At 44.7% G+C, this 71,023-nt stretch overlaps 2 protein-coding genes across 3 annotated transcripts in view; both read left to right on the top strand.

Annotated features, from left to right (window-relative positions):
• The window catches only part of CHST10 (carbohydrate sulfotransferase 10), a 21,563-nt gene extending 17,448 nt beyond the window's left edge, over positions 1-4,115 (top strand). Inside the window, exons 6-7 of one of the 2 annotated variants that reach the window (XR_011047685.1) lie at positions 1-386; positions 927-4,115. The exon at positions 1-386 is cut by the window's left edge and continues 602 nt beyond it. The gene's annotated coding sequence lies outside the window, so the exon portion shown is untranslated. The other variant, XM_068395249.1, reaches the window with a different exon arrangement.
• Positions 4,116-28,565: 24,450 nt separating this feature from the next.
• LONRF2 (LON peptidase N-terminal domain and ring finger 2) lies at positions 28,566-65,391 on the top strand. The gene is made up of 12 exons (XM_068421911.1): positions 28,566-29,325; positions 45,070-45,188; positions 48,521-48,643; positions 49,651-49,812; positions 50,277-50,502; positions 52,490-52,586; positions 52,955-53,069; positions 53,758-53,879; positions 55,444-55,602; positions 58,547-58,709; positions 60,674-60,823; positions 61,486-65,391. The coding sequence occupies exons 1-12, from the start codon at positions 28,566-28,568 to the stop codon at positions 61,642-61,644; spliced, it is 2,355 nt and encodes a 784-aa protein (XP_068278012.1). The 3' UTR covers positions 61,645-65,391.
• Positions 65,392-71,023: the final 5,632 nt, after the last annotated feature.

Below are 71,023 nucleotides of genomic sequence, written 5' to 3'. Positions count from 1 at the left end.
GCGCTGAGAATGACCATTTGTTTTCTATTTTTTTGCTGTTGCTCCATTTTTCAGTGAAATATTAGTCATGTGAACAAGTAGGGGCTTATAGTTGTTGTTTACTGACCACGTTTTCAATATGTGACATTGCAGTCCATTAGGAATGAAGTCTCTTGTTATCTGAAATACAGAATTACACTTCTCCCCTCTTCCCTCCAGGAAAAAAGAGGGAGAACAAATGAGGTATGATCTTCCCCTCCCTCTCCCAGACAGAATGCCATTTTTAAAATGTGAAGTACTTATAAAGATGACAATTTCACTGTAGGTTAACTCGGACATGTGGGTGAACTTCATGATTCATGCTCATGAGAAAGGCATGTAGTCTCCATGAGCTTTGAAAATGGGAGGTGAGTATAGGACTAAAAATTGATTAAATGCTTGACAAGTAAAATCATCTAGGCTGCTGTAATAACAGTAATGCTGATCTAATCCCATTTTTCTTTGTCACAAAATCAACCTAATTAGATGGAAGCTTTAGAGGTGTTAAAAAGGGAACGGTTCCAGAGTCCAGTTGTCTTTGGATTTTTGTGAAGTGTTTACTGTACTTACTACTGGTCTATTGAGCCTCATAATTCTACTTTTGATTTTCAAAATATTATTTAACTCTTGACTATGTAAGTTACCTGAGAACACCAGATGCAAATGGAGCATAGAAGAAATACGAAACTGCTAGGGAAACTTTAAGGAAAATTAATTTAAAATAAAGTATTAATTGTACTTGTGGGAGCGCATGCAGAAGTCACGAGATGCTCTCTAAATATCACACGATTTAACTTGTTGTGTCTTCTAACAGTTAAAATTAGTAAAGAAGCCACAAAAGTGGGATGTCATATAAAAGAGCTGCTAGAGTTACTTGGATTAACAATCTACCTTTTTCTTATATCCAGCCTTGCTCAATGTTCAGTACTTAATAGAAAAGAAAATTTAGCCCTCTCTGAAAATTCATCTCCCTACTGCGGAAGGAGACAGGATGAATCCCTGATTTTTCCAGTGATTCACTGCCATGGTGTCCCAACTCAAAAATGCCCAACATTTCTGTTACCAATGGGGTGAGTTGGCAACTTGCCAGGAGTATGAATGTCACTTAATTTGTGTACTCATTTCATGCATTTAAAAAAGAGAACTGAATGGATGCAGCCATTGTATTTGCCTGTGCTTGCATTGTGTCTCATAAAGAACCATCTCTTGTTTGAGTTCATGAGCAATAAAAATCAGTGTGCTGCCACCTCATCCTGCAGGCCACAAGAGAGAGAGACCATGTATCTGTAATATAGGAATTGCTCTGTCACAGTGAGCATGTGAACTGTATTTTTTAAAACTCGGTCCCAAAAGATTAATTTTCAAATCAGCATAATGTTGTTGGCTAGAAATGCTAATGATGGCCAGTGCTATGGAATCTGCTCTTAAGTCCAGCCACAGGATGTTTTTGATAGCTTTCTGTATCAACACAGGGAAGCATCTTGCACTTGTGAAAAAGGAAGGCTGTTCTAGGCTCACATGGGCTGCTATCCACAAGAAGGAAGCCCTTTTGTAGCTGGAAGTGATTTCAAAGAGATCTCAACAGACTAATTGAAATAAGGGAGAATCATTAAGCAGAGAATAGTCCAAGGTGGCAAAGCTGCAAGGTGGGATTTTCTTAAAAAAATTTTTTAAAGCAACAATTACAGTGCCCTAACTTGTTAGTTCTTAACCAATGATAAAAATATGTTAACAGCTCCAAGTTTTTCTGTGGTTTCTTAATATGGGAACTTAGCAAAATGTACTGTTAAACACATTTTGGAGCTAATGAGCTGATTTATTACCTCTCTGCCGATTTAAAATGTAACAGTGTGAATAATGTATAGTGAATTCAGGCCTTAAAGTTTAATTCTAATAAAGATAAAGTAGAATTGTTTTCCTCTGAAAGCATAAGGTACCAATCACACAGGATGCCAATGTATGTTTTTATTTTTCTTGGTAAATTACTTAATGTATTGATTGCTTAAAAATTGCCAGGTGGGAAGTGCTACATAAATATTAAGTAACAATATTTTTTTCCAGTAGCTTTCTCTGCATTGAGTTCTCTCCGGTATCTGACAGCAAATGTGGACAGAGCTATGGACTGATATAGGCCAAGGTGTGCACGGCTTTCCCAGCACCGTGCTCCCGTGCTCCTCAGGCTGGGAGTGGAACGCTCGTTACCATTTCTTCAATTCAAACACAAAGTTTCTCCTTTCAATGATACCTTCCTGAGCTGTATTTTCTTTCTAGAAGTGTGGGTTTTTTCCTCGCATGGCTGCATAATGGTGGTGCAGTCTTGGCATGACTCTTGCAGAAACTCGGATAACATGAAAGCCTTTGGTGAGGTATGGTAGGGTTCTCCTTATGTCAGTCTGGTGCAGGTAGGGTGGCCAGAGCATACTGTGTCAGGGAGGAGGCTCTTGTCCTGCTAGTTAAGATGAATTAAATACTTGTATTTTGTTTTAGCTTAATTGTACTCTACACAAGGCTTTTCCAAATTTAGTCCCAGTGGCATGCATGAACGTCATTTGGCTGTTAGGATGTTATTTGCGTACTGCTTTCAAGCTGTGGGTGATCTTTCTGTCATATTTTGGGAACTGCTGGCCCAGATTGTTACTTCTCTTTTCTTATTGTTGTTACAGCTTCAGAAAACAAACTCACATCCTTACTTTGTGCAGATCTCTTTCTTTTCGTTGTCTCTCCTCAGTAGCTTTTGAATCCTGTGGCCTGTTGTAACCACATTTTACAGAGGCAAGTTGAGTTCTTAGGGATAGTGAGTTGCAATAATTGTCTTGAAAATAGGAGAGGAAATGTTCTTTGTACATCAGAGAGTCCGTGCTGTATGTTAGCTTTAGGGAAAGTACAGACAGGGAACAGTTTTACTGCTTCCACTCATCGTGGAGCTCCTTGTTTCTCATGGACTTCCTTCCCTAGTGCTCAGTCTGGCATCTGATCTCAGCTAACAAAGACAAAAAACATGAATTAAAATGTATTCCATGGATCTGTTACCTTCACGTTCTTCATAAAATTAAGGGCACTTCTAGAGATCAGCTTACTGGGGTTTTTTTGAGGTCTTGGGGTTTTGTTTTTTTTTTCTTCTTTGTGGTGAAAATGGATCCAGAATTCACTCGCTTGTGAACCAACTTTAAGGGCAATGCCTGTCCCCTTTTCTTTTAACTTCAGCACACAGTGCGTTATCACCGGTGTGCTTTCTGATCACATTACCATGAAGATGTTTTGCTGTAGCTAAAATATACGTGCCATTTTTTATTTTGGGAACTGTTCCTTAAAAGAAGTAGCAATTCTAAGTGGCCTGAAAATACATATTTTTCACAGATAAGCATGTTGTTTTCCTATTTGTGCTTAGATGCTGCCCTGTTTGTACTGAGGCTAACAGCCCCCTGCTGCTACTCTCTGTCCTCAGATCAAGGAAGCCATCAGACAGCTCTGGCTTTTGTGGAACATTACTTTTTCCTTGAGGTGTTAATAACTTTGTTGGCCAGGAAAGTCACCTTTGATGTTATCTGTGCTCCAGAAAGTTTGTTGAGAAAAGAGTGATTATATAGGGGTTGCTTAAGCTTATGTTCTTAGATGAAAAAAGATGTCTTGTCAGTGTACCTGCCTGTGTCTGATATCTCTGAATTGACAGAGAGAGGGTGAATGATCTTTCTGCTTAATGTCCTTACTGTGATTTACACTAAGCCCCCGTCCTATTATTACAGCAATGTGAAGGGACCTTGAAGGAGGTGTAAATTCAATGTGTGCTTATTTTAAATGTGTTGGGCCCTGAAGATTTATCGTGGCTAATTGCTTGTTTCGTGTCATCTGCAGAGGCTGGCGCGGTTTCTTTGTGGCCTGCGCTTGAGAAGATTTATGCAAGGTAGAAAGAGGCTTGTGGGTGGTGGAAAATTCCCTTTCAGCCTAAGTTAGCTGTGCGTGTTCCTGGGCCGCTGCCATGGGGAAGATTTTAGAAGGAAATGATCCTATTAGCAGCAAAGCCTGCAGTGCTGGGGCTGGCAAGCACAGAGTGCCTCCCTCCTGGAGGAGGGGTGAGTTCTGCTCGCGCTGACGTGTGCAGCTGACTTTGGTGCTGCCTTGCATAAATCTCTATTTTTGTGCTTTTAATGCAATTGTGTGCAGCTGAGCTGTCATCTTGCTTTCCTGCGTGTAGCAGTAGCCTGAGGTGCTTCATCTGGTCACCACCAGAGCAGCTTTGAAAGGCCTGCAGCCTGGTTTGCTATGCAGTTGGGAGACATTTCCCTTACGAAGTGAGCAGCATTAGGCCTGCAGCCATGCAGCTGGGGGCAACGGGCTGGTGTAAGCACAGAAATGGTGCTGTTCAGGGCTAGCTACTAATGACATAGTGATTAGACACATGATTTAAGAAGAAAATGTGGAACGACAATTCTGATGGGGAAAGGAAGATGGAGAAGTGTGTTCAGGTAAAACGAGAGTGTAAAACAGATTGTAGAAGAAAGATGGATAAGAAAAAAGGAAAAGCAGGAAATCCTGCTATTACTTTTTCAAAAAAAAGAAGCAAAACTTTGGGTGAAAAAGTTTGGAACTTCTAAATATTTCCCATATTGTAAGGAGTCCCTGCAACCTTCACATAAATTGCATGAATTGCATTTGAGATTAGGAGGGGAAAAGTTACTAAGATGATTTTTTTTTTCCTGTTACAATGTGTTTCACAATTCACAATTTAAGAATGCATGGTCTAAGCAGAATATGTGCACGTTAAGCCAAATTTTCTTCTGTTTTGCTTTTTCTGTGAGATACAAGATGTCTGCAGTGAGAATGCCCAGTATTTCTCCTGATCTGGCGTCTAAGGTCTAAGTTCTTCCAGAAACTAACCATTCATAATGAGTGGGCTGATAACAAATCCACAAGGAACCCACCTTTCACCCTTGCTATATGCAACCACACACAGTTAGTTTTTAAGAAATATATTCAGATCATTGTTAAACCAGTATTCTGCAATGGAAAATTATTAAAATTTAGGGCAACATCAAAGGGGTCATAATGTGTTTCATTGAAACATTTTTGAATTGAAAAATCATCATTTTTCCCTTTTAATCCAGGCAGGAGTGAAAGGGAAAAAAGGTGTGTGTTTGCTTTGCGTCACAAAGGAACTGCGCTGATAGAAATTCCAGACTGGTACACCCAGGCAAGGCAAAGTCTGGGAGAGCAACGGTGAAAAAAAGCCGTGAAAAAAAGCCGTGGGCGGTTGCTTTAAAGCCCTTCGGCGATGGTGACTCCGAGTTGAAGGAAAGTTGCCGAAGCTTTATGGGAGGTGTTAGAGGAGCAAGCGTGCTCCCCCGTATGGTGTATGTGCATGCCAGAGGAGCAGCTGCTGGTGGAACAGCATGCACATGGCAAGCTGAAAGCATGAAGCATCTGCTGCGGGTGTCTGTTTGAAATCACAGAAAGGGGAAAAAAAAAAAAGTAGAAAGGAAGTAATGAAAAAATAATCCTGAAGGTTGCACACCTGGAAATGCAGTACCCACCCTAACTGACAGAAATACGTTGACTGCCCTGGATATGTACAAGTCATTTCTGAGCAGTTTGTGCGACAAAAGCAAATCTGCAAATAGGAGGGTAAACATGGACCATAAGGCATCTGTACACGCTCTGGGAAGTGATTTAACACTGAGAAGCTAGCCAAGGCTCTCAATTGTGCCTAAGTAAATGTATCTCATCTAGGAAAAATGTATAGCTATGCTGGGAGTACACAAGGAGAAGAAAAAGGTCTTGTGGAATAACTAGCTCTTTCAACAACTATGTGCTACACACCTACTGTGATTTAATGTGAGAAGTGAAAAATGACAGAATAAAGAGGAAAAAGTAGAGACTTCTTGGCAATGTATAAGTAAGTGACCACAAAATACTAAGCCACTGTGATGAGGAGAAACTAACACTTAAGGGTTAATAACAGGACCATCAGGACCATTGTTTAGCTTAAGCTATATATCTATAGTCTCAGACCCTAGATAAGAACTAACTACTAGCCACAGGAAAAACATAAGATAAGACAGAGTAGAATGTATAGGAGGAAGGGACTCGTCAAGGAAATCACATAACTGCTGTCAAAAGAAAGCTGGTCTCAGCAGGTTTTGCAGCTGGGGTAAAAAGTGCACAGCGAGGAAGACATATGGCCTTCATCCCTGAGACCCCAGCCCACGACCACCAGGAGAAACTGCGCGTGCGCAACCAGGAGGAATTAAAGGTGGAGACTATGGAAATGATTTCCCGGGGCTCATTATAATAAAGACCACCTTTTCGGGACAGTCATGAATATGTATAGGCGTCCTTAAAATTATGATGAATATGTAACACTTTACCACATAAATACAAAATGAATTACTGTGAAAGGCGCGCACGATTTTGGTGGGATTACCCCCCGTGCTGCCCAGTGCTGTTTTGCCTTTGCTTTGCAATAAACCAAAATTATAATTGGCATTTCAGACTGAGGCTCGTTTCTCACATTTAAGAAGTAGGAACATTTTGTCTTGTAGGTCTTCTTTTCCTTCTGTCTACAGCTTTTCTGCTTTCTTAAGTTTTCTTTCCCATGTCCTGAGAGGTCTTTGGATGATACACCACAGTGTGACCTGTCATTCTTCTCTTGTCAGAAGGGCAGAAGAGGCTGTAGGAAATACAAAATGTTCTCCATAATTTTGAGGAACACAAAGAAAATGCAGGGGGTTGTTACCAACCACAGATGTCTTGTGACTATGCAACATCAAGATTGCATGAGCTACTACTTAGATGTTTCATGTGTTGGTCAGGAATTCAGTTATGGGAAAATTGTTGCTGTTCTGTATTTGGCATCTTTGTTCTTATGTTTTGAATGGCTTCCAGGAAGGTTTTACAGCAAGTAGAATTTGAAATCTGCCATACCACAAAGCTTCACTTTAGATCCACCTGTTTTACTGTCATTCTACTTTAAGTGTTTTGTAGAGTGAGAGTTGACTCTTTGCACTTACTCAGTTTCCTCAGTTTCTGACTGTTCTTTGCAATGCTGTGCTGTTTGTACTGGTGAAAAGGCAGCGAGCAAGAAGACTCAGCAAACACTCTGGAGAGAACAGGACTCTAAAGTAGACCTTTATTTGTACACCTCTGTCTGCTTCACAAGCTTCTTTCATCTGCCAGCACCTGTTTTCCTTTTATTATCTTTTCAGTCGAGCTCTTTGCTGTAAAACCCATCGGGGTATGTATTTATGATTAAAATTATGGATTTAGGAATGTGTGAGAGGAAATGGATTAGGGACAGAGTTGCAGCAAGAAAGAAAGAAGCAGCACGAGGAAGGGGCTTCCACACCCCCTTTCACAGTTCCACACCATTTGCTCCATTCTGTGTACTCTTGTTCGGCTGCTTTTATGACCTCGGTTCTCGGCCTTTTGGCTAAGGTCAAGTGTAGCGTAGGTGAGTTTCCTGTTGGTGCCTGGGTTGCATGCATGCACTTGCTGTTCTCTGGTGTCCTCAGGATAGGTTCTTGAAGGCTAGACCTTTGTCCCATCGAGCATTACAGGACTGCATAGCACAGACGGAGCAAATTGTTATTTCCTTGCTTTCTTAGCAGTGGCAGTGTGTTGCTTTACTCCTTTTGACTATTAGACAGTATAAACATAATTTCACTTTTCTGGAAGCCAACCAGTGATAACAACAGTGTTTTAAGCAGGTTTTAATCTCAGCACACCATTTAAATATATCTGTGTGTGAGAGCAAGGTACTGCAGCAAATTGAAATTGGTTTTTGTGGGTTTAGGATTGACTTAATAGGTTATTGGAAATGCCATGCTGATGGAAAACAATTTAGGTGCATTACTGCTATCTCCATGTAAGGGTCTATCATATGATTGCTTGCCAGTCAGAGAAAAATCACTCCATTAGATAGCGATACTTTTTTATTGTAATCCGCTTACCGATGGATTTGGGGCTTAAAATACAGCATGGTAGATTTGCTTTGTGCAGTCCTCTCCTTTTCTGAAGTAGTATTGGCAGAGTTTTCCTACTTCCGTTATTTTGAGGCCTCTTTTCTGCAGCTTCTAGTTGGAACTGTTTCAGGTTTAAACACTTTGCACTGGAAAGTAATTGGACGGTAGGTAGACCAGAAGGACAATGTGAAGGCTCTAATGAAGAACTATAAGCCAGCAGCGTAACATGGCTGTAAGAAAGCTACCACCTGATTCTGCACACATCCAGCTAAATATTTCCAATAATGGCCAATAAATATGAATATGGTGACTAAGGCTGTGGAGACGTCTCGCCTTGACCCCGCTTCCAGTTCTCATCAGCTGTGACTGGGGGGATCTGCAGAGGTGCAAAGAGGGGCTGCTGGCAACTGGAACGAAGAGCCCACCTCCCAGGCGGCAAGCAGGACTTGTTTAGCCTGAGAAAGGAGAAGGGGTATAACTGCTGTCTAACCCTGTATTGGGGGAAATGAAGGAGTGGGAGAGGCTCACATCCAGAGAAGGAGGAGAGCTAGAAGATGGTGCAGTCACAAGCACAAACCAGTCTGAGCTGGCCAGGAGCCAGCTGAGGCTGGAGACTAAGAGGAGGTTTCCTGCCTTGAGGATCTGTCATCATTTTGGTGTATATAAAGGAAGCAAAATAATTCTAGGATGCTATACCACTGTCTGTTAAAGCAGCAGAAGCCTTGACTTCATGTCCCAGGTGATCCTTCAGGTCTCATCTCTCCTCTCAGACCAGTGAGCTGTGGCTGCGAGGACAGCAGAACAGGTCTGGTGTGTGGGTGCTGGGTGATGTGACTGGGAGGAGAGGGATCAGCAGAGGCAGGGGGAGCCAATCTCACATGGCCACGTACATCTAGCCCAGTCGTGTATGCCAAGAGATGGGCTATAGCTGGGGAGCTGTTGCCATCTCCTGCCTCCTTATCTTCTTTAGCGCACATTAATCATATTTGGAGATGATGGAAGAAATGTCAAATTTTGTTAGGTGACAGGAGCATGGAGTTAATTCCCTGACTTTGTTTCTTTAGCGGAAATCTTACGGTGCATCCCCCTGTCCATGTTTGAGTCTGATGTCTGACACAAACAGAAGTGACTTGGTAGGAAACAAGATGGAAGGTAGAGTGTATCATGGAGTAACTTATTTAACTGAACTTCATTTAAAGTTTTTGGGATCCCTGGCCCCTCTCCCTTCCTAATCCAAGGGAGAGGTTGGGCAGCACGCTGAAACTAGACTTCTGCTCCAAGTCCAGCTGTCCCATGCCTAACTGGCCAGACTGACTCAACTGTCAGCGTGGCACAGTGCACACAGACGTCTGTGCAGTGTCATTGCTCGGGAGGACCTCTACAAGGCATTGCCACTGCAGGCTCTGCCGATCCCGCTCCAACAGGTATCACCTCCTGAAAATGAATCACGAAGCTTCAATCCACCTCTTCTTCCCTGTCCCTGAAGGGGAGAATAACGAACACTTTCTGCATAGGGGAACTGCCATCATCAGACATGAAGCTGTCGCTGGGGGGACAACATAGCAAATAAGCTTTATTGATGACTGCACCCTGTAAACAAAACTTTTCCTATGAGGCTGGGAGTACTGAAGATATTTGTAACATGTTTAGGGAAGGTGAAAATTTCCTGTAGGAGATAGAGCAGGAGTAAAATATTAACAGCTCTATTATCAGCAGATACCTTTAAAAGACAATTGTAACCTCTGGGTTTAATCATGCAGAGTGAACTTAGCATGCAGGCTGCCAGTGTTTATGGCTAATGCAGGTTGTGCTGAATACTGTCAGGAGATTGATTTGATGCATTGTTTTAATTTTGCCCTGACACACAAATGATCAGAGGTCTATGTGTTTGCAATCAGTGCAGCAACCCAACGCTCCAGACTGTGAGCAATACTTCCATTAGCCACCTGAAGCTTTAACATGTAGTTGAGGGCTTTCTTTGTAATGTATTATTCTGAAACATATTGAGTCTGTTAGGCACTTTACTTGAGCTAAAGGCAGAGAAAGATTTAGTGTATTCTCTGCTCTACCTGAGAGGGCAGGCATGGGTGAAAGTCAGGGAACCTCGGGTTTTATGGGGTTACTTGAGTTTTGCTTTGAGTAACACCTGTGTTATTTGAGGTGAGTTCTGCAAGTGTGACTGGATTCTGGAGCATCCTGTCTTCAACTTGGAGGAGCTTACAAGCGGTTTAGGGCATTTGGCTGAGGCAGTTTATTTTACAGGATGTAGAGCTGATAGTGCCAGCCGCAACTGGGTTTCCTAAATGCTTTCTTTATAAACCTCTGGCTTTGATTACTTCTAATTTTGCTGACTGTTTCTAAGAGCTAAAACAGTTATGCCATTTCTGGGAATACCCTTTAGGAAAATTACTTAGGTTGTGTTGTGCCCTTGATGGGAAAAAAATCTTGGTGTGCTACACTGATCTCTTGCAAGGGATGAAGGACTTGAAACTCAGTGAGAGGTGAAGTCACTGTTGTTTGAAATGTGCCTTTTGCTGTTTGTATGATAAAACCACTGGGGAAATGAGAAGTCTTTGAAGAATTCAGGCCACACAAACTGGGAAAAGCCCTGGAGCTTGGTGGTTAAATTCTTCATAGAGGGTATGACCTGTCCCAGCCTGCAAGTGGTGAAGAGGGCACTTTCATCAATCGCTGCTCCTCACTGCAACAGCCTGCTGCAGCCTCAGGTGCTGGTCCCAAGCAGTGAGCCACAGGGGACTAGAGGGGCAAGGATAGTCTGGGGGGAATGTGAGATACAGGTACAGATAAAGAGACTGAACATTTCAGGGATGCTTGGGAGGGATTTTTTTCACAGTATTCATGTCTCATTCATTGTACTGGAGAGATGGGTGCTCGTGTCTTGAGCAGGGTCTTGAAGAAGAATAAGATGCCTGTGGTTCTGCTTTGTCATGTCTTGCAGAAGATAGAAGGTGGGTACTGAGAGAGGGGAAAGCTGCATGAAGAAAAAAGATAATCTTACACCTGCGAGGTGTTGCTACAAGTTTTGCATGATGCTAATAATGTCATCTAACCCTGACTTCTCACAAGTGGTCACTAGTGACAGGTTCCTCATTTTCTGACCGCAGGCCTTGGGATATGACTTGCACAAGCCCTGTTTGTACACAGCTGCAAATGAAGTCAGTCAAGGCTGTCGTCTGAATATAACATTAAATCAGGTTTTAGGTGCCTCAGCTGACATTCCAAAATGGGTGGGTAGTTTTTGTTTAGGCTTTCTGTATACTAGATCTCCACTAAGAAAGCAGGGTTAATACATGTTCCTTCACCTCACAGGCATTTTGGGAAAATAATTACAGTCTGGAAAACTCCTAACGGAATAGAAAAGATGGGGGTTTTCTGTCATGCTCTGGGCAGTGTCATATAAACATGACCTGAAGGACAAAAGGAAGCATGGAAAAGCTGCTCAGCCATGGATGAGGAGAGCCAGGCATAACGCATAGATGTGAGGGGACAAGTTAGGGAGCCAGGACTAGCAGGCATATTCCCCCAGAGGCCAGGGTGGTTGGTATTTATGCTGGCTGTGAGGCTATGAAATCATGGACTGTCCAGTGCATGTCTTGATACAGATACAAGTTATGGTGTGGGTCAGGAGCATGCCTGTGAAACGAAGCTCAGGACTGGCTGGTCCTTTGATTCTCTGGTTCAAATCCCTTGCTCCTGGGGCGTGAGAACTGAGCTCCTCAGCTGAACATGAGCACCTGATGTGTCCTCCTGAAGGGAAGCCTCTTGAGTGGGAATGTAACTTGCTCAGTGCCCTTGGCTCTCCAGACCGGCTCCTGTTGGGCCCCATCACTTGCCAGTATGAATAAAGCCCTAGGATCTCTCTGTAAATTCACACCTGTTTAGACCACTCTAACTTCAGTGTTACTGAACTTTTGACCATGACTTTGCAGCCTTAACACTCAAGGTTGGCTTTGGGGAGAAGGTTGATATGGATAAGGTTGTACACAAATGGGCTCAGTGTTTCATAAGGGACAGTCACACTAGTTCACTCTGGTGGTGAATATAAGAAGAGCATGTGCCAAAGCCACAGTATAGAAATCCATTCTTCTCAACCTTAATTCCAGGAAGAGTTTGTCTGTGTGATTCTGTTCTGTTATGGTACATGTACTAAGGCACTGCACAAGTCTTCATATTCTGCACACGTTTTCCTCACAAATGCTTGGGACTGGAGGGTGATGCAAGTGCAAGACTGCTGCCGATCATCATCAGAAAATCATGGAGGCCTCCCTGATGATGGGGAAAAAGGCTAACGCTAAGGAATGAGTATCTAGGGAGCAGCAGGGCAGGCAGCCTCCTCTCCGTCCCTTGGGCAGCAAGGATTGCACAGCACATGCCCTGGGAATCCATGTTCAGTCTCATGAAGTACCAGGTGGCCATCAGGGTCAGTCAGCATGGCTTTACCACAGGCATATCACGCCTGGTCAGCCTGGCTGCCTTCTGTGTGGGAACAGCTGGCTCTGGAGATCAGGGGACAGCAGCAGATATTGTTTATCTTGTTTCTAAAACGTCTTTTGATGTGCTCTCCCACAGGACTCATTTGAAGGTTGAGGAAATGCAGGCTGGGTGAAGGAACAGGAAGATGGATTAGAAGTTCTCTGAACTGCTGGACTCAAAGGTAGTAATCAATGGCTCCAAGTTCAGGTGGCACAGCATAGCAGAGCATCCCAAGGTCAATACAAGGGGTCAGTATTGTTCAGTATATTCATCACTGATCTTGGATGATGAGCCAGAGTGCACCTTCAGCCATCTTGTGGATGGCATTAAAATTTTGTGTTGGGCAGGAGAAGGCTATGCTGGATGTTAGAAGAGCATTGAAAAACCTGAGGGTTGGGCCAGCAGAAACCTCATGAAGCTCAACAAGATGTTCAGGGTTCAGCAAGTGAGGCAGAACAATCCTAGGCATCAGCACAGGCTAGGGACCACCTTGCTCGAGAGCATACAGTATATATATAAACTTATCTTCTCCTATCCCTTTTATATACTATGTGTTCCTCAGCTGTGTAGACTATGTTCTTCACCTAATGGGTGGCTGACTATAGAAAAAATGGAATATACTTGGATCTGCAAGGATGACAGATAGTGGTCACAAGTTTTGGCAAACTCACTCTGGATGTAAGAGAAGAGGCTCTTCACAGCAAGGGTGGGTCAGTGCTGGAGCAGGTGCCCAGGGCGGCTGAGGAATCACTGTCCTTGGAGGTGTGTGAAACTCAGTTGTACATAGTAACCTCGAGTGAGTGCCTTCATCTAACTTCGAGTTTGGCCCTATGTTGAGCAGGGTTTGGAATATATGATCTCCAGAGATCCTTTCTGACCTGTATCTTTCCTGTTATTGTGGTCTGGGTAGGCAGTAAGCATAGTTCTCCTCAACTTACTTCTAACCTTTGTCTTTCTCTCCTTTTTCTCTTGAAAACAGAAGTTTTATGGAGTAGGATGAGCCCATGGAACACGTCTGTTGTGGTTCCATGAAGGGATCTATGCAGAACGTGAAATGCTGGCCAAATGCCATTCACTGCAAGTGGGCTAGAAAGGGACACTTATGTGATCCTACCTGCTGCTAGCCTTTTTTCTCCACCTGATTAACATCACTCTCTCCAATACCCTTGGCATACAAGCAAAGCCCTTTGCAGAATTCCTCGCACTCAAAATCCCCTCTTTGAGACACAAATGAAGCAACGCTTCCTTGGCTGTACTCCTGACCTCCTTACCTTGTTTTCCACCAGCACCTTTGTACCCGGGCAATGTGATCGCCTGCTCACACGCTGTGTTCCAAGTAACATATACTGGGCGTGACATGCTGAGCAAAACACAAACAGCAATTTCACTTGTCAGGAAGTTCCTCTGGCTTGACAGCTCACGCTGTTGACTCACTGGCAAGTTTTTAACCTGGAGCACCACTGCTGCGGACCCAGTTTTACTGGAGGACAGTACCTCTGGCACACCTGAACGGCACTGTGCGTGTGCTGTGCCTTTCAGAGATATACAGTAAGTGTTCAATGGCTGCTGTGCATTGGCTTGATTGAAGCTTGACACCCACATAGCAACTGGGGTATTCAGTGTGTGATACAAATGCAAACCACTCTGTTAATAATCCTTTTACAGCTGCAGAAGCCATAAGGTATTTGTGTGAAGGTAATGAAATGTGCATGGAGAAAATCCTTGTAAACAGGTAATGGTTATCTTCCATCGTTACTGCTTATTTGGCCTATCATGGGGGCTTTTTTCATCGTGTTATGGGTTAGGAGGGGGGCCAGGCTCAGACTCTGGAAACAGAGTATTTTTTGTTAATTAAGAAAAATTATGTTTGAGTTCTAAATCAAATCAGAATACCCTTAAGCTGCCCTGCTGTGAATGCTTTTACACAGATCTTTTGGCAGAGAGTCAAGGGTTGTCACCACTCCTGTGCCTAGTATTTGTTATTTAGGCATGTACTCAGGGATTTCTGGTGAAGACAGGGCAATATTAATGTTGCTGTGCAAGCCCCGAGTGAAACTTCACCCAAACATGGGCACACAACTCCAAGAGAGACTTTCCAACCAGAACAAGCACAGAGAGGCTAGAACAAAGTTGTGTTAGGGATCTGCGTCCTTGGCTGGTTCATAAGTTGTACATAGACTCTGTTATCATCCCTTCTGACTTTCTGCATCATACAGACGTTAAACAATACTCCTGAATTGACTCTGTTTTGACCACGGGTGCATGTTTAGGAAAGGGGAGGAGGAAGGAATCTGACCTGAATTTACAAAGGTCCATTAATGGAGAAGTCATCACAGCCCTTAGTAAAATGTCTTAGTTTTAATTACCTTCCATTATCATCACAGTTAAATGTTTATTATTTATTTCTAGTCTAAACTTTCTTCAAGCTTCTTCTATTGAAACTTGGGCTGCTTCAGTTTGCTACAGCCAGGAGACAGATGTGATGTCTGTTCTGGCATAGATGCTGGTGGAGGATCCTGTATCTTAACCATAACAATCATTAGAGTTGGGAAGAACTGGGACTGACTCGTAGCAGTGGAGTTTCTGCCTTTCCTAATATTCTCACATATGTCACCACTCCTGTAACCCTCCATGGAATAAGGCTCTGATCCTGGCATGTGCTGCAAAAGGACTGTCAGCTTTTCAACTTCTTTGACCTTGTATGTCAGTCCAATGGTATGTGGGCTCAAGAGAAATGGAAAGGGAGAAATGTAAAAAAAATGGCATTGCTTTGTTTCTCCATCTGTGTTCCCAGAAATTTGCTTTAAGAATCAAATCAGGCTGACCAAGCCTGACATAAAAGAGAAGGCATTAGGAGATCTTTTATTCCCTTGTGGTATGAATCTAAACCACTGGCACAGTATCCAGAAGACATTAATTTTGCAGCTGTGTAGCAGCAGTCTGTATCTTTTTGTAAATCACCTGCATCTATTCATACTTAATGGCACTGTTGTTTGTTCTCTTTGACCTTACAAACCAGAGAGGCAAGGATTAGGTTTCCAGACACTGTGAGTCTTTTTCTTAGTGACCAGTTTGAATTTCAGTCTAAAGTGAGCGAGTTGACTGCCTTGTGAGATATAGCACACCTTGGAACTAATTAGTCTTGAATGTAGTTGTAAGTCATCAATGACACCTGCCTGTGCTACTCTACCTGGTTAGCTGGCATTGACTTCACGGTACGTGAAATCTGCTGACTTTATTGAAGGATTGGGCTTGCTGCCCCACCTAGAAAAATAAGGAAGTTGAAAGACACCGTCTAAATAATGTTTATAGAGGATCTGAGCCAAGCAGTCTGGAGAGAAGTCACTGCTAGAAGAGATGAGAGTAGTGTGGAGTCTGCTGATTACTAGTTTAATAAAACCAGAAAATATATGTATGTATGCAGGGAGAATAAAGGTAGACTATGTAGACTATGTATCATGCACAGGTTGCTTGAGAGTAGGCTGGAAAAAGGCTTATTCATGTGATAACATGTAAATTATTGGTCAGCTTTAGTGGTCAGCTATGGCTATTCCATATCAGGACTTTATAGGGATGACCATTTAAAATACATCTCCCTATAGCTCTTAAAAGTAAATACCATGTGTTTCTGTGACTGAGAAGCTACGAAATTTTTACTCATATGGTTACATGAGCAGAAGAATGAGCTTTATGTATGAGCTTTATACACATTTGAAAGCCGTATCTAGTTCTGCATGATCCAGCTAGCTGTTCAGAATAAATTTTGCTGGAAACCTTAATGGCTTTAAAGATGTTCTAAATATCTTGACAGAAGACATTCTTAATGTGTTTTTACTCATTCTAATCACTGCTGCATTCATTAAAAAATATTTTGAATCAAAATGGTTACAAACTCTCTATGCCTATTTTTGTACTCTTTCCATTTCCGAAAGGTTTGCTTGTATGCTAGCTGACACACTGCAATCGCAATTAATCACAGAAGTGTTTTTCCATTCTCATCTTACTTCTTTCCAAATAATTAGTTTTAACTGGGGAGATGGTGATTATTACACAGGCAGTCACTTTCCAGCACTCTTCTTTCACTCACAGAGTGATTCACAAAATATCCATCCATTTGTTTATGACAGAGCCAATACCTACATTTTGCTTGCACAGTCCTTTTGATAGACAGAGTTGCTTTCAGATATTTCATTAAAGGGGCTGATCTAATCCTTTGAAGTTTTACTATTGGCTTCCTTAAAATCTGGATCAGTCTTAAAACTGATCAGTTCTCAGCTGGATAACACCCAATGAATCTGAAAGAAGATGCTGAATAAAGCAGCATAAAGGATTATCTTTGTTACATCTGAGCCAACCTACACACACGTAACCTTCTTTGGCTGCCAACTCCCTAAAGTGATTTGGTTTTCTTCAGTAATTAATGCATGAATCCAGTGGACGTGGGTTTTAAAAAAAAATCAAACAAAACAAGCATTTTATCTTTTCCTCCTCTTCTTCTATTCTTCCATCTTTCTGGTCCTGCGGCTGAATTCAGTATTTTTTGCTCAAAATCCTCTCCACTCAGAAGCTGTCTCATTTCTTCAAAGCTAAAAGACATTCGAGAAGGCATCCCAGCCATTTGAAAGAGCCTGCTGTGTTTCATCCCCCCATGGCACTGCTGCCATGGAAGCTTAAAACTGCTTGCTGTCTTCAGCCTCTCCTTCCCCAGAGACTGCAGCCTCTCACCTCCTGCCTTCTCTTACCCTTTACCTCATTTTTCTCCTCTTCTCACCAGCCTACATGGAAAATATCACTTCTTGCAGTTGTCACACAACAGAGCGCTGCCCTTCCCGCCTGCCTGCCCCTTCACCTCCAAACGCTGTCAACGTGCAACCCAGAGCCACTAACTTTTATTTTCCTCTAATTCTACTTAAGGTCCCACTCAGTCTATTTTTGTCCCCTACCCAATATGTTTTGCAGTTACATCCTGTCATCCATGGAAGCTTTGTGACCATTGCCTCCTGATTACCCTTTCTTTCAGGTTCTAATCCCTTCTGTCCTGGGGCAGAAGGATGCTGTCCCTCAGAGCTTTCCTCTCTGGTGCACCTCTGAGCGATGTCAGCCCCAAACATAGCTTCAGCTATTATCTTCTGTCTCCCCGTGGCTAAAATAAGTCATGACGCATCCTCCTAACAGCCCTTGGTGGGTACCTCGCCATGGCCAAAAGGCTAGATCTTTTCACACTTAATCACAACCATCCATATCACTCTACTTCTTGTTACTCAGACCTCTAATCTTGTTTTCCTACAGTTTGGCCCTAATGTCCTGGCTTTGTCTAAATATTTCTATTCCTGCCTGCACTGTGTTTTCCAGATGAGATCTCATGTCTCTTCACACTCCTGTATTATTTTCCTGGTCTCAACCATACTGACTGAAACAGCTGCTTTCCATCTCTGGTCTCTTTTCTGATGGTGCGCATTCACTCATCAGTTTTTCAAGCCTCCTTCCCCTCCTGTTTGTTACTCTCTTGTTCCTCCTTCAGGCCCTGTTACTGCTTCACCTCTTCTGTGTAAGTAGAAACCTCCCTCAGACTCCTCCATAGTTTTGTTCAGAGCTGCTTGCCTGGCTTTTTGGCTTCTGAGGTAATGGATGCTCTCTTGATGAAGGCCATTTCTCTGGTGGGGAAGGTGGCTGCGGTGCTGCCACCCTCCCCGATCCCCGGTGATGGAGGCAGGTGGTCCTGCCTGTGTTCTGGTGGCTAAGCATGGGGAGAAGTGTGCAACCACACCTCCTGGCTGGGTGACACCATCCCAACACTGTCATTCCTGGTGACCCCCGCCATGTAACCTCACTCTTCATCTTGGCTTGGCGTCCTCCTCCCACTGCAGGAGAGTCCCAGCACATGGATTTTCATTCCTGAGGCAGCAAACATCCAGTTTGCCTTCTTGGCTGAGATGCTTCGAGCCAGCTCCTTCTCCAAGTCCCCCAGTGACCATCCAGTGATCTTCCCTGAGCACATGTTTCCACAGCACGGCCCGCTGAACAGAAAAGGTGAAGGCTCTGACTCAGAAATAGTGATGCCCTGATTTGGACAGGCTGATGAAATTCATTCCCTCAGCCGCACCCTACAGAACAGGATGGCTTTCTGCTGAAGTGGGTGACCCAAAATCAGTGTTTAATCAAAATATGAAAAACCAGTACACTCTTCTTCCAATACTTGCCTCTGCCAAAAAAAAAAAAAAAAAAAAGGACGGTCATTGTTTAGGAGGTGGAAACTTGCCTTGTCCTGTCTGCTCTTGACTGGCAAAGAACAACAGACATATTATTGTTTTGCTACATTATCTATTTTATCTTCCAACCTGCCAATGCATTTTGTAGGCTGCTAGACTTTTAGGGCCAGTGATGTCATCAGGAGGTTTCTAGTGCTTGGGCTGATGATAGCAACAAGGTTCAAGGTGATGGGTGCTCTCTGAGGGGCCCACGCTGAACACCTGACCAGGAATCACTTTATAATTGAAATTGGATTGCTGCAGCGTGGACTCCTGGAGTATTCCTTTAGTGGGGTCATGAAGACAGCGATCAGTAGTTTCCAGGGGGAGCAAGATATTGCACTGCTCTCCACCTGTAGGAACATGATCTCTTTTCTGCCTTAACACTGTCAGCTCTTCACAGTGTTTTTCACAATCTGACCTACATTTAATTTTGTAAGCATAATGTCTGGGAGTTTCATGAAAATGTGTCATAGGCTGACTCACAGTAAAGAAGCCATCAAAACAGGACAAGAAAGTTTCTTGCAGGCAAAACAGTATCTGCATCAAAAGCAGCGTGGTCAGCAGGTCGAGGGAGGTGATTCTGCCCCTCTACTCTGCTCTCGTGAGACCCCACCTGGAGTACTGCGTCCAGCTCTGAGGCACCCAACATAAGAAGGACATGGACCTGTTGGAGTGAGACCAGAGGAGCGCCACGAAGATGATCAGAGGGCTGGAGCACCTCTCCTATGGAAAGAGGCTGAGAGAGTTGGGGCTGTTCAGCCTGGAGAAGAGAAGGCTCCGGGGAGACCTTCTAGCAGCCTTCCAGTACTTGAAGGGGGCCTACAGGAAAGCAGGAGAGGGACTTTTCAGAAGGGCGTGTAGTAATAGGACTAGGGGGAACAGTTTTAAACTGAAAGAGGGTGGATTTAGATTAGATATTAGGAAGAAATTCTTTCCTGTGAGGGTGGTGAGACACTGGAACCTTCTCTGCCCAGAGAAGCTGTGGATGCCCCCTCCCTGGCAGTGTTCAAGGACAGGTTGGATGAGGCTTTGAGCAACCTGGTCTAGTGGAAAGGTGTCCCTGCTCGTGGCAGGGGGGTTGGAACTAGATGATCTTTAAGGTCCCTTCCAATCCAAACCATTCTATTATTCTATGATAATGATGTCCTAGCAGGACCAGGAGAGAGCGTACCTGGAGAAATGCGGATCCCCATGCATATTTCCAAGGCAGTCCATCTCCCTGAAAAATGTTTGTGCAGCACTGCAGATATGGGAGAGGCCCCCAGATGCCAACAGATGTCTCCTGTACCCACAGAGGTGCCACCTGCTGTGCCCACCATCCAGCTGGACGACCACTCACATGGGTGGCTGGCTGTCATGTCCCGCCTGGGGAAGAGCGATAAATTTAGTAAGAGATGAGCCCCTGCTGCTTTCTAGCCAACCCTCAGAGATTAGAGGGGCTAGGGGCAGCTGGGCTAATCTCTTAATAGGGGAGTCAAATGGTGGGGGAGTGACTCAGATTTGCAGATCCCCAGGTGTGGATTAAGGTGAAACGACACTCAAGGTCCGTCTACAAATCACAACTTTAATAAACAGTTACTACAAAGCGAAGCACGTTATATGTATTGGCAGGTATCCACTCAAGCTATATGATTTAACACCAACTCAGGGTAGGCTTTGCGTTACTTAGCAGGATAGAGAAACTAAAAAGAGAGGGGAGAAGTAGAGAGGGAAAGGGGAGGGGGGAAGAGAGAAAGATAAAGAGATCACCAGTCCGGGTTCCAGCATTGGTCCAGCCAATGGGGGGTCTCAGGTCTGTATAGATGCTCGTCCAGAAGTTTTCCCCACATGTGGCACTTGTCTTCTCCTTTTTATTGTTATCCTTCAATGTGGACCACCTCTTATTCAAATTAGAATAATTTTGACACTGTCTCCCACAACATCCTCATAGGAAAGCTCAGGAAGTGTGGGTTAGGTGAGTGGACAGTGAGGTGGATCGAGAACTGGGTGAATGGCAGAGCTCAGAGGGTTGTGATCAGTGGTGTGGAGTCTAGTTGGAGGCCTGTAGCTAGTGGTGTTCCCCAGGGGTCAGTACTGGGTCCAGTCCTGTTTAACTTATTCATCAATGGTCTGGATGAAGGGACAGAGTTTACCCTCAGAAAGTTTGCTGTTGACACAAAACTGGGAGGAGTGGAGGATATACCCAAAGGCTGTGCTGCCGTTCAGCGAGACCTGGACAGGCTGGAGAGCTGGGTGGAGAGAAACCTAATGAAATTCGACAAAGGCAAGTGTAGGGTCCTTCACCTAGGGAGGAATAACCCCATGCACCGGTGCAGGCTGGGGGTTGACCTGCTGGAAAACAGCTCTACAGAGAAGGACCTGGGAGTTCTGGTGGACAACAAGTTCACCATAAGCCAACAATGTGCCCCTGTGGCCAGGAAGGCCAATGGTATCCTGGGGTGCATTAGGAAGAGTGTGGCCAGCAGGTCGAGGGAGGTTATCCTCCCCCTCTACACTGCCCTAGTGAGGCCACACCTGGAGTACTGTGTGCAGTTCTGGGTCCCTCAGTTCAAGAAAGACAAGGAGCTACTGGAGAGAGTCCAGCGGAGGGCTACAAAAATGATCAGAGGACTGGAGCATCTCTCTTATGGGGAAAGGCTGAGGGAGCTGCATCTGTTTAGTCTGGAGAAGAGGAGACTGAGAGGGGATCTTATCAATACTTACAAATACCTTAGGGGTGGATGTCAAGAGGATGGGGCCAGACTCTTCTCAGTGGTGCCCAGTGACAGAACAAGGGGCAACGGGCACAAACTGAAACATGGGAAGTTCCGTCTAAATATGAGGAAAAACTTCTTTACTTTGAGGGTGACAGAGCACTAGAACAGGCTGCCCAGGGAGGTTGTGAAGTCTTCTCTGGAGATATTCAAAACCCGCCTGGACATGACCCTGTGCAATGTGCTCTAGGGGAACCTGCTTTGGCAGGGGGTTGACTAGATGATCTCCAGAGGTCCCTTCCAACCTTAACCGTTCTGTGATTCTGTGATTCATTCTCCCTTTCTACAATGAGCCATCTCGCAAAGTCTCGCTTGCTATGCAAATTAGCACACATGCTCAGTCTATCCTTCTTTTGGGTCAGTGGGCGTATTCGTTGGTGGTCAATGGGTTGGTGGTCGTGACCTCCCCCTGCTGGTCACGACCTTTCCCCCAGTAACTGCAGAGTTTTGCTGAGTCATCCAGCTGCTTGCAGGTTGCTCCTCTTATCTCATGTCACTTGCGAGTGTTTGAGACACTCCTCGGACAGGCTCAGGGGACTGGCAGCCCCTGTTCCCTTATCAAGTTTTGCTTCCTGGTGTTGTTCATACCCTTCTGAGAAACCAGGTCTTTGTTTTCAGGGGGGTTACGAATTAGCCTTAGTGTTTAGACTGTAAGTCCAGTTGGTCTTCTACACTGGCACCAGAAGGGATTGGGCATGCCACTAACTGCAGTGTGCTGTCCTGCTTTTTAAAATGAGCTCAATGCCAGATGCCAGAAGGGCCCCTTGCCGTGGTGTCTGTCATCTCACTGAACTTCAGGACACCCTGGCGCGACATGAGCCTTGGTGACAGCACTTTCCACCCATGCAGGGCAAATGCTTCGGCTGTTAGCTTTCAGCCTGGTCCAGGTGCTGCTACACTTAAGCATGTGCAGAAGTCTGGAGGAGTGTGAGTGGGGCTTTGCTAAGCCATAGTTCAAACAGGGATTGCAACACAAGTGCACAACCCATTTTCACCATGGATTTCCTTGCAGAACCTCCATCCACTTGGTGGGCAAATTAACCCTGGGTATCCAGAGGTGGATGGAGATCAGCGCTCAGGAGGACAGCTTGCTCCAACCCTGTGCTTGCCAAAAGACCTGATGGCGCCAGCAACAGAGAGAAACACAGGTCTTACTATTTCTTCAGGCATGTGAACCAGCACAATGGAAAATATTTGTCATATTCTGAAAATCCAGGCTGATGCTTACCGAACAAGACTGGAAAATTCCCCAACTCTATGCTAGGAAATAGCAAAGCAACTGATGTGGAAAGAGACCTCCATCAGATGAGCTAACCATGTCCACAGCTGCGTATGCCAGGACGGCAGCTGCTCCCCAGCCCACTGGGCACTACTGCTGGCGTGAGCCTCCCTGTAACCCTCTGATTAGGAAATAGGTGCTGTCAGGAAAATTCACAACAGGCCCGTGCCGACCGAGGACAGAGGCTCGGACACAACGTAGAGAATTACAAGAGTAAGTATTTCTTCATGTGCATGAGGTGTCCCAGCCAAATTGGGGCACCCTGAATGTGGTTTCACACAGGGTTCTTATACCTTTCAAATGTTCAGGTACAACACGATGTGACTAATCACTGGCACCCGTGCTGACAATTACTAATCATAGTAAAACTTTGCAAAGCAACAGTATTTTTGCAGCATTCTTGCTGCTTGTCTGTTGATCCAGACATGCTTGGAGTCAGTCTTGCTGGAGTTACTTATCTAGCAGGCCAGACAATGCTGGGTTTCAAAGATGTGCTAAAGGGGGTAGGATGTTGGCAGTATCTTGGTTGTCCCAGGGTATCCTGGACAACTTTTATTCACGGACAGCTCTAAGCTTCCAAGAAGTGAAGTCCTTATTTCCAGGGCTGGGCTGTCCTTTAGTTTCTTTTACTTAAGGGTGAACAATACCAGTCTCCAGTAAAATTTTGCTACCTCATTACATTACAGTGTCTAATGTGAGCTAATAACACATATTAGTAAAGTTAATGCGCTATAAAGACTGATTGATATAATAGTTAGGGAAGGGGATTTTCTTAAACAGTGCTTATCTCGGAGTGAGGAGCCACTTGCTCTGCATGGCAGCTATTGGAAGGGAATCCAGTAGTACACTTTAATTATCTCCTTTTGCATCATTGGATGTGTTAATGATTTGTTGGACAATTATTAAGCTCTTTAATCTTCCAATCAGCCTGTGCGGGACGTAAAGAATAATATCTTTTGTACACGATACACGCGTGTCACGCTGAAAAGACAAGATCCTTCTCCCTGTCTGGGATGTTGCAAGGAAGCATGAGAACCTCCAGAAACAGTCCTAGCTCCTGCGATGCACAGCAGCTGGATTAATGTATTACACATCTTCTGGGGGGAAAAATAATCTCTGTTATGTTTAACATCAACAGATTTTAGCTAGCACATTTTTCATCACTGGTACAACCCTGCAACTTTCTTATAAAAATGATACTTCTGAAAAAAGACTTTCTTTAAAAAAAAAAAAAATGTATTTCTGCTATTTCAGCTGAGGCAAATCTGACAAAGACTTTAGTAGTAATAGTCACACAGTGACCTTTTCTTTTGAAAGCTGGAAAGCTTGTAATAAATGAGGCAGTGATTAGGGAAGGAGAAAAGCAGCTGAGTGCTGGCTGGGAAGACTGCTTTCTGCATTCCGCCGTGGGTTTTCTTTGTGACAAAGTGTAAGGCGTTTACATCACGCCCTGGGAGGGGGATGGCTAATTGTATAGCTCTCGTTTGCGGAGTGCTCAAGCTGAGGCCCAAACTCAGACTGAAGTCTCAGCACCTCCATCCAGTTGCAGCTCAACTAAAGGAAGCTGTACTTCTGAAATAATCTGCGTATCTGAAAAATCATACCCTGAGATTTCATCCACTACATCGAGTGCCCCAAGTTAGTGGCCGCTCTGGACTTAACTTGCCTGTATCTCAACTTCCCAGCTGTTAAAGGGTGTGCTATTATTCCTTTTGACTCATGCTCTTGTTGAAAATTTAAATGTGTGCATATTTGTGAAATACTCTGATGCTGTACCTTGAATTTTATAGAAAAGCACATGGGGAAATTTATAATTCTGCTACTGCAGCAAGGTATGACTAATACAAATTAAAAGGTGCAGGGGACTGCATGGTGACCAGGGAGAACATTACTATTTGGATACCCTTTAACTGAGTATCTTCTTTCCTGTGGCATGCATCCTGTAGAGAAAATGGTATGTGATTAACTAAAATAGTATCAGGTTAATGCATGAAGGAGACATTAAATAAGCATACACAGCCTTAATTATGCTCTATCGTAATTTTTGTGTCTTTGACTTTACAAGTGTTAGTAACATTTTAGCATGGTACGTATGTGTGTGCCTGTGCACTGATTATATCCTAATTAACTTACTCCGAAAAAATAACACACAGATTTCCTCCACAAGATCATCAAAACAAACTGGAGTTTAACATTTCAAACTACCTTGAAATAGGAAAGTGTTAGAGGAATTAAAAATGCCCTTCAAATATGTAAATGCTGTTGTTTCGAAGTTGCTTCATCTCCTCCTTTCCCCTTCAAACTTCAAGTAAAATCCTACCCTGGGGAAAACCCTGGGGAAGCTGGGCCTTGGGAAGCAGTTGAAAATTAGGCTACAAACTTAAAGGAAACCTCACGTCAACTTTGAAGTGTGTAACAGTGACTCAGTGGAGCAAGCACCTGTAATTCTCCCCTTGGAAAGCAGATGGACTTCTGGATGTTGCTTTGAGAGAGCATGATGAGGCCACTCCTAAGTGGAAGCATACTATTAACAGGAAAATAATACTGCTAACGGGGATCACCTCTAACAATCTGGGTTTTTTTTTTGAGACGATGAAGCCAGCAGATGTTTTGCCATGGTTTCGGTGAGTACAAGAGGAGGTCCTTCATCTCTTGCGGTAGGCAACATTTCAATCCTACGCAGTAGGTACAACTTTTCTTCTAATAAAAATTAGAAATCAACTTTGGTGTTTCAGTCCGCTTTCAGATCCTTTATGAAAAATCCATTATGCTTTGTGGCTGTCACAATCAGCCACTCATAGTTTGTCCAACAAGAAGTAATAAGCCACACGACCATGTCATGGGGCACCTGTTTCACCAGAACTTCTTGGCACAAGTCTCCTATGTCACGCTCGCTGAGGTAGGCATACTACCAATAATTCCAGTGAGAAGCATGAGCCTCTTAAGTATAGATGATTAATAATTTTACTTAAGTTTCTTTCCCTCTGTTTCTTAGGCTATCATTCTTTCCTGCGAAGTATCAATACTTTGGGCTGGCGGAAGTGGTGAGTCCGCATTTTCATTGTCCATCCAAGGTCTGTGGCTCAGTGAGTTCTTATCGATGTTGCAAAAGGGAGCTGTATCCAAGTGGCTTTCTTGCTTAGACAGGGAAACAGCAGATAAAAGTGCAGGGCAATGCAATGGCCAGACGTACAAATGAAGTGTGTTCTGGAGCAAGAAGACTTGCAAAAGAACGTGCCTCCCAAAAATAGGCATTGAGGAGAAGAATGACGCAGGTGTGCTCAGATGCCAGTGGCAATTCTGTACATGGGAAGAAGGGAAAAGATGCCACGCTGAGTCAGTTTGAACAGCAGCGAGGTAATTTTGTTCCCTCGCAAACAGATGACTTGAAAAAAATAGAGGCTGCATGCCAATAAGCTATTGATCATGTTGCTAAATAAAGTAGTAGCCTCACTTTGTGGTAGGTTCTTCTAGAAGCACCTACTGAGCATCGATGAGGAAAGGACCGCAGCCATCCCAGCACGCCGGCACGGCACGACACAAGCGCAGCAGCAAATGCGGGGGCTGACTGGCCGTGTTCAATACCAGCGCCTGGGCTGGTGCCCACTGAGCTGCTCATCAGAAGGGATGACTGGAGGCGAAGGGCTGTCACGCAGCAATCCCAAGACGTGGGGAAAAGCAGCATGGCAGGACGGACTCGCCTGCTCCCTCCTTCTGCAGGAAAGCAAGGAGGGCTGCTGGGGACTTCCCAGCCAAAGAGCCTAATGGCCAGGGAAGTGGGACAGGAGCAATCAGCAAAAATGCTGCTGCTCCTTGTCAGGGCCCCAGAAACCAGAGAATAACGCTGGGGCTGGCTCAAGTGGCAGGTCCACATTTTCATCGTCCGTCCAAGATCCCATGGCTTGTCCTTGATAAAGCAGAGCAGAACTAGCCACACTGCTTCTGTCCTCTATGTGATGAATCACGTCCCCAGCTGACTTTGATAAAACGGCAATGGGATTCAATCCCATCGTAATTCCAAGTGAAAATTTCAAGAATGATGAAATAGTGATGGGATGCTGAGGTCAGCTTCTGGATAGAAATGTTGGGCCGAGGGGGTGGTGCAAATGTCGGACCGGTGAGCATTGCTCAAAGAACCATTATTAGAAACATTAATAGTGCAAAATGGGTAAGTCACGGACCAACTTAACACACACACACACTGTTTTGCAAAGCAACAATACTTCTACAGCCATCATCCACCTGCTTCTTTGTTGATCGAGATGTCCATGGAGTCGGTCTTGCAACAGTTTCTTATCTATGATGCCAGGGTTTCACAGAGATATCGGAGGGGCTAGGATGCTGGTGTTACGTCAGTGGTCCAGGGGTATCCTTTATCCTTCGGGGATGGCTTTGAGATTCTGAGAAACACAGGTCCTTACCTTCCAGGTAGGGGCTGTCCTGCTCCGCCTTGCCATGAGCTCGGTCCTTTGGTCATGCTTACTTCACCATGAATATTGATGCTTACTGAAGCATGACTATGCAGTAGATAATGTAAATGATATATATCTTAAGAACATTAATACAGTTTTGTGCTACTGAGAAAGCTGATACAATTTCATACTCTAAAGACTAATTGGTACAATAATTAAGGAATGAGATTTTCCTAATGCGGGCTAAGAGGCCGTCATTTGGGGGCTTAAGGCCTAGCAGGAGAGAAGCAAAACCCAGAACACCCTCCGCTGTCCAGCTGCAATCCAAGAAGCAGCTGGACACGGGCACCTCCTCGTTCGACTGACAGGCTCTCCACTCCTCCAAACGGTTTGTTTACAGCTGTGTCTAAAATAAAATATATATTTTTTTTCACTCCTGTTATTCCTGCGGAGCAAGTTGGATTCCTTTCTGACTCACGCATGATTAACTAACTTCCAGCTGCATTATCTTTATTGTTGCTGCCGATGCACAAGCCAGTGCTCAGCACGACTCGCGGATCCCAAGCTGCGCTGGCAAGGCTGCCGCTTACAGAAAAGGATTTTTTCTGAGAGTTGGGCGGTTTGGGAAATCTTATTTATTATTTTTATTTTATTTTATTTTAAGAGAGAACGCATGCTCGCTTTCTCGGGGACCGAGGAAATACAACCAAACAATAAGGGATAACATAGCCCGACCCACCCTGTGCGCGGCTGCTCACCCCATGCCGAGGGGCTGCGCCCGGCAGCCGGGCGGTGCCCAGGGGGTCCCGGCGCCCATGGGGTGCCGGTGGGGGCGGCCAGGGGCAGGGGGGCCGGGCAGCCCCAGCGAGGAAGCGGTTAAGGCCGGGCACCAGGAAACGGGAAGGAAACGGCTGAGCCCAGCAGGAGCTGCACAGCGGAACCGCTCCCGCTCCCGCAGGGAGCCGCCGCCGCCACCGGGCCGGGCGCACGTGCGGGCGGGGCAGCGCGGCGGCGGGCGGGCACGTGCGGCACCGGCACCTGGCAGCGGCGGCCGCCGGGCGGGCCCGGAGGGAGGAAGGAAGGGAAGGAGCGCTCCCTCCGAGCCACCGCCCCCAGGCAGGGCGGTCAGAGACGGTTTACGCCGCCAGCCGCCCCTTACATAAGCCGGGAGCCGTGCCCGCGGGAGCGGTGCGAGCCGCCCCCCATCTCCCCCCGCCCCTCCGCCAACCACCACCCCCCCCCTCCGCTCCCGCACGGGAGCCACCCCCCTGCTGCAGCGATGTGACCCGCCCCCTCTCTCCCTCCCTTCCGTCGCCGTCCCCTCCCAGGAAGGAGCCGGAGTCGGTAGCGCCGCGGGCCCGGCATGGAGTAGGGCAGCCCAGGGCCGGCGGCGCCGTGCGGGCATGGAGCTGGGCCCGGGGCCCTGCGCGCTGCCCCCCGCCGCCGGGGCCGGGTCTGCTGCCGGCGCGGCGGCGGGGGGACCCTGCGCCGAGATGCTGCAGGTGGCGGAGGAGGCCTTCCGCGGCGGCAACTTCGAGCTGGCGGCCGAGATCTACGGCTCGGAGCTGGCGGGGTTGCCGCAGCCCGAGCGGGGCCTGTGCCTCCGCCGCGCCGACGCGCTGGCGCGGGCTGGCCGCATGGCCGAGGCGCTGGACGCCTACGGCGCGGCGGCGCGGCTGGCGCGGCTGCGGCCCGAGGAGCTGCGGGAGCTGGCCGAGAGCTTCGCCCTCAGCATCCGCGACAAGGAGCTGCGCCTCCCGCCCTGGGGGAGCGGCGGACCCGGCGGCGGACCCGGCGGCGGGGCGGAGGGCGAGGGGCTGGGCGACCCGGCGTGCTGCCGCCCGCCCGAGCTCTTCGCCTGCCCGCTGTGCCGGCGGCTGCTGTGCGAGCCGGTCACCCTGCACTGCGGGCACACCCACTGCCGCCGCTGCGCCGAGCCCGGCGACTGCGGCCGCTGCCGCCGCCCCGCCGAGACGACCCCCGCCGCCTCGCCGCCGTCCCCCGCCGCCCGCCCGCGGGTCAACGTGGTGCTGGGCAACCTGCTGCAGAAGTGGTTCGGCGCCGAGAGCCGGGCGCGGCGGCTCCGCGCCGAGGGCGACGCGCTGCGGGAGCGCCAGGAGCTGCCGGCTGCCCTGGAGAAATACAACCAGGCCCTGGAGATGGGTGAGGAGCGGCGGCGGCAGGGGGGTCGGGAGCGGGAGGTGGGGGCGGCGGAGGAGGAGGGGGGTGCGAGGCGGGAGCAGCGCTGCCCCCCCGCAGCAGCCGGGCGGGGAGGGGACTGGTGGTGAATGATGGGAGAGGGCACCGGGGGGAAGTTTTGAGAATGAATCCTTCCACTGGGTCTCCTCACCACCACATCTACCCCTTCCCAAAGTGAAGGGCTATTTTTGTTCCGCTGTTATTTTCGTCCTTGCTCAGAAGGTGCCCGGCGTTAAACTGCCTGCAGTCGATGACTCATTATGCAGTATTTCTAGAAAACCCGCTTTCCTATTTGTGCGGAAACCATCTTTTAGTAAAGGAGACACAGTAGTGGTCGTGTTCAGCCCTACCGCCGCTTCGTGGAAAGAAATCGGTGTGTGGATCGGATGCATTCAGCAACGTGCGGTTGCCTCCAGCAAAACACAGCCTTTGAAAACAATTAATGAAATATCAATAGGCATAAGGCTGAGAAAATTTCCTTTAACTGTGCAAAATATTGAAGAGAAATGCGCATTTTTGACTTGTGGAGATCTTCCGCCCGTGTTTTGAGCGTAACCTCTTTGTAGGCATGCGGTATTTTTATGTGCAAAGTATTCTCTGAAGAGCCTGGGTTTAAATAAAAATGGCACGGTCTGCCTTCCTTCTCTGCCAAACCGATGGCAGCCTTAGTTTCTTAAAACTAGGTTGTTTTTAGTCTCTGTGCCGAGTAGTAGGTGGATCCTGCTCGCTCGGTTGTAGCCTTATAGTAAAGCTTGTGTGTGTGTGCGTGCTCCCGTCTTGTTTGCTCTGCAAACGGTGGGGGTGGTACAGCACCGTGAGTATCTACAACGCTTGGATAGAGGCGCGGAGCTGGGAAGAGCCGGGATCTCAGCAGATCCCCCGGGATCTGCTGCTCCTCCCGTCTGAGCGTGATAGGTGTTCCGGTTTAATTGGGGAGGAAGGGGGGAGGAAGCCTCAGTCGTGCTAAGGGAGACAAGTCCTGAGGGTAAATCTCTTCAGAGGACGAATGAAATGTAGGGAAAACTGTGGCTGTCCTCGATGGAAGAGCTCCTTCCCTACTTCGCCTTCCTCATTCCTGGTTTTTACATCTAGGGACAATTGACTGTGATTTTGTAAATCTTTTATTGTTTTGCTGCCTGCCGTGAAGAGGAACACACCATTATGCCAGTCCCTCTCTCGCTTTCTTTTTTTGCTGCGGTTGCATGATAGGCATCCGAGATACAAGAGTTTGGGATAGCATAGCCTAGTCTCGCCTCTCCACTGATGCTGGCCGTGGAAAACATTATTCCTGCTGTTTATTCCACTTTTCCAGCTAGATGTGACAAGTTTTCAGTCCTGACTGAGTCCTCTCTGTAAAACCATTATGTGGTTTAGCTGAAATAATCTCTAGTAAAGTAGGGCAGGACAGAGAGCCCAAGAAGGAAGGTGAAGCAGAGGGAGGGGAGAGGCTTGATGTAGGTCACAGCGAGTTTTCAGTAGTGGAGCCTCTTTAATATTTTGGGATCGGGATCCCACTGCTGGGGAAAATAGCATCTTGTCAATGAAATAAGTGCTTGAATTGAATTTGAGAGAACTGTTTCTCACTGTCGTGTGTGTTTCTTCCTGTGTCTGCGCAGGGGTGAAAGGGGAGGAAAGACTGTAGTGTGCTGCTGGGGCTCTCGCATAGCCTGTCCTTCCCCCTCCGTTCCCTGCAGCACGTATCTCCAGCCGTGGCTGCTGTGCGTCAGGGTCTCTAGATCTAAACTCCCTTGCAGTGTCCTAATTTCTGTTTTCTGTGATTTCCCAAGCACGCTGGGAATCTCTTCAGAAACTCCTTGCTCTGTCAGTGACGCTAAAATTGCTTAATAAGATTTTTTTTTTTTTAAATTCTAATTAAAAATAATAGCAGGTATCTTGCTAGCTTTTGAAACCCTAAAACCGTAGGCTGGCATGCTGTAACTTTCCCATAGCGGATCCAAATTCCTGTTGCTGAAAGGCAGCCCACCCCCCAGCCCTTCAGCTTTTTTCCTGTTTCGTGTGTGCCGCTGCCGTTTCTCACAGGTTGAACTGCTGCCTGAGCCTCATGTTGTGAAATTCTTACCGTGTGCCCATCAGGTGCTGCCTTTTGGCTTGCCGGAGTTGCCCTCTTGCTTTCCAGCCATGTATCCCAGTTAACAGGAGAAAGAAAACAGCCATGTTTGTTTTTTTTTTTTTTAACTGTTCACAGTACTTCTTAAGTGTTAGCATATGGGCAACTTGAAATGCTTATGAGCCACTGTCAGGTATTTAAGACTTTTAATGTGTGAGAAAATAACTGCTTTTTTTAACCTCCAAATGCTTATGTGTTACTATTGAGAGTGAAGGGCGTGGGTATCCTTGTAATTTCTTTTTAGAGACTGAAGGCACATGAGCACATTGATTATACAATTGCTCTATAAAGTTAGGTAAAACTCCAGGCTTCTTGGCAGGACACACGGTTCAGTGGGGTTTTTTTTACTGGTGTTTCTTGTGGAGTACTTTCCTGCCCAATCTGCAACAACTGGCTTTGTGTGGTGTAATATTAAAGCAAGTTTTCCAGTTGCTGATCACTTCTCTCATTCTGGTTGCGACCTTCCGTCTTCTGATTTGCATTTTAGTTCTCAAGGTGCTTCAAGTCTGAACTATAAAAGGCTCCTGTCATGTAGCCAGCACACTTATTTCCAGTACAGTCTGGAATATCTGCTCCTAATTTCAGGTCTCGGAAGAGGTCTGCATGCCTTCAAGTTGTCAGCTTTTTCCAGTTGAACTAGTTTGTCTTGTAAAAGCTTACTCTTAGCAAGTGTGTTCATCTTTTTTTCCTTAACTGTCGGACCTACAATGCCACTGCTGCTCCCGTGTTTGCTCTGATAGAGCCTGCAAGGGATTTTACTGTGGTTGTGTGGGGTTTTCTGTTGTTCTTTTTAAGAAAATCAGCTTTACTATTTGATCCTTCTAGTCCTCTTGAGATGCCCACAGCTCTGCTGTTTTTAACAAAGTCACTGGCTTTTTTGCTGCCATAGACATTGGAATAGATCCCTCATTATTGCAAGGTATCTAATTACCACAGCTTCAAAGCAAGCGCATGTCAGGCTGCTTGAAAGGAAGCATTTGTTTCCAGCTGGATCGCTCTTTGTGCCAAGCTTTATGCTGTTCAGCCGTCATAATGTCAAGTATTGTCCAAATCTTGCTCTCAGGGCTGTACCCCAGACAGATGAAATTCAGAGCTGGAGTGTCAGAGGTGGGCTGCTGCTTTGCCATCCCTTCTCTTCTAACTGGTCTTCTGATTATGTTAACTCTTAGGTCAATTTAACTGAAATATAATATCACATACATGTGCAGGGCTGATTTGTTTTGGTTTTGTTTGGATTTGGGGCTGCTTTGTGCACAGGGTGCTTTCTGCACTCTTTTTTCCTCTCACCTTCTGCTCTCTGATGGAAATGCTCTCTGTAGGGGACGGTGCCTGGGAGGATTACAGTTGTTTCAGTATATCCAGGCTTACAGACCCTTTAAGCTGTGTGACTGAAACTAAAGGAACAAAGATTTCGGTGACAAATTAATGTGGGTATTTTGAGGCTCTGCTTTTGGGAGTGTGTTTTGTTTTTTTTTTTTCTTTCTAGAAAGCAATGCTCAGTTACAGAGGTAGCACGTGGCTGTTGCTTCATAGGGAAGATAATGAGTAGGGCTTTTCCCAAGTACCAGGCATTTGAACAGCCAAAGATGGTATCGTGGCAGAGGTGGGAGCACGATAACAAAGTTCACTCTTGGGGAACAGTGTTTATCACACAGACACAGAATCACACAGAATCAATCAGGTTGGAAGAGACCTCTGGGATCATCAAGTCCAACCATTGCCCTGACACCACCAAATTATTATCAAAAAATACTGTCTTGTGCAGGCCAAGTAGGAGCATATTGTACTCTTTGTGCTAGTCTGCTGGATTTAAAATTAGATGCTCTGTAGCTCTGAAGGAGACAGAGCTCTCCTCGGTGTGAAGGTGCGCTTGGAAGCAAACACACAGGCAGAGTGTACGAGGGTTTGGGTGGCAGTGGCTCACGCCTTCAGCCGGCATTTCTCTGTACACTTCTTCATACTGAGACAGCCTGTTAGCATCCTGCACCTTTCCTGTAAGTAAGTCCGAAGATGCTTGCTTGGAGATAAAAAGCCCAACGGTGCAGTCCTCTGGCTCTGTTCCTGCTGCCATTTTTGTAATGACGCTGGTTCCTGAGCTGTGTCAGCAGTTATAGGTCTTGGGTGGTCTCTCAAGCCTGCACGTAGAGCTGCAGCTCTGCTGGGAAGGGCCGTGCTCCCACTGCGCCTGCCTGACCCTAATCCCAAACGAGCTTCTTTGGGTGGGGAGGGATGGCCATGCTCTGGCTCCTGTGGCACGATGGAGCGGGTGCTCGCTTGCCTGCTGTGTGCTGTGTCGTTGTGTCTGGTTCCCAGCAGAGTGGCACACGTATCTGGACACCAGCAAGCCAGGACACCATGTTTCTGCATGAGGCATGTTGACTCCGGCGTGTAATTACCCACTGCTGCAAAGCCTGCCAAGCCTGAGAAGCGTCGCTGTCTCTGGAGAGCAGTAAAAGCTGCAGCAATCCCTTGGAGTGGTTGTGTTTAGTTCTGGTGTGATGGGCTCTTTCTGAGCAGAAACAGGTTCCTCCTGGGAGGCGGGGATAGCTGATGCATGTAGCTGCTCAAATTGCACTGCTTTTTAATTTTTTTAGACCCCAAGGGGTTCAGAATAAGCATGTAGGAGATAAAGCTCAGCTGTATCGGAAAGTTTTTAAAACACAGTGGAGTTAAGGGTAGATGTATGTGCAAAGGCTGCCTTTTCTTCCTAAGTCCTCTACGTGGATCTCTGTTTTCAGTGGATAAAGGATGGTGCAGGAAAGGCCAAGGAGAGGAGGCGAGTTTCCATCAAGCCCAACATAGTGTCAGAGGTAGCATGGTGCAGGGCAAGCAAAGGAGGTGCTGCTGGAGATGCTCAGTGTCTCATCTCCTGGGGTGGAGAGCTGCATGCTGACCCCCAGCCCTCAGGGTGGTGTTTGGGGTGTTGCTAGAAATAAAGCATAGCAGCTCCCTGAGCTTTGGTGGAAAGAGGAGGATCTGCCTCTCTTGGCCAGACCTCAGGGGAGAGAGATTTCTTCCCCCTCATCCCAGCACAGGTTCACCATAAATTGGCTTGATCCAAAAGAAAGCTTAATGTGGCCACTCAGCACTAATTTAGCTTGTGGTCAGGCAATTCATGGAAACTTATCTGGCACCTTCCAAATTCTCCCTTCATAAGCATTGAATTAAAGGGGCGGGGCAGGCCAGGAGGCAGTAGAAAAGAGTCGTAAAGGGAGCACTGGGCATGCGAGGACGAGGTCTCAGGCCAAAATACGCCTGTTCTCAAGCAGACTGAAGCTCAAGGGATGGTGTTGGTACTGGTTCCTGCTCCCCAGCCTTACTCACTGGGCTGTTTTAAGTAGCGTGCTGGGGGTTCACCTGCTTGGGCTCACCATCCCCATCGCCATCCTGTGCCAGGCATTGAGTTTGTGTGGTGAGCGGCTTGCTGCTGCCTCCATGCTCCTGAGCTTGTGGCTACTGCTTTGCTCAGGTAGCAAGTGGTATGGTTTGACCTCAGTATAGAGTATCTGCAAACCTTCGTGGCCTTCTTGTCCTATCTTGTCTCCTCTGGTCTATATAGACAGTTGTTCGTGTCGGTGTCTTTCGCAACAAGTTCAGTTACGCTGCTCTTGGCGTATTGGCTAGGTAGGTGGGTAGCTGATGTGTATCTTTGGCTTTTCCTTCCCTTCCACCTCCCTTTATATTGATAGCTCTCAAATAGGTAAAAAAAAAACCAAACCAAAACCAAGCCTTAGCGCTGTTGCACATAGGAAATAAATGTGGTTTGATGCATCTCTTGACCTGGCTCTCAAGCTGTTAAAGCTACAGGCCTTCAGTGCAAGTTGAATCAAGAGCAACTGCTGTGGACTTTCCTGCTAGGTAAATGCCAGGTGGTGGGGTTGCACTGCTTCCTGGAGAGCACGGCATAGGGGAACTTCCAGCCAGGCATTCTTGAAGTTGGGCTGAGTGCTTAGAGCTACGAGTAAGACAGCTATGGGCAAGTGTTATGCCATGCCCCAAAAATTATTTGCTAGGTCATTTTCCTTCCAAGACGGCTTCTGAGTTGTTTCAGATAAGGGGGGAGGAAAGATGATCAGAATTTCTCAGTGGGCTGGTGGGACAGTCTCCTGGTGCTACCCTACTGCAGACCTGACAGGTGAAGGGTGTCTGTGTTGGTCATGGGTCAAGGTCAGAAGAAGCAAAGAAGAGTCTCTGTCTTCGAAGGGAAGCTGCTGAACTCTCTTTAGAAAGCTGTGCTTAAGTTTTTATAAAGGTGACTGGTGCCATAGTATGCATTTTATTAATTCTGCTGCTGTTTTCTAAGGACTTGTGCTCCTTAGTGGTGCACTTGCACTGGAGTCACATTGTTCAAAAACCACAAGACAGCATCCACATGCACCTACCTATATGTGAATTAAGTACAATTTAATGATCTGTTCTTTTGTACAGTTTCTAGAAGATTGCTATTAGAAGATAAGGTCAGTTGTCTTTTTCTGATGTGGTAAAAGAGGTTGACCGAATCTTCCTTCCTCACAGGGTCTTGGGAACACTTTCCAGTAGTAAGGAAGTAAGTCTCTGATGTTGTATCAGCCATTTAAAAAAAAAAAAAAGCCGTAGTAGGCAGCTGTCATAACTCCTGGAACAGCAAATGGTTCAGTCATTTTAATAATTTATCGGAAAAATATTTAATTTTGTAGTTCCTAAAGGAAAGTGTGATTTCTAAGTGAAGAATGAGAGGTAGTCTTTCTGAAATTACATGCTACAAAAAATAGTAGATGCTTGCTGCTTAGAGGATTTGTGCTAAAAAAGGAACTTTCCCATCCCTCTGTAAAAGTGCCTCTTGGAATCTGCTTAAAGCATGTCTCCAAAACCTCTTTGTTCTGTTTTACAGAGGCAGAAAAATGTGTAAAAGTAGGAGTCAGGGTTACCTAGAGACTGTTGCAGTAGTCTGAGGGTTATTTTTGAATTTAAAATATTTTGCAGACTTCTGTCCCTCAGTCCCCCGCCTTTTTTACTGAGGTAGTGCTTGAAAAATAGTAGTAAATACTTCATATATGACACCACTGGAAACGTGTCAAGTACTTCGAAGCAGGAGCTAGTATTACTCACTCATTTGTAAAGAGCTTGCAGTTGAAAGCTCCGATCCTGTAGTTGGATCTCTGGAAGCTTTGCCTGCTTGCAGAGGGTCTGCTGAAGGCAGAGGCTTTGCAGGGCTGCAAGACTAAGGGCCATGGTGGACAGGAGGCTTATCCATCACGGGCACGAAGGGGAGGAGGCATCATGCTGTACAGTAGACAGTGTTTGGGTGTGGGTTTTTTAAGTAGTTAACATTGCTGATGTAACTTAGATTATGTACCACTTAAGATAGGGTGGGTATTCCCCCCTCCATGTATATAACCCAGATGTAATTTCCTATAAATAATTGAACTACTTCAGCAATCCTAGAGAACAAACTATACCTACGTATAAGTCTGAAGAGTTTTTGAAGTCTCTTCAAACAGCATATTCTCTTTTCCTTTTGCTGTGATAAAGTATAACAGGATGTCTTTTGCTTTTGGAAGAAGACATTTATAGAACTGCCTTGTGCTTCCTAATGTTAAAATTAGTAGGATACTGCACCACTCCTTTTCTCTTTTACAAAGGTATTGAGATCGACTCTTTGAGGACAGAAGCAGTGAGGTAATAACTGAGAAACAAGAAGGTCCTTTTTGCAACTTGCAGAGTCAGAAATTCTGGGCTGAAATAAGCTTTAACTGGAAAAAGAGAAGGTTATAGACACCTGAAGTACTGTAAGTGGTAGAAATATAGCTTAGGTACTGATTGTGACAAAGAGGACAACTAGATTATCAGTGGTAAAGTCATATTATGATAGAATATCTGGCTGTAAATTGATCTTGTTAACTATGATCAGCTACTTGGCTGGTCCCACCTGGCTGTGAAGCACAACGTGTCTTTGAAGTCTCCTTGCAATCACAGGTTCATGTGCACCTAGCACAGCTCCCTGTTTCTGTGGGGGGTCAGGACTTTTCCTTGGGTGTTTTGGGGATCGGGCAGGGGCTTGACCTCTTAGGGTGTTTTGTTTTGCCTTTGAAGCTTGCTTGTTATGTCTTCATACTTCAATCCATAGGCATCTTGCTTTGGGACAGGCTCTGTACCTGCTGTTTGAGAGGATACTTCAGTTCTGACTGAGGCTTTGGTAGCAAACCTTACAGGAGCCTCGAACTAAATGCTGGGAAAGCTAGTAAGCATTGAAAATTAGTCATGTTTGTGTACTTAATGGTTTTATTATATTAGTGCCAAGCAGCCGTGGATGGACTTGGGGTATGTGCCCAAATGTCCAAAGGGTAGAGTGGGAACTGGAAATATAGGGAAGAGGTGTTGATTCATGCTATTTTATCTGGAAAGAGTAGCATGCATCTAGCAAAAGTGTTGAAAGATTAGGATTTGGATAGGAGGGAGCAATGATATAATATATTACACTTAGCTCTATGCTGGGACATTCTTGAAGACTTTTGCTGTACCATGCAATTCATCACTAATGTGTTTGTAAAGAAGGTTACCATTGGCTTTGCAGTTGTGGAAGTGTAAACTAAGCCGTAGGTTAGTGTAATCGGTCTGACATGCTTCTGCCCCATGAGGCTAGAGGTATAACACGAAAGCAAGGGCACAAAGTTAGCTGCGCCTTCTTTGTAGCAGCTCTTCTTCTAGGTAGTGTATAACTTCCCTTACCGTGTTTCTCCTGAGTAATGATGAGAGCAGTGATTAGCTGTGCTTAGTGGTGATGACAGTCCAGCTTTAAATAACGTATGGAGCTTCCTAACTGAGGACTTACTGAGCCTGAAATAAAACTGCTGGGAATCTAAAGCATTTTGTCCAGCACACAGAAAAATCTGTGTTCTTAAATCTGGGCTTTTCAATAGCAAATTGCAGAGGCCGGGAGAAAAATTAGTTCAGTCTTAAAATTTTATGTTCTTAAGAATAATCCAGCTCATCTGTCGCCAGTGTCTTTTCTTTCAGTCAGAGTGATAATATGAGGGAGTTTCTTGGTGTCTCCCTGTCCTCCAGGCCAGAGAGCACCTAGGTAAGCATGCTGCAAGGCAAAGAAGCAAGGGAGTGGATGTCCTCTATCTTTGGGTGGGAAGGCAAGGGGAGAGCATTGCCGCTTCAATTCTGCTGGTGAAGTTGTGGCTGCAATTTGTCCTCCCCAGTTTAAATAGGTCTCCTCTGCTTTGTCATGTTGACATGCTGTGTGCTTAGGTTGCGTGTAGAGGTGAAATCCTAATCAGGCATGGACCAGCTCTGTCGCTGCTTAGTGCAAATGAGCCATATTGGGGCTCTCTGGTGGTGTCTGAATCGGCTTCCCTGTGGAGGTGATGGGAGAGACAACTCTGGCTTGGCGTGGTGGTGTGGTGTAATCCCAGCCGACAAGTTCAGCCCCATGCAGCCACTAGCTCACTGCTCTGTGGTGGGATGGGGGAGAGAGTCACAAGGGTAAAAGTGAGAAAACTCATGGGTTGAGATAAAGACAGTTTAATAGGTAAAGCAAAAGCTGCGTGCAAACAAAACAGAACAAGGAATTCATTCACTGCTTCCTGTCAGCAGACAGCTGTTCAGCCATCCCCAGGAAAGCCGGGCTTCATCACATGTAATGGTGACTTGGGAAGACAAACGCCATCACTCCAAATGTCCCCCCTTCCTCCTCCTTCCCCTAGCTTTATATGCTGAGCATGACATCATATGGTATGGGATATCCCTGTAGTCAGCTGGGGTCAGCTGTCCCGGCTGTGTCCCCTCCCAGCTTCCTGTGCACTCCCAGCCTCCTCGCTGTTGGGGTGGTGTGAGAAGCAGAAAAGGCCTTGACTCTGTGTAAGCCCTGCTAAGCAGGGAAAACGCCCCTGTGTTACCAACGCTTTTCAGCACAAATCCAAAACACAGCCCCATACTAGCTACTGTGAAGAAAATGAACTCTATCCCAGCCCAAACCAGCACAAGTGGCTTTTTGAAACTTGTAGTGGGCACTTCAGAAGGAAGAAAAACATGAAGCAAAATACTTCGTATCTGAATGATGATAAAAGAAAATAAAATAAATAGAGCTTGATGGTATATAGATTCCATCAGAGGAGGTGATGTGCTTTATTACGCTGTCTGTGGGCAGCATGAGTGTGGATGAGGAAGGAGGCCTTTGGACATGCAAACCAGCTGCTGCCTGGTAGTGCAGGCTCCATGTGGAGGATGGTGGTGCCCCGCAATCCTCCTCCTCGCCGCAGCCTATTTCAGGAGCTCCTAAACTTGTATGCTGCCATGTCTTACGGTGTTGGTCACCCAGTGGAAATAGGTGTTGTGTTTGCCTGCAGAGTACTGTTCACAAGTGCCTGCTTCCTAATCGCAGTTGAAGGGTGCTTGGTTGCAAGAGTGGGCTTATGGAGGAAGAGGCTTCTTTCCTAGTGTCCTATGTCTGCTGAAACCTCTTGCACACTTCCTCTGGAGCCCTTGGTTACTTCACCTCCTGAAGAATGCCAGTGATGTAAATGCAGGGAGGAAAAGCCATGATATTCAGAAAATACTGATTTTTAAAAAAATCCAATTATTAATCCAATTCAGACGGACTGATAAGTGAGAGAACATAGGCCTGCTGATTGCAAGTATGCAGTCATGTTCATTGTCCCTCTTAATCAGTTTTGGGAAGTGACCCTGGGTTTCATCTTTGCTGTGGAATAAAGTTTTATTTGAATGTCCTGAATGTCTTTACTGCTTCTGTTAATTATTTTATCAAGTGTGCTCCTTCCTCTGCACCACCCTTCCCCCCACACACACTCCTCTGTGCATCCATATTTTGTGCATGGACTTGTCATGTTTGCATGAAGTCTGGAGGAGAAAAACTAGCTTGTTATTCAGTTAATTACTAAATCTTGCTAATTTCTCACTGAAATGAAAATAAATGTTTCATATTATTTTTCAAGCTTATGAAAAGGCTTTCAGTACTGAATTGTTCAGAATTGAATGCATAATGTAACAAAGCAAGCCAAATGTTTTCCTCTCTCCAGGGGCAGAAGTTTCTTTAAAATGTGGGAAAAATTTCCCCTGAAGTCCTGTGCAGGCTCACTCTTACTAGCAAGACTGAAAGGTGTTTTTGTGATGACACTGTTTCAGTTCTGCTCATGCATTCAGGAAATGTGCTTAGGATTGAAATACATTTGAATAAAACGTGCTTTTCTAGGAAGAAATGTCAGACAAGGAGGATTAGGGAGTTCTAGCAACTTTAAACTTGTTCTTTCTGTGCTGAGCTCCTGGAAGAAATCTCTGTGGTAGTTTGTTACAGTAAAACTTTTATTGTCATCTACGGTCAGTTTGCCAGTTCTCTTAATCGCTCTAATTGCCTTTCTGGCACAAGGAGACTTTGGGGAGTCCTGTTTTCCTGTTGGCCTCCCGAACTCAAGCAGCATAGTTTTTGTTAAAACTTGAGTGCTTGGGCATATCTGGAAAAGTAATTTTGGGTGTTAGCTTCTGCATAAGTAAAAGCACAATCTAACAAACATCTGCAGATGAGTGCAAAGGTGGTGTGAGCGGAAAGTTAACGATTTTGGAAAATCCAGGCTGAGAACCACACTCAGGGTAGGCAATACTTGGTGGTCCCAAGGAGGGTCCAGGAGGCGGAGAGCCACCGAGCCCCTTGGCTCTGGGCGGTGCTTGGACCAGGGTTTGGTGCCGTGGGATTATGGCCGGGAAGGAGGGAGCCATGTGGGAAGGCTCCCAGGACCTGCGGCTCTGAGGAAGTCTCTGTGTCCCGGCTGCCCGGAGCCGCAGATCCTGGGAGCCTAAGCAGTGGATCCCTGATGCTGACAAGGACATAAATTCTGCCACGCAGCTGCAGGCTCCCAGAAGAGTTTGATTCAGGAAATGCCATCTGCTGGTATTGTGGAAACAGGAAAATTTTCTACGCTTTTCTTTTTTAATTTAGCCTGAAATTTGTAAAAGAAGTCTCTTTTTTTAACCTCCAGAAGAAAGAATGGGTGCATTATTTTAAAACAAACTGTTGGCTATTGTGTGACTTTTTGTTTTTTTTTTTCCAAATAAACTTGACAGTTGTTATAGTATATTGGCATCTAGCAGTGTTCACAAACTCTGTATGTCCTCAAGCCCTCTCCGTCCACCTTCTGTGACTTATTTTTTCCTCCTGGCACATGCAGTGGCATGGAACAACTTGATATCCAGTGCTCATAGAAACCCTGTTATTCAGGCTGTAGCTGGATATTCACTTTTTTTTCCCACTTCCACACATACCCTAAGTTGGAGTCAGCCAGCTGATGCCACAGTTCCACGAACGGACAATATGAGGTGTCAGCCCACCTAGCCTTGCCCTGGGACCAGCCGTGAACCCTCCTGGGATGATTCCACCGGCAGCAGGAGGCTGGGGACGAGGGGACGCGTGGGTCGGATGCGGAGCTGGCAAGCTTTCGGGCTGTGCGGCTGTGTCTCCGAGTGGGGTGAGCTTGAATGGAGGCGGCTGGGCACCGCTCCAGCTACGGCATCTTGTCTAGCTGCTTCATCTCCCTATAGAAAACCTGTTATGCTATAGTCTCTTAAACACTGCTCTGTTTAGCAAAGCTAGTTTTTTTTACCCGTTCTTTCTCTCTCTGTTAACTAAACATTCCTCGCCAGTTACTCATTACGATGGGCCCCACCTTACGCTTTCTGGCTGAGACTTGGTGAAGGAGAGGTACAAGCCCTGAATACATGTAGCTTTTTCTGGTTTGCCTTGGGGTTGTTTTTTTTTCTTTTTTAGTAGCTTGTTATTTTCCTTTCATGTTGTGAGAGTCTTTGGACTCTGCTTTGGGAGGACTTGCAGCCTTTGCCATACCGTTGTGCTCCGCGTTGGCTTTTTTTGCTTAAAACTTTTGCAGTGGAGACAAGATCCCGAAAAAGAACTGATGAAGCTATTCTCTCTCTGAGCCTGCTGAATGTATGAACCGTGCTGAATTGTGTATTGAAAAGCGCTGGGAAGCGTTAGCGTGGCTGCAATGTGCAGTAGTGAACAGAAGCAGGAAGCCAGCTTGCCTGCACCCTAATCTCACACTGCTTCCTTTCCCCCATGGTGCCAAAGAATACCCCACCCAGTGCCCTGCCTGGCTGCTGGGGCACCTACCTCTGATAACCGTCCATACCACTGCAGCATACTCTACACAAATAACCCTGCACCAGATGCAATCATGAAAATGTGGACTATGCATTCATATTTAATGCAAACAGAAGACACAGACTGCTTAAATGGTAGCTAAATGAAATAATCTTACATTTAAGCAGCTACTAAAAGGAGAAAAAAGCTTGCTTCTGAAGATCTTAGATTAATTGTTTTTAATTTCATTGTTTTTAATTTCATTTAACTTGCAGTCTCTTTAAGAATTATCAGCTAAAAGTGTGGATCACTGCAGCAGTCTGCGTGTGTAATACTTAAAAAAACCCTCAAACCAAGCAACAAACAAAACACCAAAACCAAAAAAAACCCCACAGTGTGAACTAGCTTATGCAGAGCTGCTTATTTTTAGGTGTAGTCTCTAGCCTTCACTGTCTGGGACCAGTGGGGCAGCATCACCCTTGGTGTGTCATACGGCAATTAGTATATCTGGCATCGGCCCACACCACAGCCAAAAAAGGCAGCAGTCCTTGCTGCTACTTTCTTTCTCATCTCTTGTCCTGGCACTTGCATTTGCATGTCTGTACAGTGAACCAGTTGAGGGGGAACTGATCCTCTTAAACCTTTTTATTTATTTGTTTTTATTGGATTAGCTTTCAGTCAATTGATTCCTTGCTCTGGTTCTCTGTGCAACCATGCGAACCTGGTTTGCTTGCATGAGTGCTGGCGTCAGCTTGAGGGAGGGGAGGAGGAGGTGGCGGCGGGAGGGCGACATGATCTTGGGCCATCCCTCCTTGTAGGTGCTTGAACTTAATGAGCAGTGGCACCTGCAGCAGTTAGGTGCTTATTCTGTGTGTCTGTGCACACTTGCTTGTGTGCCCAGGCTTTGTATGGGCAATGTGTTCTTACTGAGGATGCGTTTAGGGTGTTCATGCTGAAGTGAGATGCAAACAGTGGAGACAAAGCAGGCTGGAGAGAGCAGGAGAGGTACGGAGACAAGAGCCCTGTGTAGGGATGTACAGGAGCTGGTGCTTGCAGGACAAGTCTTGAGAGAGCCAGCTTGGAGGTGAAGTTTAAAATTGGTAGAAATGAGGCAGTACTGTCTTGTGGCATGCCTTGGAGGCTTTTTCGAGTTTAATCCCAGTTATGACAGTTTTAACCAGCTCATGTATGGGTAAGGGTTACTGCACGTAGCTGCCACCATCTGGCAGCCAGCTTCCAGCCCTCCAGAGGCCTTTCCTGGCACGCAAAGGACTAAAGTGACCAAGAGCAAATCGTGCCTGAATCTCACCTCCTAAGATGAGATAACTGCTTCGGTGGAGAAAGGGAGAATGTTTGGGGCTTGGCATGTATTTGCAAGGCTGCTGATGCAGCCTGCCACATCATCCTCCTGGCCAAGCTGCAGGAGGTAAAGGTGGGATGGGCAGAGAACTGTCTGGACCGTCAGGGGCATAGGGTGGTGGTTAATGGCTAGAGAGCTGCTGGGCAGGTGGCTACCAGTGGCATTGCTCAGGTGTTGGTAATGGGGCTGATGCAGTTCAACACCTTATTAACAACTTGAATGAGCGGGCAGAGCGTGTCAGCACGCTTGTCCGTGACACCAAACTGGGGGAGGAAGAGGTGGTTGATGTGCTGGAGGGCAGGGCTGCCATTCAGACCAAGAGCCTGGGGCATGGGCTGACCAGTCTTGCCTACTTCAGCAAAAGCAAGTAGGCGCCTGGGACAGAATAACCCCCTGCAACAGGACAGGCTGGGCTAGACAACAGCGCTGCAAAGAAGACATGGAGGTCCTCGTGGACAAGCTGAACATGGATCAGCCAGAGTTTTTCTGTGGTTCTATGAAATTTTATGCTGGAGGAAGATTTCCATCTTAAAATGTGTTATAGAGACCTTAGGAAAGGAAAGAAAAATAACCCTTGAGATGTTCATAATTGATGCAAACTGAATGGTTCATGAATGTGTGGGTACTGAGGCAACGTGTGTGATCATGAGAGGTTTGCCTGCCCTAAGGAGGGCAAGGTACACAGGTGGCAAGTGGATGTGAAGCGTGAAGACTGCATGCATTTTTCTTACTGAGTGGTTTGTGGGAGGTGTTTTAGCTGAAGTCCTGCGTTGGTGATTTCTGCATATGCTGTTTTCTTTCAAGCAAAGACACACCAGGGGTGGGGGCTTTTTGTTTTCTTAAGTGTCCTGTAAGCAAGGCGAGGGAAAGAGCAGGTAACATCCGATACGTGAATATGAAATCTGTCTTGATAAATAAAATGCAGAGGTTGCTTCCAGGCTGAGAGGACTATATTTTAGGAAGGACAGGAGGAAGGAATTGCCTTTTTTCCCATTACAGGAGGGTATAAGTGTAACTGTTGTGCAGTCGTGCTTTTTAGGTTACTCTGGCTGGAAATTATGTTACTGTATTTAACACGTACTAGTGCTTCTTTTAATGGAGCTCCTTGTAACGTTTTTTGTTTTCCAGCCTCTTGCAAGTGTTCGCTCATAGCACAGCGAGCAGAACTCTGTACGTCGATGAAAAACTACCAGCAAGCCCTCCACGACGCAGACGTCCTCTGCCGAAACAAACCCCACTGGCCTGCGGTAGGGTGCTTGTGTGTCGTAAAGACCAAAATGAAAACTGCTTGTTCTCGGGGCTTGTCTCTGTGGTGGGGACAGTGCTGCTGAGGGCATTGTGGGGAGAACATTCTGGCATTAACAGGGCTGGGAATGTCTACTGACAGCTAAGTTCTTCACAGGACAAGTCTCAAAAGGTTCTTAGCGTGTCTCCAACCAGTGGGATCTCGGTGGTGGGCAGCAGGTGATGTGGTTTTGTTTGTGCTGGTGCCAGTCGGTGTGTTAGGGGTAGTGCTGCAGCTTGGCAGGAGAATCTGGTCCCTAAAGCTCCAGCAGCCCCGGATGGCACCGCAGTTACCTTTGGGATGTGTGTCTGAGGCAGTGGTGGCTTTGCCGGCATGCTGGCCACCGTGTCTTTCTGGGGAGTATCCCAGGCTGTATTTCAGTATTTCCCTCCTCTTTAATACTAAGAATTCATATCTCTTGATTCCTACCTGTGTCATGGTGATTCATAGAGGGGGCTGGGACTTCTTTTCATAACGAAAGAAGGTGCTACAAGGAGCATAGGTCGTAGGTAGTCTGAAGCAAGCATCAGAAATGATGTTATGAGAGAGAAATGGAAGCAGCACATGGTGCCTGTCATTACCACCAGCTGCCTGAGGGTAGGCTGGGTATCCCACAGATTGCCCCACCTAGGATTGATTACACCTCCAGTCAGTCCCTCACCCATCAGTAGCAAAACTGCAACACAAGTCTGACCAGATAAAGCCCCTGAGTGCTACCTGGAGAGGGGGTAGCACAGGGAGTTGGGGAAGGATTTTATTCAGACCTTGGCTTCCCTGTGAAGACTAAGGAGGTGTTGCATGAACCTCTTGGCCACCTGCCTCAGCATGGGGGGCTGCAGATAGCTCTCTGTTTCCAGCTGGGGAAGACGTGGGGCAAGCAGAGAGGTGCTGTCTGAAGCATCTAGTTTCTGACAAGTTAGATACTTGTCTCTGAAGGCTATCTGTATTGTCACCCGTTAAAACCTTTCATATTTGAAGGCAGTTCATAATCTTCCCCCTGCCTCCAATTTGCCTTTCAGTCTAGGATCATTTCTCATCAAGTCAGGAATCCATCTCGGGTGGCGTTGGCTGGGTTTCTGTGCAGAGGGAGAAAGATGGATTACGCACGTTCAAATGTTTTCTTGAAGTGTCTTCTCTGTTTGCCTTGAATCCATGGAGATGTGATGTGTGTCAGTTGTAGGCGGATAAAGATTTCATTAATCATATCTCTGAAGAACGCTAATTGAAAATGAAATTTGTCATCATGACATAACCAGCAGTGTCACAGACGCATTTCACTTGCGCTTGCGTGTGTGTGTGAGAACTTCCACGTAAGCTATGCTGATCCAGAAGTCATCTTCTCCAGGAATTCTGAGCATCTGCTTTGTTTTGTATCTTGCAGCATCTCATCCAGTGGCAGAGATTAGCTCAAACACTCACTGTGTAGTTAAAAAAAACAAAACAAAACAAAAAATAGACCATAAAATTAAACTCGTTCTGGGAGTAGCTCCTGAGAGGCAAGTGTTCACCTACCAGTACCTTTTGGCTTAATGATAACCGAAATGTAATGGCTCGCTGAGTTACTGATGAAGCTCTTGGGTCCACTGTAGTCATTTAGAGCACTAGACAAGTTAGTTTCTTTTCAGTTGCTGTGAAAAGCAGGTCATGGGACTCTCTTGAGGCAGGGGGAAGTTTCCAGTTGTACTTTTATGTGGTGGATAGAAATAGATGCCCTCCTGCCTGGATCCTGCCTGCTGCACAGGGTCCTGCCTGGACCTTACCCTTCAGCCTGATGTTTGTCAGGTCCATGTGAAAATAGGAAAGGGGAGGTGGCAGCAGTAGTCTCTGAAGTGTAGGGGCCTCTAGTCCCTGGGCCTAACTTCTGGTGTTGGATCTTTAGGTATTTTGTCTATAGACAGCCCAGCTCAGTCCTCCCTTACAGCTTGGATAAGGAAATGGCTTTTGTGGCCCCAAAGGATGAGGGCAACCAACCTTGTAGCCTTCCCACTGCAGTGGACTGGTCTTGACAGCAATGTCAGGCTTGTTAGTACCTCTCTAAAAAGGTTTTACAGAGGCTGTGCAAGCATCAAGATAAGAAGGTCAGGGTCAGGCCTCACAGTAGCTCTCTTACTGCATTCAGGAAAAGAAAAATGTGTCTCACCTTGAGAGGTTGCTGTGTACTGAGACTTCTTGTTCAGGTCACCAAATGACACACATTAATTAAGCATCCTACGCAGTGCCTGTTACTTGCGTTCGGTACAAGCCTCCTTCTTGCTGACAGTAGAAAGGTAAAGATCATAACGCGCCTTAGCTTGAAGGGCTGTATTGGAAGAGTGAGGGAGATACCTGCTTGGGAAGATTATGTGATACTGGATCTTTTGACATTAGTATGAAGACTAGAAAAGTGTATCTGCTTATCTAAGCAGTCTCTTGAACTAGTGGAAATTGCACTTTCAGCACAGCCTAGAGATATTCACATGGATCAGAGCTGGACTTGCAGAGCACGCTTCTGTCTAATAAGCAAGAGGCGAGTGTTTAAATGCACACTTGGTTTCTTTTCATCATTAAGGAAGTAATTTCCATAGTCAGATTTGAACTGCAAATTGATATCCACGGGGAAATTCAGAGGTGAGGCGTTCCTCTTTTGCTACTAGTAACAAGTAAAATAGGACTTGTCCCCAAGCTGACTACCATACCTGTTGGCCATGGATCTTTACTGTAGGACGTGGGAGAGGTAGGATAGGCTAAGAGGTTTCAGGTTATGCATTGGTAAGTTGCCCTAAATTCATAATATTACTGGTCTTATCTAGCCAACTAAAATAGGTGAAAAATCATCTCTGTCCTGGTAAGACACTCGGCAGAAGTGAGTGTGTCCTGAACATAAAATCTTTTGCTCCCTCAACTGCCACCTCCAGCCTGCCCCATGCCACTGCCTTTCCCATGCAGCTTCATTACAGTTAAGGTTGCCCTGGTATGTGAAACTGTTCTCTGGGGTATCGAGCCCTGTGGGATATGTACAAGTCTCAGTCCCTGGGAAGACAAATATGCCTCCTCATTCTGTGTCAAGCTCCTCCCCGCCCCGAGGAAAGGAATGGTGACTTTGGCTGGGGTAATGCAGCAGTGGGTTCCTGGGAGATCTTCTTTCAGCAAAAGGGAATGACTTCCCTTCAGTCTTGTTGATCAAAGAGGTTGTTACCCAAAACACATGTTGTTCTGCACCAGCAGAATGATGTGAACTTCCAAGTTTGTTTGCTGGTGTCTTCCTGCCACTTCAGAAATGATCTCTAGATTTATATGTTTCCTTTGTGTGAACAGGGCCATTATGTGAAAGCAAAAGCTCTTTCTGGATTGGAAAGGACTGAGGAAGCATTGAAGGAGTTTCTCTATTGTGTTGCCTTAAATCCTGAATGGAGCTCAATGAAGAAAGAAGCCCAAAAGGTATAAAATATGTTTACTGCTACTTCTTGGCCATCACGCTGCTCTTACTCGTGCAGCTAAGTATAATTCTTGTTACTTCAGGTGACAGTAAACAACCAAAGGATAGTTTGATTCAGTAGATTCTCCACTAAACCTCATTAGTATTATGCTGTGTGAGATGCCTCTTGGGTTTTGTTGATGCCTCGGTCAGCGGGATTGTGTATTTGTGGATTCCACTGCAAATCTGTAGGTCTGGCCGCTGCTGTTTGTAGATTACACATGCAGTATGTCAGCTGGATTTGAGTACATCCGGATTTTGTAGGCTCAAGGCCCCTAATTTTAGTGCCCATCGGAAAAGCACTTTTAAGTGGGAAGTGGCAGAGGGTTGAGAAGGGGAGCTGTGTGCTGCCCTGTCCTGGAAAAACCGTGCAGTCTCCATAGCAGTTTGTATAACTTCCTATAAGGGACACGCTTACTGCTACACAACTGTTGTCAGGTTCTGTGTAACAGTCCATACAGGCATCTATTTCAAAAAAGAAATGGAGATTCGGGAAGGCACTTGGTGGGGACCGGTGAGAGAGGGAACAGGCTCTACACAGCTTTTAGCCAGGGGTGAAATCTGCTTGAGGGTAGAGGAGATGGGTGCAGAGCTGAAACACATCTCTGGTAACCGACTTTGATAGGAGAGTATGGTCTGAAGACTTCTGCAGGCAGGGGTCTGAGGGCCAGCGTGGAGATGGATAGGGGCAGGAGAAGGATGCAACAGTGTACTGCCCCGGGTGCTCCTGGGGAGCAGAGGCTTTTGAGGAGGGAGGCGGACACCAGAAGAACACCTTGGGGTGTCTGTGGTTGTGGTGGGACTGCCATTAAGGTTTCCAGTAGGCACTGGGGAATGCAGGATATCCTGGTTGTTGCAAGCTTCTTGGCATCCAGAAGCTATGAAGTTTGTGTATCTGTGTTTGCACAAACATATATATCTATGTCGTAATTATTATTTTTTCTTTTTTTTTCTCTTTCTAATTGACTAGATAATGTGTGAGATGTTTTTCCCAGCCTTTGAAAATGTGCATGATAGTCTAACAGCACCTTTCTCTAGTCGAACATCCCATACGAGATTGAAACCTGCATTTCTGAGTAGCATAAACACACAGGCAGCTGCAGAAGATAGCTCAGTTGCTGGGTCCTCAAAGGTAAAGTGAAAAACGTTCAACATAAAAATACCAAAAGTAACACAAGGATCTGTCTGATCTGTGTGACATTGTCTTTGTCTGCACCCATGTAGGCACTTACTTTCATGGTAAGCCTGTTTTCCCCATTGCTGTTGGATCTATTGTTGGGATGTACTTTGTCAGAAAAATCAGAGAATGAAACTCTTTCTTCAGAAAACAGTGTGATGCCTTCATGTGGGGGTCGATTATATTTGTGGGCATTTTTTTGCACTTAGGATTTTAGCATGACAGAAACATAATTTCTAGAGACAGGACCTGTAGGGAGAGAAGTGGCACTATTTCATGCAACTGGAGAGTGGCCTTCCTTGATAGGGACCTTTCTCCCTTGCTAAGCTCATTGATCTGTTGCTGATGTATACAACTAATAGGAAAACAAGAAAGCAAAATTGTCTCATGCTGTATATAACTGTTCTTAATTTTTTTAGGATACTGTGTTCAGGTTAACAAAAACCCCGTCCCAAGAATCTGATGTATTTAGAAGCACTGATTCTCCTGTTTCCCATCATGTTCTGGATCTCTATTTTGAAGATAACAAGAAGTCTTTGGGAGCTATTCTCTCCAGTTTACCTGGGATTGGCTTAAAAAGAAAGCTGTCCAGTGATATGAGGGATTTGCAAAGCTTGGATGTCCCCAGTAAGATTCCTAAAAAAGGTTTGTGTTGTGGCTTAGAAAGGGGATTTCTTTTCCACATACTTAAAAATGATAAACTACTTTTTTTCCTCCTCCCTTTTTATAGGTGTCAATGAAACATTCCCTGGAATAATATTTTGTTGTCTGGTGTGTCTGTTTCTGCTGTAACAGCCTTTTTACCTTATTCCAGAGCAGTTTCAAGTCATTGAATGAACACTGTATTTTTCTTTCACGAATGGGCCATTTCCAATGTGTAATCCACTAACAATTTAGTCTTTGTGTTGCTGGTGCCATTTCCATTTTCTAGGTTTCAGAGGTATAGCTGAACTTCATTGTCTTACTGCATCTTTCCTTCATATAGAAAGCCTGGAAACTAATCTTTAACTGGCATGGGACACAGTCACATGAAACTTTACATGAAATTTTCCAAGCAAACAAAGAAGCCTTTTGAAGGGTAATAAGCCCCCTCAGTTTTCTGTCACTTTATAGCTGTGCTTACAATTGGTATGCTTCTCAGGCTTCTAACAAAGACCTCCAAAGTGTTTTTAGTACCCTGGGAGGAAAACGCTGAAGGCAATGTATTGCACTGAGTAGTGAAATAATTGATTAAAAAGGGCTTTTAAAATGTTGCTATATTAGTGTGCATATTTTCCCTTAAAGAAAAAATAAAACACAAAACAAACACCTCCTTGAGAAATCTGACTTTTGCCTTGAAATATTGAAAGTCTTCAAGTGCTGCTGTCTGCCACCTCTGCAAATGATCAATGTACGGCTGGTTTCTGATCACGTTGCTGTGAAGGGAGAAACCCTGTACTTGCCTGTGAACTGCAGACTCAGTAAATAGATTGTGAAATCTGACCCGCCTGGATCTTCACAGTGAAGGCCAGAGAGCGTGTTTTACCCATAACCATTAATTTCTGGTCTGTGCTAGATCCTGATGCCATGCTACTATTTGCAGAATTAACACAGTTAGGTTCTTGCTATTACTAAATGCTAACATGTGAGATGTAGGTTAAAGATAACACTGTTTTTCTTTGTAGGCCACACAACAGCACTGCCCTCTCCCCTGTCCCACCCGTGCTCGAGATAAACCAGATACTGAGCATAAGTTACCCTTTAACAAAACATCCTAGTGTTTTAACTTGACATAAAAAGCTGAATGTTTGTTTTTAACAGTCAAGAATTTGGTTAATAAAAGGATGTGGAGGCAGCGTTCATGGCTCTGTTGTAACTCATCACTGAGCAACAAAGATGCAAATTGTAAAAGGAGTTGCAGAGTCTGCTTGTGTAAATATCATAACAAGCTCGAGCTGATAGCTCTTGAGCTTAAATGCTTCTGCTGTGAAGTTTAAGGCCCATACCCTTTAAGTGTGTTAACTACAGGATATGTACCCCCCCCAAAAAAAGCATGTTGGGCAGAATTGAGTGTTTTGTCTCTGTGTTTGCGGAGTGCTGAGATAGTGAAATCACTGTTAGCTGATGCAACTCCAGTAGTCCTTAAAGCTGTCTGAAACATGGGATTTCCACACTAGCCTAGTCTAGAAGAGTGTAAACTTTTTTAATGCTTGTAAGAAAAATTGCCCCTGCTGAGAAATCTATAATAGACACTGATGAAATAGTTTGTGTGTAAACAAATTAAATTCTGGACTTAATGTACTTTAAAACATCTGGCCTGGCTGATGTGGGAGTGGTGATGGTGGTGGGAAAGCAATAGCAGAGTATTTTAAAAACTAGACTTTAAAAAAAACAACAAACAAAACATTTTTGGAAAAGCAAATCATGGGTATTTAGCTCTAAAGTGCTTTCTCTGGCCATAGACATCATCCTCTGCTCTTCAAAAGATTTCCTGCCAGAAAGTCTAACACTTAGATGGAAAATATGTTTATTTGGAACAAAACTTCAAAAAAGAAAAGAGAAATTAGGTTATTTATGGAAAAACAACTGAAACAGCATCTGAAATTGCAGGAATACTTAAATATTTACTATAATCATCTTCTTAACTACTTAGATGCAGATGTTTTACCTGGAAATGCCATCATCGCTTCAAGTGAGATACCAACAACTCTGGTGGATGCATCAGACTTTGAGTGTTCCCTCTGCATGAGGTAGGACTGCATTGACCTGGGATTAAGATCGGAAAGCCTTTCTATCTTCTGAAAAAAGTTTTCATGGTGTCAGAAGGGAAACCTGACAGAGAATGTCTAAATCATTACTCTGTTCCTTTTTCCTGAACCTTGCATCTGGCGAATCTTTACAGATGTGATTTTCGCAGTTATGCATGGTTTTCTCTATTGTTTACCACTTCGAAAAATGAAAATCTTTTTAACATCCTTAGATAGAACTGTCACCTGTGATTTATACAAAAGCAGGAAAGGAAGAGGTGGCTGGATGTAGTCACTCCTTTCCACAGTTTGGGAATCTGCATTGTTTATATTGGCAGCTTAGCTTTTTTGTTCTATGTTTTCATGTTCAGGTTGTTCTACGAGCCTGTTACCACTCCCTGTGGACACACCTTCTGCCTCAAATGCCTTGAGCGTTGCCTTGACCATAATCCACATTGCCCGCTCTGCAAAGAAAAGCTGTCAGAAGTATGTCCTTGCTCTGATTAACAAAAAAATACAAAGCTGTGTTCTTCTGAAAGCACGTGTGGGGGGGTTTTCTGTGCTCTACTCACAGACCAGAACAACACAGTAGTACCCACAGCATCAAGCTGTGCACAGATCTCATTTACTCCAGAAAATATTTTGTCATTCCTTGGAAGACAAGTGGGATTTGCTGGTGCTTAAAGGATTAGAGGCTTCCGGTATCGCATCAGGCTCATGCCTGGGGAGTCCCAACCATAGCCCTGTTCCTACCCCCTCTTCAGTCTGTATCTCCACCTGTGGTGAACGAGGAATGGTCACTCCTTGGCCAAAACTTCTGCTCCAGCAGACATAACATGTCTTGTACGTGGAGTACTTCTTGAGCATCAGTAACCTGGCAGCTCTAGATGAAAATAATATGCATATCTTCTGCAAAAGCAAGGAGAGACTGCCTCTTCTTGGGGGTAATACAACTTCTGCAAAAAAAAGGGCACGGGGTTATAGTTAAATGGGCACTGAAGTGAACCTCGTATCCTAAAGTGGAAGTTTTGATACCTGAAGGGTGGAAAGGAGGAGAAATTAGTGCAATCCTGAACTAATGTGCTGTTTGGCGTTAGGAAAGGGGATGGGTTGGGAGGAAGAGACGTTACCTGACTTCTCATTATCAGACTTAGGAGTTGACTCTTCCTTGCAGTTTCTGGCAAGCAGAACTTACAAGAAGACCGTCCTTACAGAAGAGCTGATAATCCGTTACTTGCCAGAGGAATTATCTGAAAGGAAGAAAGTTTATGAGGAAGAAATGAAGGAATTGTCAAAGTAGGCTCTCATTTTACTACTGACAGCTATTATAAAAATGTATTTTCAATGTAAATTGCTTGAAGAAGCTTCATTTGCTTATGGAAATGCACAAAAAGAATGAATTTGTAAATGAACCTGATACCAGATGGTTCAGTTCAGCAATGGTTTAGCAAGAGTAGGCTTCAGAGTTAGCTCTAAAAGGCCTGCTCTGTGTTACCTTTACACAGAACAAACTTTCGTGTCAATAATTTTCCATTTAGCTAGAATAATAGAGAATAACAATAGATTCTGAAGCAAACTACATGTTTTGTAGATAGAGTTTGTTTATGGGATTGATAACAAGGTTCTAGTAGACAATGATTCATGCTGTTTACGCTTAGTCTTAGAAAAACAAAGGTCTCTGCTAATTATAAAAGGGCCAAAAGACAAAACAAAACTGTCGAGAACAACTTTGTGATGTCTAAATTAACTTGATTCATAAACTCTTGTGTCAGAGGAGAGATAAGTTCAAAACTATATCTTCTTCTTGAGAACACATGTATTTGTAAACAAGAAGGCTTCAACCACGCTTGCGCACAAGCACGATTAAAGGGGGACTGGGACCACCAGCGACCCCCAGAGACCACCCAAGACCCCTTCCCCAATTTACTACACATGCGTAAAGACATTACGTAATGCATTACATAACGTAAGTTTTTTTTTTTTTGAATGGGTGGGCTTTTCTTGGAATTATGTATATAAGGAGCAAGCTTTTGTTCTTAGGTGTGCATGATAGGAGGAGATATCCCCCATGCACCCAGCTGTAATAAACCAATGTCGGCTTTCTAAACTATAATTTGGTTTGGAGAGTTTTCTTGGTTACTCTTTTTCGGTAACAAACCTGCCAGATGTTTCGTATTTTCAACATGTTTGTTGCAGATAAACAAGAAACAATGTGCTTGGATGGTAGAGAGACACAACGATATTCTTAAAATAAACATAATTGCTTTTTCCTCTGAAACAATATAATAGCTTTAAAAGTTATAATGGGGATTTTCTGGGAGTAGAAGTCCAATTATAAATAGGTTATACTTCAGGTCGGGAGAAGTTCAAGGGTTTGGTGTTGTTGGTGACTTGTGGATCTTACAGTACAAGTCGTCTGAGAAGAAAAATATAACATGCAGTTAAGCCTGAAAAAAATAATATGAGGATTAGTGGGCTGCTCCAAAATTAAAGGGCCTTGCTGAGCTTGGGAATTCTCTACCACCTTGCTTTGAACATGGTTAGTTCTTAGGTACTATATTACTATAAAAAGTTATCACCATTACCTTACTACTTGTATTTAAGTATTGATATACACACATTAGGGAAATTGGCTAGTATTTCCTGACTGTTCCTCTATGTAAGTGGATTAAAGGGATTGTTTCTTTAATGTACTAACAGAAAGAGTCCTGAAATATGTTTGTTTTGTAAAAATTACAAACTTCAACCAGATACACGTTTACAAAGAATCACTGGACTCAGTGTCGTAATAAGGGTTTATGCTTAATGTAGCAGTACCCAGAAAAAAAGCTGAACTTTCTTTTTGACAATTATCTTGCAGTTTGAATAAAGATGTTCCCATCTTCGTATGTACCATGGCCTTCCCTACAATCCCTTGCCCACTCCATGTCTTTGAACCTCGTTATCGTCTAATGATAAGAAGATGCATGGAAACTGGTACCAAGCAGTTTGGCATGTGCTTAGCTGACGAACTAAAAGGGTAAGAAGATGAGCTGAGAATGTCCTGTTGTTGCAGAGGCTGTTGTGATGCTAATGGAGTACTACAGCTGAAGTATACTTGTCTCCCCAAACCACTGAAGTTCCTTCCAGTCCTGTATGAACTAACACTGAAGTGGCTGGCTTTTTAGTTTTGTATATTAAACATTCATTTTCACACAAAGATGTAATTTTTATTGCTCACCTGTTGGATGGATAGCAAGAATACAAGTCATCCTGCTACTACAGGCTCGAAAAATAGTACTTAATTGTCTATGTGATTGGAAAGCTTTCTAGCCTGTTTGTTCTAGTGAAAGCTGACTGTCTGGATGAGGTTGTTCCTCTAGTCAGTTTTAAAAAAGAAAAAAAATTCCAAACTGCATAGGTGGTATCATTGGAATGAGACAAAGTATACCCTTGGCTGAGAAGCCTGTTTTGCTGCTGAACATGGAATTTTGATGTTTGTCTTTAATGCTGTGTTGCAATGTCTAAACCGTCTGCAGTGAGTGGGTTACAATGTCTTTCTATATGATCTTACCTCTAATTGGGTTTTGTGATACGTTTCCAGCTCTGTATGCGGAAGCTGAATACTAATATTAGATGAAAACCTTCAGGTTTCTAAGTCCTTATAGATAATAAGTTTTTGGGTGAAGGGGATAAGAAGATGCTCATGGAAAAAAAATGAGGTGGTCTTAAGAGAGGTCTACCTTATGAGATGTAATAGATAGTTGCTGAGTTCAGCACATCCGTTGGCATAATGCAGACTGTGGAATGGATGACCAGTGTGGGAATTTTTAAGAACACATTAGGCAGGCATCCTCAGGAGCAGCATTTTTGTAGGTGATCATCACTGGAGCTGAGAGGAGGGTTAGTCATACTGGCTGGGGCTTGGCAGCCTTTTCTTGTCTAGTTCAGGGCTTTTTTTTTCTCCCAGACCAGATGGCAGTAAGAATACAGGAGATGCTACAGCTTCCAGTCGGCTCTGTCTGTGCTTCATGCCATTTGGCATGCTGTCGGTGCTGCACTCAGTGGAGTTCAGGCTCCAACAGCATCTCATGTTCCACGGTAGCTTCCAGGCCTGTTATCAATTTTCTGGAAGCAAATAGTTGTACGAGTGAGGACAAAATGACCGTGGGATATCAGTGATAACTCCCCTTACATCTGTAAAGGCTTGTGGAAGAGCCAGGCTTATTTGGAGTCAGGTCTAATACAGAGGGCCAAGGGATTACAATTCCAAAAACACAAGAATTGATTTATTAGATAGTGTCATAAAGGGTATTTGAAAATGCAGTCAGTACAGATAGATTTCTATGTCCCCTCTGTTTTGAGTTTCTGAAATAATTAAGCATTTTAAGTATTCTAACTTCTACTGAAGTCAAACACTGAAGCACAGGAAGCTTTCATCTGTAGATACCTGGCAGGCTGTTGTAGCTTCTTACACAAGTAAAGAAGTTCTTTTGTTTATTCAAAATTGCAAAATCAACTGGGAATAGAAAAAGTGGGGAAACTTGTTTTGCCTCATCTATTGAGACATGGATATGGAAGGCTGAGATACTACCTCCCTTGAAAAACACAATGACAAGACATGTTCAGTTCATCACCTTCCTCTGTTTTATTTCTCCATTTTAAATTAAAACTGGGAGAAAATTGTTTATAAACTTTTAATGTGTCAGTACATTTTATACCCGTCTCCAGGTGCTTTCTTGTCTCTCTTTGATTAAAATAATTTTCTATCCAAAAGTAAATTCTCAAAGAATGACACCCCCCCCATCACTTATACATTAATTTGTGAACTTGATATGAATGTCACTGAAATCCTTAATTTAAAAAATTGTTATGTAGCTGTTTAAATAGTGTTTAGTCTAATATTGCTACAATAAACTCACTTGTAATCCAACTGGTAGAGCACCAGGGCTTAGTTGTGTGCAGCTGTACTCTTCTTGCTCTTCCTCAGTTTGTTGTGTACAATGGCCAGGAGAGAACAGTTGTTCACAGTGGTCAGCTTTTTTTTTTGCCTCCCAAACTCATGATTTCTGGTAGAGCAGAAACAGGAGTCATTTCCCTGCAGTGGTGCCGTTTCTTCATCACTCCGATGTAAGAAATGGCCAAGCCCTGGTAAAACAAGTATTTCCCTGATGAAACATTTATCAGACCCGGCAGGGATTTAGTATCTTGAGATGAGACTAGATGCAGTGTGTTCTGCTTAGTAGCAGACTGAGGTGCAGCGCTGCAAATGCAAGCAGATCAACGTATGGTGGTGAAGAGTCATTGTGCAATCAGCCTCTCTAGTGAACTCACTGCTGCACAAATGTAGAGTAGGTAAGCCTGATAATTTAAAAGTAAAAATTTGTTGCATGCTTGTTTCCAGGACGTGATTTAAGCCTGTGCCTACTTTAAATATAACAGATACAAATGTCCTTTTGTAAAGAGGGTATTTTGGGGGTGGTGGGTTTTTTTGTTTTGTTTTAAGTTAAAGGATACAAGTGCAAGAAAAATCTTGCTATATAGAAGCCTTTTCCTTCTAAAGCCTGTAATCTTCTGCTTATACCTCAGAGCAGGGGGATAGCTCTCCCAGCCTTGAGTTTGCTTCTCAGTTTCTGGACTTCTTATGGTATCTTTACCCATCTTGTTTTCTTTGCAAACCAGGTGAATTTGCCACCAGCAGCTGGCAGCTCCCAGCATGATACATGGTCCATTTAGTTTCCTGTCCCTTCCCAACCCTCCCACCCTCCAAAATATTTACACTCTGAAAATGCTGCTGCCCTGGACCTCTGAGGGAAGGCAGAAAGGGTGGGGGTTGGGTGGCTTATGTGAATAAGCAGAAATGTGTTGTCGCCAAAGCAGGATCCTCTTTCACATAAAAAGTAGTGAATTAGGCCCAGTATTTGTCCTGATGTGTATAAACATTTGTTGATGACTTCCACTTTTATGCCCTTCTGTCATTTCAGATTTGCAGATCATGGCTGTATATTAGAGATCAGGGACGTAAAGTTTTTTCCTGATGGGCGCTCAGTTGTTGATACAGTTGGTGTCCGTCGTTTTAGGGTCTTAAGCCATGGCCAGCGAGATGGATATAACACAGCAAACATCGAGTATCTTGAAGATAAAAAGGTGATCTATGGTGCAAAGTTATTCATACCCATGTATTGCTGGATTCACTTAAATAGCCTTTCCTTGTTGCATTTCAAGCTAGCTATGCATTATTTTTAAACCTGTGTCATCATAAATACTAAAGCTCTATTTTGAAAACCATGGAACAAACTTTGTCTCTTCCTTCACTTTCTTCCTTTGTGCCCTTTAATTATCTCTGCTTGAAGTGTTGCAGTCCCTTCGTGGATCTCAAAGCCTCTTCTGAGACACAGGTGCTGAGGTCTGTCATGATGTGTAGAAGAGGTCAGGGTAATGTTTTAAAACTGGTAGGGACTTGAAACCCTTCTAAGAACATGTGCCCCTGTTGTTAGAGAACTGACTATTCTTTTCTTGCACTGAATGCAGAATACCTGTTTCTAGTCTTGGCAGACTTCGTATGACCTCCCAGCTCTGGTTTACAGAACAGGTCCTCAAACAAATGTAGGAGTCCAGTCTTAAAATGAGATCTTAGTGACATGTAGTTACCATGCCTGTACAAGCATCCATCAGAGCTCGCTGAGAGCAGAGAAATGCAGGGAGGGGAGTAGTTTTTAAAAACAAGTCCTCTTGTAAAACCTGCATCAAGTGAGGTGCTTGTGATGGGTGTTGGCCAAAGGGTGGATTTTTGGCCATGCTTAATGATGACTTCCTGGATCATCTTCAGAGCATGTCTATAAAACCCTGATCCCTTTTAACACTGAATTCAGGAATAATCTCATGCCAATTGATGAAGTCCAGTCTGGTCATACAGCTCTTTAGCATGCTGTCATAGTTGAAGTGCAAGTCTGTAAAGTCTTATTAGGGCTTTTCTAACCTGTGCAGGATGATGCAGTTGCCAGTGCAGGAAAGGCAGGTTGTGTGGAGGTGCCTCCCCCTGCGAAAGGTTGGAGTAGGCAGTCTGCTCAGAGTGAGGGCTCTGCTGTGTTTAAATCCCCAGTGAAGGGTGGTGGAACGCAGATACCGAGGCACCTCTTCGTAACTAGAGTGAGATTTACCTTGTCTCACTTGAGAGGCCGATGTCTGTGTTCAGCACCCTACATTCATATTATATCCGATGGTGAGAAATCTCAGTCCAAAGCTGCTTATTTTATCTGTTCTTAGATACCTACCTTAAGATGAGATTAATAGTCCTCTAGAGCTGTTTCTCCTCAACTATGAAGGGCATCCATCCAGAGCAGGTAGCTCAGATGTGCATCTGAGTAGCACAGGTGAATCACACCATTGGTGTGTACAGATTACAAGGGAAAAAAAAAACAAACAACGACCACAAACCAAAAAAAACCCAACCAACCAAATCACCGATTTGTAGTGTTTTTTGCTTATGCTTTTTCCTTAATGGCTAATAGTCAGACCTGTGCAACTAAAGCACTCTGCCTCAGCAAGGGTCTTTTTTATGACCATTCCTGGTATTGGGAAAGCACCCACTTACCCTGCTTCCTGCCTGCTCAGGTATCTGCCCTCCTTCTCCTCCTCCTTGGCTGTCCTACCATGACCTTAACACTTCTGTAAAATACTGCTGATTCCTAAGTGCTGTAGAAGGCCTGTCTCTGTGCTCGGTGGCAGTAGTGTTTCTTTTGTTTTGCCGGACAATATACCAATGTTCAAAAGGTCCTTTTGTGACAGGGAGTCGAGGTTATGGGTTTGAGATGATTAATATGATGTCCTGGGATTAGAGATCAGATTCTTCTGTTGTGCCAGCATTTAGGAATGGATATTAACAAGGCAGTAACTGCTCCAAGAAATGTCACTCCAGAACACCTAGGGGAGGGTAAAAAGACTCCAGCATCACAGGTTTGAAATCTGAGACTTGGGTACAGTTTGGTTAGATAAGGACATTTGAACAGCTGTGGTCACTGCATTATTTTGCTTCGCTTGCTTCTGGGGAAGCATATGGACTCCACGGTATCAAACCTGTTCTGTTCCATCTCCCTTCTTTTAACAATAAGGTTGAAGGACCGGAATATGAAGAACTCGTCCGCCTTCATGACTCGGTTTATGATCAAGCCGTTGCCTGGTTTACGTCTCTTAAAGACAATATGAAAGTGCAAATTCTCAATCATTTTGGGTCCATGCCAGGAAAAGAGCCAGAGCCACAGGTAGTAAAACCTTCCTACTTATGCATCCTTATTCTATATGTAATTTTTACACAAGACTATTTTCTGACAGGTTTTTGTTGTGTGTTTGTACAATCTAAGCTCTTCTTATTTACCCAGTTTTGGTCTATTAGCGTGAAGCATGGAAAACAATTAATCAATGGAAAACAATATATCAATCTAAGTTGATATCTGAAGAGATCAGTCTTAATGGTGCATATAGACAAGGAGAGCACCTAAAATTGTTTAGTTGCTGCTTGAACTGTTTTGTGGTGGTGTGTTTCCAGTGAAAGGACAAGATGAAATGCACACAGACTGAACTACAAGAAATTCCATTTAAACATAAGAAAAATCTTTTTCACTCCAAGGGTGGCCAAACACTGTAACGGTTTGACCAAGGAGGTTGTGGTGTTTCTATCCTTGGAGATACTCAAAACCCCACTGGACAAGAGCCTGAGCAATCTGCTCTGCTCTACAATCTGATCTGTGATCTGCTCTGGGCAGGAGGATTGGACTAGGTGATCTCTAAAGGTCCCTGCCAGTCTCAACATTTCTGTGATCCTGTGGTGACTTTCTTAACAAGTAGATGGTGGGAAGGAAGGTGGTGTGCTTCATGGGGCAGTGCTGGTGAATACATGATTGCATGTCTTTCCATCCTTTTGCAGAGCAACCCCAGCGGTCCTGCCTGGTACTGGTGGCTCTTGGCAGTGTTGCCTCTGGAAAACAGAGCTCAGCTGGCTATATTGGCTATGACCTCCCTTAAAGATCGTCTTGTCGCCATCAGGCGTGTCTTGATATTTGTGACTCGCAAAAGACCCAGATAACATGGACTTCAGTTGTGAGCGGGCACCAAAAACATCTCACGACAAGGTTGTTTTGGGGGAGGGCAAAGGGGGAGGGGTTGTTTTTTGTTTTTTAAAGATTCCTTCAAAAACGAACAGCCCTTTCTGACTGTGTCCAGCATCCATCGATTGCATCGGTTTGTTATCCTGGGAATTCACCAAACCTTGCACTCTCTCCTGTTGTCCTGGTGAAATCTGAGCCTCTACAAAGCTGTGCTACAGTTAGAGTGTAGCTGATAGATGTGGATAATTGCTTCAAAGTACTATGATAGAGTTGATGTTTCTAGCCTGCAAGAGAGTTAAGTACTAGAGTAGCGCCATTGGCCTGCATGTGATTTGGATTTCCACTTGGTAGGAAGAGGAAACTGGACAGTGGATTGAAGAGGTGTTTCTTAGACTTTCTGGAAGGTAGTGAACAGAAGAGGAGTTAACGCTGCCCGGCAGAAGTTTGCATGAAGACAATAACCAACAGTACGCTCTGTTAGTGAATCGGTAGGCAGTCTGTCATACACCCACATCTCTCTCTTTACAGCAAATAGCAGTCTGTGAGGAAAAAAAAAATTAAGCCATTTGTGGTCAAGGCATCTGAAGATGTTTATCTGAAAGAATAATAGCTACTGAATAAGTACACTATTTAGTAGCCTTAGGTAATCCCTCGTGTTGTGATTTATGTGTCGTAGCAGATTGAGTATGTACAAAATGTTTGGAAAGGTGTACTTTGGTTTATTTGAAAAGAAAAATCAAAGTAATCCTAGCTGGTCGTATCGCTAAATTCAAATCAAACTGGCTCCCTTAAGTATGATGAACTCTGCTGTGAAATAATGATTTCACTCTGAATATGAGGGAGGCATGCTGCAGTTTGCTCTGAATGCCTGTTCTGCGCGTGGAACCGGTGAGGATGAAACGCGGGGAGGTTTCCATCTCCCTCTTGCCTGCAGTGTCATGCCAAGCTCCTGTTACGTTGGAGTGATCTCTACTGAACATGTTTCAAACGGAAAGTATTGTAGTTTAGTACCAGTTGCTGTATGTGACGGAAATCAGTCCACAATAACACCGTGAAAGGAGGCACAAACCGAACCTATAAAGGCAAGTCTCAATGCAAGCTTAAGTCAGGTGTTAACCTTCATTTGTCTCTTTGATTATTTTTTTATGTATTGTTTTGTTAATATCTAACTTTGATAGCTATTAAATTGGTCACTTGTCAGTCAAATGATCAACATTTGCTCAACTGCCAATGGAATAACTAACAGTGTTACCAATTTAATTGGCATAGTTTCCTATAAGTAGAACTGATACTACCAACAGGAAAAAAAAAAAGTTGACTTGAATCTCTATGTGCTGCAAGCATAGCAAGACCAATGTAAAGACTTGTTCATGTGCAGAAGTCTGGTAAGAAGAAATGGCTGTTTACCTTAACAGTCAAAGTGCCTGGTTTCTTTTTTAGTTCTTTTGTCCTTATTTGTCAATGAAGATGTATTTAAACTTTTTTTTCTCAATTTGCACATGAATTCTGGAAGAAGACTGCATTAAAATGCAGTGATTGAGATATATTACCTGCTCTCTTTGGGTATTGTAGTTATAACCTGTGTGGTCTGGGAAACAAAAATACAGAGTTTTTTTCCTTTCAGCAAATGGCTACCACAAATGGTTTCTGTAACATACCCAGAATGTACTGTAACTGCCTCTACCTTGAACACGCCTTTTCTATTTAAATAGTTTGTAAGTATGTTCTCTGAATTGTGAAGTGCATAACTTACAACCAATGATGTCATAACCTCTACAGTAGCCTTCTGCAAGTTCTGCTACCATCACCAAAAAAATCAAAATTCAAGTTGAATGCATTTCCTCCAGGATTTGAAGACCATGAAGAGGAAGTCACTGAAGCATAAAGGAATTGTTCTATAGATGGGGGAGGAAATGTCAGAAGTCAGTAGGTCTTCAGCCCACTGTCAGCTGAGCTACTGAAGGGTGGTTTTGCCAGCTAATTTTCGGACCAGAAGATGGACTGTAATTAATCTTGCAATCCTTTCTGTTCAGCTTCCTGTTCTTCCCATCCCTTTCCATGCTGTGTATTTCTTCTAAACTCACTCACCTTTCTCCTTTGTGTGTCTGGCCTAGTTTTGAGTGTTACTAGTTTAGCTGCAAGGGGACGCTGATGGTGTTTGTGTGTTGCTGGTCCCTGATCTTACATGTGCTTAATTTTATATATAGGAGTGTGTTTAAGGAAAAAAAAATCAAGGTGCTAGTTAGTGTATTCTTGGCTTTGCCTCAGTAACTAATGTGAATATTCTTCTTGCAAAAGTGATTTTTTTCAAGATATCTGCTTTTGAGGTACTTCTGAGAGGAAACCCTATGAAACAAGAGAGGTTGTTCACTGCTGTTCTGTAATGTGTAAAGACACATTTTACATGGAAAGTGACATTACTGTGTTCATGAAGGCCTGCATAATTGATGGAATGATAGTTATCGAAGAGAAAGCTGAACTGTAGAGGGATTTTTTTTTAGTCAAGGTTTAAAGCGGTTTGTGAATATTTCAGTGACTGATGTTTTGGATAAATGATAACAATATAGGAATTGTCTGTGAATGGATGCAAGTAATCATATTAGCAGCCCAAAGCTGACATTTCTTCCAAAACATTGAATGCTGATCAAATAGCAAAGCTTTAATAAATAAAAAAAAAATTAAGAATCACCACTGCCCTGTGGTACTTACGTTCTAAGGGAAAGTACCAATTTCCTTGTTACCAAATTATCTCTACCATATAATCTCTACAGCATCCAGTAGTACCTCATGGGAAAAGCTAGCTATCTCATTTCTCTCTGGTGGAAATGTCCACGTTACGGCTGATCTATGCTTAGGTGTAACTTGTCGCCAAGGTACATGTGGAAGCATTGGAGCTGAGCTCCTGGAAGGGATAGACAGGATTCGTTGCCTTTCTAGCTCATTACACTTTTCTTGCTTGCTGTCCAAGCAAGGATGCTGGGATATATGATGAGTCTTTTCACTGTGGTGAATGTGGCCCTTCTTTATACATCATAAAGAGGCCAAAAAAAAAAAAAAAATCCCTCTACCTCTACACCTGTTATTCACCTGTAAAGCTTCAATCTACAAAATGATATATATATTTTAACCTTTTTTTGTCTTTCAGAAGCATACTAATTGTTTGCCACTGAGGCCTTTTATCTACTGTATTTTAATATGTTCATTTGATAGTCATCGAGATCTCTTTGTACTTCTAACCTGTAGAACTTATCATGTTTCTTAATGCTCCTTTTTCCTCGTTCTCCAGTCCACTTTTAAATTGATAAATAGAAAGCTGTACACTCTCTATTCCTATTACATTTTACAGTAGTGGAACTGGTATTTTGGTAGCGCCTTAATTTTGCAGTTGTGAAATGATTGTATCAGCTCTTATCTGGGGCTTCTGACCAGATTTAAACAAGTATGTTTAATGTAGATAAACTTGAAACCATTTTTTACTGTTTTAAAGCTAGTTATGAAATGGAGTGTGTACATATGTATAAATATAAATTATTAATCTGCACCTTTTTGTATCTAGTTAAATACAGGAGAAGTTCATGTTCTAACCACATTTGGCACTTCTTGTTGCATAAGCAAAGCCAAAACTTTTTTTAAAAATGGCAATGTTCATTTCATGTATATTTGCAATATTCATGGGAAATGTATTTAATTTATGTGATATTTGGAATAAAACATGGAATTTATAAGAGCGTGAGTTTATGGGAAAGCTTTATCAGTCTGTGAGGGCCAAGAGCTAGAGCTGCAGTAAATATAGTCTGAACAGCACCAAGCCGCTGATGTGCTGCTGTCGGAAGGGGGATGATAGTTTGATTTGCACGACAGGAGCCCAAGGGATGAGAATCGGCCTCAGGAGCTTTTAAGAAGCAAATGGCATCCTAGAAGCAGCGGTTAGATGTTGGGGTTAATATGTTGCATGGTGAGGGAGGTTGTAGGGGATGCAGCACGGTGGGGCTTGCTGGGGACCCGAGGCAGTCTGTGGCTCTGGGTGTGGATGCAAGGGGTGGATTTGAAGGGGAGCTGGAGGTCTCCAAAATGGGGGGAGATAAGGAGCCCTTGACAGAGGTGGGATGGGGGAGATGAACCCTTAACTCCCCCAGGGTGGGATGCGACAAAGATGGGAGAGGGTCACACAGTGGGCTCTTCCTTTTGTAGCTTCTTGGATTGAGTATATTTTAGCCCGAAGTGTGACATGACTGGCCACATGGAATAAACTATGAAAAAACACAGTTACAGTTGAGAACACAAAATGCTTTATTTTCTAAGCTCAGTGAAATAAAATACCTTCAGGGTGCTGCGAGGTGGAGGCAATGTTCCACACCAAGGTACTGGGCAGGGCTGGCACCAGTGCGGGGGGTGGTGGGACATGGGTCAGGCTGCTGCAGCTGCAGCGAAATGCAGTTGTGAGAGGGCAAAGCTGAGCCAGATTGTGAGGTGTTCCATCCCTCAGCTACATCTCAGTGCCAGCTGAGCAAAACCTCTTTGAAGGCATTTTTGTAAACAATACCCTTTTTTTTTTTTCCTTTTGGTGTTGGGTTGACTTTGGCCTTTGTGCCTGTATTCACTGAATGTTTGAGCAAACAAACATCAGTTATAGGACTGCTCTTCTTTTAAAAGAATTTGCAAGTGTGTGCATGTGAATGCTGCTTGAGCTGCTTTGATAGGCTAAACAACAGTGTTCTTGAAATGTCGCTCCTTTCACCAAATGAAGGAGGTGGGGAATGATGGCTGATCTATCTTTGCTTTTTATTGTCCAGATCCTTGTGTGCCTCAAGACTTTGAGAGCAATAGAAGCAAAATAACTGCATTAAGTTAATAAACTTTAATAGGATTTTTTTTCTGCCCCTGCATATCTTTCGGTAGGAGATGCCAAGTCCTGGAAAGGCAGCATATCAAATTGTGCCACCTTTTCCCTGAGCCTTGAAGTGATGTCATTCCTAGAGTATGGGAACCTTTGTGATCTGTTGTCCTCTTTGTGTTGCTTTCTGCTTCATCAAACCAGGAACCTGCTTAATTATGTCCAGCAGCACTTATATTTGGAAGGCCGAGCACTTGCTGGAAGCTGTTGGCTATTGAGCCATAGAATAAGAAAAATGAGCAATCTGGACCAAAAAATCTGAGACTGTGTATCAGAGGTGGGTATATGTGAATCCATGCCAGCACTTTCCTTAGTTCCTCTAACAAATGTATATACTACACTTGCAGTTAAAACACTGGCATGTTTTTAATCACATTTACATGACATGGTAGGAACAAGTTGTTTCTAAATCGAGATGAATATCACTCACTCACAACTTTTATAGCTCTGGTCTGCCATATGTGGTATTTGGCCTTGTCTGCTAAATTTTGGGCCTTCATGCATCTGTGGAAGAAATGTCTTAATTTTTAAATGTGGCTTATATTTTATGCTTATAAACATCTGCTGCTTTTTTTGTGTAACAGCCACGTTGAAGCCCTACTGCTGGGAGGACCTGGATTTTGAACATACAAGCTGGACCAGAACCTGGTCCTGGGGGCCAGGCCAGTTAAGCTCACCATAGACCAAGTTAAACAGCTCTGGTCCCCTTTCTCCTACCCAATGTATTCCAGAGGCAGAGCTGAAACTTCTCAAGTTATACTCCCGGTGTCCATGCAGACTTGAGGATGTTATACTGCAAGTACGCAGGAGCATAATTTTCTTTAACCGTAACAACAGCCAAAGGGAAACACCTCTGTGCAGCCCCATCAACCCATTCATGTTCACCATGACATTAAATCCTCCCACCCTCAGTTCAGCTCATGGAGCCCGTGGGAGACCCACAGCTTATCGTGGCTGTGGTCTTTCTTGTCAGTCCCAGCCCGTTCTTATCATGAGCCCTTGTCCTTCCCTTGCTGGTCTGCTGGTTTTCTCTTCAAGGGAGGAAAGAGATAAAAGGTACGCAGTGAACCAAACACCCAGGAAAGTTTTGCTGGTCAGTGGCTCCAGTTGCTGAAGCTGCAGTCAGAGAGCAGGTTCAGGCAGCAGGACCCCTCATGTCCTGTCAGAGCAGATCTGACAGGGAAAGGAAGGTGCTTTTAAAGCAGGAGGAGGGAGGAATGTATAATGTGATGTCCTTCATCATAAGATGAAGCCCTACCCTAGAGCAAATACCTCATGTTTTCTGCTGGTGGCTGAGGCACCTCACAATGCTGGCTGGCTGCCCTTGTTGGCTAACAGAAGATGCTTTCCAGTAGATGGACTTGCTGCGGCTAAGTAGTCATGGTATCAGAAAATGCCTAAGTGCTCTGTGACGGCTTTGTTTTCTTTTATCTGAAATCATTTGGCTTGGACAGAAGGAGGCAAAATCATCCATAGCCTGAATGGAAGTCCGTCTAGCAAGGGCCCTCGGCCAGCACCAATGTGATTTCCCCATTCCCTCTCCGTGAATGTTTTGCAGTGTTCAGGTAAGACCTGTCGTCACGAGGCTGCATGGAGATCTGAACCTGGGCCAACATGTCTGGCCCAAGCTACATCAGGCCTTCGCTAAAGGGTGACTCCATCCCTGACACCTTTAGGCAGCTGCCTGGAGCCCTGCCTGTACTTTCAGCAAACACTGTGCTGGAGCATCTGGAAATGACACTGTTCTCTACGGGCACATCAACAGGTGCTTCTTCATGTGGAGCACTCAGAGATCAACGTCTATTTAAGTAAATCTGTGAGGTCCCGTGTGGAAGTAAGACCCAAAGGATGAGACCCAAAGCTTAATTGCCAATGGAGACTGATGTTCAAACAGAGTTATTCCAAGAAAACAGAAGTTACTTACCCAGAGCCAGAGTTCACCGAGTATGTGTGCCATGTGCATTTCCATCCCAGCCTCCTCCCCACTCCTCTTGGTTCTTTGTTTCTTTGGTCTCCCTTGGAAATGGACTGCAGAAGGACCCGTGAGGGAGCACCCAAACCCCAAGCACTGTGCTCCATGGTGGGACCAGAGTAATTCCAGAGGAATGGCTAATACGGAAGTAGCCAGCATGGTTTTCTTAAGGTGCACCATCCCCAAAGCTTAAATGTGTGTGTGGAAAAACTATTTGGAAGATATGAAGTTACTTTACGGAAAGTTTTTATTCTCTCTTACTCACTGTTGTTATGAATCAGCTCTCTGCCCACTCTGCCCCCATGCCAGGTGTAACTATGAACCTCAGGATTAAGCACATTCAATCCCAGTGGCAGAGTAAATCCTCCTTTAGAATTGGATGATGTTCCAAGTGGCCTAATGTCCTTTCTCAACACTGGCTAGTATCAGACACTTGAAAAGTACAAGAAAAGCTTGAATGGGAAAAATGAAAATAATCTGGCAAGATATTTCTCCCAATTTGAAGCTTCTATATGTCCCAGAAAGCTTTTTCTTTTCCTCTTCTAAACTTGTGGTATATAGAATTTGAGGGAGGTTCTGACCTTTAGCAAGTAATGCAGTATAGTTGTGGCATTCATAAAAAGCAATCCATTCCTTCTTTAAAACTGCAATATTGTGACCTCAGTGCTGTGGTGTATCAACAAATTCCTCAAATTAATTGTGCACAGAGTTCTTTTTATTTCTCCTCTTTTTTGTTTTTGTTTTGTTTTGTCTAGTCTCAGAATTTCTATTATTTCTGGTATGTTGCCTTTTGCTAGAGAAGCCAAAATCAATCACACTTTCCTAAATGAAGGAATTGTAAAAAAATGTGCCTCCCACTCTTCACACATTTGAGTGGTTTGTTTGCTGTGTAGTTACGGGTTTGCATTCAGAAGCTGTGTGTCTGAATCACAGGCTCCTCGCTATGCAGAGGCACCTCCTTACCAGATGGTGCTTTCAAGAAGGTTATTTTCTTGTTTACTTTGCAGCAATCAACTCTGCGTAAAGTGTCACCTTTGGCTGGACCTTTTCAAATATTGTCAGTATGTGCTAATTCTACAGTGCAGAAGCTTCTTGATTTTTATCTTTATGGGTAATAACAGGTAATTCCTCTTGGAGGATGTGTACCAAGATGTCAGTAAGGGTTGCTGTTCTTCCAGCCTGAGTGTACCTCTTTTTAGCAGAGATATCTAGTCCCCTTTGGAGACCCAGCTGCTGATTGCAGCTTGCCTTTCCCTCAGCACTCTGTTCCCTCTGCACTTAGCGCTGGAAAATCTGTTGGCACAGAGGAGTTAAATATTTCTGAGTTCTCGCTTGAGTCATCTGTCTCAGCGTTGGAGTGGGTTTGTTTGCAAGCACGTATGGGGTTGGAGCCGCTCCTGGAACAGGATCGTGCGGCTCACGTCTGACATGCACCCGCTCAGGCAGAAACCAAGGAACAGCCACTGCAAATAAAAACACACAGAGAGCGGAAGGGACACGCACGGCTCCGGGAGGATTAGCTCAGGACGCTTCGTCACTTCACCTCCATTCATTTGTGGTGGAAGAAGGAAAACAGGGAAAGTGGGGACATTTTTGGCTGTGCTTCTATTCATAAACTGCATGTGAGATTGTTCTCTGGCACAAGCACTGCCTGGCACAGAGCAGCTGTGTGTGTCCACAGTGTTAGACACTCTTTCCCACCCAAAATGTGCAGCTTCACATAAACTACCTATTGGGAATGGTCCCTGCGTTGCGCTAACTCCTGAGCTGTGGCTGCAAATTTGGAGGGGGGTGCGGGGGGGGAATGTTATCTGGTAGGAGCCAAAAGCTTTCCTCAGCTCTTCTTAATTTGCTTGTATAAACATAGCCTTGGTGGGTTTTTTTTAGGTAATGAGAAGTTTTACAATGAGGGACTCCAGGTGCGGGAGGGGGTGAGCACAGCCGGGAGTGGGCCTGTGAGGGAAGAGTTTGGTTCTGGCTGGCTTTGGATATGATGCTGGTGACTGGGATAGGGAATCCTAGCAGGCGTCTCCTAGACAAGCACATACACAAGGCTTTACAGTGCTCTGGCTTGATCTCCCTAATTGAAGTGCAAGGTCTTGGTCCGTTAAGTGTGTCCGTTAAGAAGGGGAAGGAGTGGAAGATTGGAGAAGTGGTGATAAATTTTGGACAAAATCACAGGGAAAGTGTCCTAAGAAGTTTGTCTGTTTGTCAAATTTCCCATTGAATGAGGACAGGATATGAGCCCAGGCTTGTGCATACAGGGCTGATGATGACCAAAGAGCCTGGAGTACACTGCACCAAAAAGGAGCGTAAAGCCACCAGTTTGGACTGGAATAAAAGCCTGTCTGGCCCAGTGCCCTGTTTCTGTCAGTAGCTAGACAATCCCAGGGGAGAACAGGTCAATACTAATACTTCATCTCTCAGCCTCCAGCACTGAAGAGACTTCCTGAGCCAGATGTGATGTCTGTGTGTTTCGGAGCCCTCAGTA

This window comes from Nyctibius grandis, chromosome 2 (assembly GCF_013368605.1).
Source record: "Nyctibius grandis isolate bNycGra1 chromosome 2, bNycGra1.pri, whole genome shotgun sequence".
NCBI lineage: Eukaryota > Metazoa > Chordata > Aves > Nyctibiiformes > Nyctibiidae > Nyctibius > Nyctibius grandis.
Note: the sequence above shows the minus strand (reverse complement) of the source record. Positions and strands in the feature narration are given on the sequence as shown.

Excerpts from the sequence above, each read along its gene's own strand:
- LONRF2 (XM_068421911.1), top strand. The coding sequence starts at position 28,566 with ATGGAGCTGGGCCCGGGGCCCTGCGCGCTGCCCCCCGCCGCCGGGGCC. Across the intron at positions 53,070-53,757 it reads GCAAAGAAAAGCTGTCAGAA|TTTCTGGCAAGCAGAACTTA; the intron begins GTATGTCCTTGC and ends TCTTCCTTGCAG. Across the intron at positions 60,824-61,485 it reads GAAAAGAGCCAGAGCCACAG|AGCAACCCCAGCGGTCCTGC; the intron begins GTAGTAAAACCT and ends ATCCTTTTGCAG.